The sequence below is a fragment of the Lathyrus oleraceus genome, chromosome 6, assembly GCF_024323335.1.
Source record: "Lathyrus oleraceus cultivar Zhongwan6 chromosome 6, CAAS_Psat_ZW6_1.0, whole genome shotgun sequence".
NCBI lineage: Eukaryota > Viridiplantae > Streptophyta > Magnoliopsida > Fabales > Fabaceae > Lathyrus > Lathyrus oleraceus.
In genome coordinates, this window is record NC_066584.1 from 493,320,438 (window position 1) to 493,392,526 (window position 72,089).

The following is a 72,089-nucleotide window of genomic DNA, read 5'->3' on the forward strand; positions in this document are numbered from 1 at the left end:
CATAGATCATGATGGCCAACTGAGCATGAAAAGCTTCCCAATTTCCCTTCTCTGCTTCCTCTCTAGCTACCCTCAACAAGAACTTCAAAGGCAGACCCACAACATCCCCACTGGACTTCCAATTATCAATGACTTCCTTGACACTCAGATGAAAAGCTCTGGCAACAACCCTAAAGTCAACCTCCTTAGGCACGTCCAAGAAAGGAACCTGATACCGGATCGGGACACTCAGCAGAATGGAGTACTCCTCAAGAGTAGGCGCCAACTGATAATCCTGAAAGGTGAAGCAACGAAGCTCTGGGTCGTAGAACTGAAGAAAAGTCTGCAACGACACTGGGTCAACTACCATCTTCAGCAGTGTCAGAATATCCCCATACTGGTCAACAAACCCTTTACCACTGGTCACAAGGTTGCTCAACTCTATCAACGATGTCAAAGGCTCACGGTGAAAGCTGTAGGAACAAGTCTTCCGCTTCAACTCCGGGACTGTTGCCATCTCTATCAGTGAATAGACTCTGGAATGTACCTGAGAAATGATATGCATGAAGATATTAGCTTTTTTTTCTTTTTTTTTCTTTTTTTCATTTTTTCATTTTTTTTTATATTGCGTATTTTTTTTGAAAATAAACATGCTATGATGCAAATGATGCAGACAAGACTGGCTGGCTGTGTATCTCGGAGCACAGGACCAAAGCTTCGGCTTGAACTCGGAACCACAAATCCATCTGAAACCCCAAAGTCATCTGAGACCTAACAAATCTGAACCTCAGTCACCAACAGGACCACAAGTCACCAACTAGTCACCAACTGTACCTGTAATAATGATCATTCCCTCCCCACTCACGGGTGTCGTCTAGGCCAGGGTAAGGTCGAGAGAAACGCAGCATAAATAACCTTTCACAGAATATCATCATATACACACCCGAAGTATGTAACGATAATATCCCATCAGGGTCTGAACTGCTCGTGATATCAATGTTCCGCTAAGTGGCGCAATACCACCCGCTTCCCATGAATCACTCTATTCCTAAGTATCCTAGATTTCACTCATGGCCTGGGTATTGGGCCTTTTACCTCATGTAACTCCCACCCCAACAGAGAGAAATAGACAACCAGCCAGCCAGATGAACAGATGAATATGAATGAATGCAAACATAAATGCAAACAATAAAAAAAATGAATGCAATAAATAACAGCAAAAGCAACCAAACCCTAACCTAGAGAGCGCTAGGAGAGACTCGCTTAGGGAAGATGGACCAGCAAGAGGTCAACTTCTCTATTTCCCCAGCAGAGTCGCCAGCTGTCGCATTACGCGAAAAACCGGCGGGAAAACGAAACAACAGAGCCGCCACCGTGCGTTATTTATCCCAAAGGAGGGAAAGGAAACGCTCGAAGTAAACCTGGAAAAGACATGGTCTCGCGACCAAAGAGAATGGGATCGGGAGTCGGTTATGCGAAGGGAAGGTATTAGCACCCCTACACATCCGTCGTACTCGACGGGATCCACGCACAAAAGGAAGGAATATGGTTGCTAAACACTGCTCAAACAAACATCAAACACTGGCTGAAAGAGACATAGGAAAACAAAAGAAACTGACTCGGCAGGATATCGCATCCTGGGCCTACGTAGTCTATCAGGCATAGACATCAGAGTCGACGTAGTTCGGAACTAGGGGAAACGTGCTCGCTAGGATGTCGCATCCTATGCATACGTATCTTCTCTGACTGGAGAAGAATCAGAGCACTCGTAGCTCGGCTAACGCACGCCAAATAAAACACAAAGGAAACCGACTGCCAATCGCTGGACTTACTTCAGACTCCACACAAACAGGCAAACCTGGAGGTCGAATGCCAATCGCTGGACTTACATCAGACTCCGAACCAAACACACCCACACTGGAAACCAAATGCCAATTGTTGGACTTACATCGGACTCCAAGCACACAACAAGAGGATACGGAACGCCAATCGCTGGTCTTACATCCATCTCCTAACACACACAAGAAAACAAAAAGGGCGCCCGGAGAGATCAGCTCATCTCCTGCCTACGTACCTCATCTGGTATGAGGATCAGGGCGACGTAGTTCCCCTACGCAGGGACAAAGGACTAGCTTAACCAGATACAAAGGGAGACACAACTAGGGAGACTACGACTCGAGCCTAGATGTTATCATGCAAATCATCCCTAAGTTAAGGTTGCTATCTAACTTGTACAGGGAGCAAGCTATCCTAATCAGCACAGGCAAAGCAATCAATCACAAAGCAAGCACACACACTATATACAAACAGAGGGGCTCAAACAAGGTTAGGCTTTAGTCAAGGGGTCATGTCAACCTCGACAAACAAGCCACTGTAACAGGGTGATGTTAGCTCTTAACCCTAACATTGAGAGTTAGGGTGAAGCAGATGAAATAGGAAGTGAGGGGTGTGCCTCACAGCTCTTATCCCTGGTCTGGGAGAGCTTCAGACAAATGAATGTGTGGGTTCAGAAAGTGGGAACCCTTCTACACATATGACTGACACAACTTTGCAAGGATCTTAGGTTAATATCCACAATGCATCAACACCAGTTGTGTGAGCAAAGGGATGACTCAACTGAATAGCAGGAGATGGATTGCACATCTCTTTTATCTGCCAATTGCCTTATCAAAGGTCTTTGATATGTACAGGGACAAATGTAAACAATCACAAGCATTGCCTCTTAAGGAGGACTTCAGACAGGTGCCTGGCCTAATAACAGGCCAGGTCTTCCAGACTACATGCAGTTAGAGACATTATACCTCAATGCTCAAGCTATCAAGCAAAGCAAAAGCAAGTTCACAAAGGAACTATAGCAACTAAGGTACCTGAAAACAATCCAACATAATCAGTACACAACTCAAACAAAAGTCAAACAGACAATGGTCAACAGTCAACTGTACATAAACAAACAGACAAGCATCAATGCACAAAGGTGCAAGCCACAAGGCCTAGGCTTAAGTCTCAAAGCCTACAAAATAAACTCAAGATTAGTCATCAACAAGCAATGGATCAACTCCAAATGAGTGAATATCATCAAGCATGGCAATTGTGTTTTTCAACCTGAAACAAAGCTCAAATGTGAGAGGCTAACCACTAAAGGCCTAGGGTCAAAGAGGGAGCAATAAACCAAAACAGAACATGAAAATTGGCATAAATCAATCTTAATCAAATAAGAAACAAATCCAAGTGGTCTCATATCCATATCATACACCAATTTCATTTCATAAAGCATTTAGGCAAAGCATGCAATTTGAAAGCTCATAGAAGCAAACAGAATGAACCAATCCACATCAACTCAAACATGGCTCAATAAATCTCAAGAAAAATCATGGCTAAACAGCACTCATAACATGATCAACACACCAAAATTCAAGTCATTTGTATAAGTGGAAGCATGTCAATTAAAATCCCTAAGGCAAGGCAGGGCAAAACAAGCTCAATAAGGGCACAAAATCATACATCAACTTCACACAAGCACAAAACAGAATCTAAACATGATATGGACATCAAAACAAAGCCAAGACAAGCTTCAAAGGGTCTAGAATACATGTGCAAAATTTCAGGCTCATAGGATAAACATCAAGAATTTCACAAATCATTAAAGTTCATGACTCTCAAAAAGCCCACAAATGGTCAAACAAAAAAGAAATTCTCAAACAAATTGGAAATGCACTCAAAAATTCCATGAAAATTCACAAGATATCCTAACATCCAGAAGTAGCAACATGCAAAATTTCACATCAAATGGCATTGAAATGGCATGGCAAATAAAATCAGCAAATCAAGCAAGCAAAGGTGTGACACACATTGTCACACCTACATTGAATAGAGCATATCTCATCAACCAGAAATGATAAAATCACAAACTCTATACCAAAAAATCCCTAAAGGTGTCTAGTTTAAGCATGTAAAGTTTCAAGAGTGTTGGATAAAAGCTCATAATTTCATGATCAAAATGGCAAGACATGTCAAAGAAATACACACATGAACAATCCCTAAGCCAAAACAAATTCCATCCAGGCACAAATCATGGAAAAATACTCATTAAATTCTAGACATCATGAGGAGCATCATGAAAAAAACCTCACATTATTTGAACAAATATTCAGGAAGATATGGATTTTTGAAATGGAGAAAAAATTAAAAAAACCACATGGAAGCATACATGAACAACATGGCATAAAGTGAAAAAATAATGCAAAGGCTCATGGGAAATGGTCATCAGCGGGAATCGAAGGGCGTATACTGGCGCGTTTATAAGTGAAACGCGCCGTTTCACTAATACATGTGGCACGGTGAGTCAACCTGAACCAATCATCACGCCACATAACATCTAGCATGGACCAATGCATGGTCACAAACAACAAATTGCATGCAAAACGCGCTAATGAGAATCAAATGCCTTTCTGGAAACAAATTTCTAGGGTTCTTCATCAGATTCATCAAGTTCATACACTCAAGAACAATTTGTCACAGAAATCCACAAACGATACACCATTGGCTTCGTCTTTCCAAGCATAACACTAATCTAACATCCATTTAACCTAATTCTTGCTAACAATCTTGGATCGAGCAAAAGAAGTTTTGAACATCAATCTTATATTCAACATAACTCGCTCAATTCTTGATGAAAATACACGAGATAAAGCTCAGCACACTCAGCATTAAAGGATCTACAAGATGCACATGATTATTTCAAGAATGGTGACATTCGAAATCTTACCTTCAAGCAATTGCAGAACTGGATTCGGTTGTTTTAAGCCTTGAGAAGCAAAAACAGATGCTCTACAACTCTTGAATAGATGAATGGATGATGATTTGAGTATTGAACATGCACGATCTAGCTCCAATCCTCAGCTGTCATGGATGATGCTACTTGCTACAGTCCTTGAAACAGCTCGAAGATGATGATTCCTTGCTTGCAGAAGGTCCAATAACACTTGTGGATGATGAATCAATGAAGGAAATAGCAAAGGATTTGAAGAATTTTGCAGAAAAAGTGAGAGCAAAAATTTGTGAAACTTGGTGAATTGGATCTAGATCTGGTTAGAATGAAATGTTAATGCTGAAATCTGTTAGGGTTTCACTTATATGTCATCTGTTAATCCAGTTCTTAATCATGTTTAGGCATTTGGCAAGTGGAATTAATGAAAACAAGTGTTTATGCCAATTGATATTTCCACCTCTATGCATGATATGAATGGAACAGTACACGAAATTGGGCCTAAATCCACTCAAAATTCTGTTTGTAAGCCAATGGAAGTGTTGCCAAGTGTAAACAATGCATTATTTTAAGATTTGAAAATTCCATCCAAAAAATCAAGTGAAAAATCAAAAAATTATGTGATGGAAATACATGGTTTATGATGCATGATTTGAATAGTATATGTCAAGACATGAATGTTGCAAAAAATCCCACTCCATTTGGCCTTTTGGTTCAAAAGTTATGCACTTGTGAAGTTCAAATTTTCTTGGCAAAGATTGATCCATAACTTCTCAACCATACATGAGAAATTCATGTTCTTGGACTTTTTGAAAATGGGAGAACAAGATCTTCAACTTTCATGTTGGACAAAATTTCATTTGAAGCTTGCTTGATGATGTAAACTTGAGGAGAAAACCTTTCCATTTTTGGCAATTTGAAATTACAGGTCACCTGCTATTTTTGGAAACTTTTCATCTGACCTCAAATTCTTCATTGTTGATGTTTGAAATGTCAAATGAGATTTGTATGGACATGAATGAGGCCTCTCTAACCATCTGCCACCTTCAAATCCATGATTTCATGCACAGTTGACTTTGGTTGACTTTCTAGGGTTTCAGATGAATTCCAGCTTGACTGAAGAGCTTTGAACATCCAACCTTTGGCCAAACCACTTCAAAATGATCCCTAGGTCACATGAACTCAATGAACCAACCCTAGGGCTTTGCTTCAATTGGAATTGCACTTGCTTGCTTGCACAACTGGATCTCCTAACCAGTCTGACTGATGACTTGGCAATGGACAATGCAATGCTATGCAGTGGACAATGTAATGTTAATGACCTAAAATGAAAATGAATGTACAAACTGGGAGGTGCAAATTTGAGGTGCTACAGTCACTACCAAGTTTGAAAATTTAAGGATGAAAGAAGATGAAAATATTCATGAATTTCATATGAATATCCTTGAAATTGCTAATGCCTTAGGAGCCCTGGGTGAGAAGATGTCAGATGAAAAGTTAGTGAGGAAAATACTCAGGTCACTCCCTAAGAGATTTTCCATGAAAGTGACAGCCATAGAAGAGTCTCAAGACATTTCCAATATGAGAGTTGTTGAGCTAATTGGATCCCTTCAAACATTTGAGATGGGAATGTGTGATGGATCTGAAAAGAGAGCCAAAAGCATAGCATTCAAGTCAAACACTGAGGAGGAAGAAGAGGAAGGTTGTCCAGATATTGATGAAGATCTGGAAGATGATGTAGCAATGTTGGGAAGACAGTTCAACAAGCTAGTGAAAAAGATGGATGAAAGATATAAGGCTAATGTCAAGAACATCGCATCTGACATCAGTAAATCCAACAATATTAGAAGAACAACAAGGTCAGATGAAAAGCCCAAAGAAGAAAAAGGAGTTCAGTGCCATGAATGTGATGGGTATGGACACATTAGAACTGAATGTGGGACCTACCTCAAGAAACAGAAGAGGAGTCTTGCTGCCACTTGGTCAAATGGAAGTGAAACAGAAGAATATGCAAATCTTATGACTGCCTTGACTGGAAGATGGGATTTTGATGAAGACTCAAGTGATGGTGAAGTAACCTTTGAAGAGTTGGCCACTACCTACAGAAAGTTGTGTCTCAAAAGTGTAGAGTGGTGTAAACAGGTTGAAACCCAGAAGAAGGAAATAACTCAACTTGAGAATGAGAAGGTAGAACACTTGGAAACCATCTCCAAATTAAAAACAGAAGCAGTGGTTCTGAAGGCCAAGATAGATGAAAGTCAACAAGTTGAAAGCCAGAAGACAATACAGCAGGAGAATGAGATGGAAGACCATGTGGAAATCATCTCCAAGTTAAAAACTAAAGCTATGTTTTTGAATTCGAAACTAGAAGAGATGACCAAGTATGTAAGAATGTTAAACGATGGATCTGACTCCCTAGATAAGATTCTCCAAACTGGAAAAATAACAGGAGACAAATCTGGCATTGGGTATAATGAATCTAAGCTTGAGTGCAGTTACACTGGTTGCAAACCTCAAGCCAAACCTAAATGCAGCCATAGTAAAAGCAAACCTGTGATGTCACATCATATGTCACAACATCAGAAGAGAAGACAGCAGAAAGGGAAACACCAAAGATGGAGATTCCATTACTGTGGGAAATTTGGTCACCTGAAGCCCTTCTGATATAAGCTGTATGGTTATCCTAGCCCTGTTCATCATCAGACTCACTATCAACCCAGACCCAAACAGCACAGGCCTGTCAACAAGAAGCAATGGGTTCCTAAGACTAATGTTACAAGTCTAATAACTCACATTCCCCTCAGAGTCTCAGCCAAAGAAGAGTGGTATTTTGATAGTGGATGTTCCAGACACATGACTGGAAACAAAGACCTGATAACTGGACTTCATCCTCATGCCATAAGCTATGTAACCTTTGGTGATGGAGCAAAGGATGAAACCAAGGGGATAGGCAAGCTTGATTGTCCTGGAGTTCCTAAACTTGACAAGGTCCTACTGGTTAAGGGCTTGATTGCAAATCTAATAAGCATCAGTCAACTATGTGACCAAGGTCTAAATGTTAACTTCACTAAAACTGAATGTCTGATTACCAACAAAGAAAGTGAAGTAATCATGGAAGGAGTCAAAACCAAAGACAATTGTTACATGTGGAAATCTCAAATTAGTTACTCCTCAAAATGTACCTCAGTCAAGGAGAAAGGGATGAAGTTAATTATATCTGCTAGAGAAACTCCCAAATTGAAAGTCTGTGGGAAATGTCAGACAAGGACGTCACACCAGAAACTCAGACTTAACATCACTTCCAAAGGGTTGAAACTCCTCCATATGAAGTTGATGGAACCCATGCAAGTGGAAAGCCTTGGTGGAAAGAAGTTTGCAATGGTGGATGATTTCTCCAGATACATCTGGACCAAAAACAAATCTGATGTGGTTGAAATCTTCAAAGATTGTTGTCTGAAACCTCAAGGAGAAAAGCTCATGGTGGCTCAAACAGATGTGGATAATATTGGGTTTGGTAGGAGGTCAGATCAGATGGTAGAACATGTTGCTCGTCAAATGCAGTCTGAAGTTGGGAAGAGCTTTGTTGGACTTGGGCTACAAGTCAAGCAGATAGAAGAGTATATTTTTCTATCTCAAAGCAAATGTGCCAAGAACAATGTTAAGAAGATTGGCATGAAGAGTGCAAGGACTCCTGCTCCTACACATTCGAAAGTATTCAAATATGAAAATGGTGTTTGTGCTATATATCAAGCTGAATACATAGCAGCTGGAAGTAGCTATTCTCAACAGGGTTGGTTGAAACTAATGGTGACTGAACACAATGTCACACAAGATGTCAGGATAGTGTACTGTGACAACCTGAGTGCTACAACTATTTCTAAAAATCCTGTTCAGCACAGCAGGACAAAGCACATTGATATTTGTCATCACTTTATTAGAGAACTTGTGGAAGAGAAAATCATAGCACTGAAGCATGTTACTACTGAAATGCAATTAGCTGACATATTTAGAAAAGCTTTGGATGCTAATCAGTTTGAATGTTTAAGAGGGAAATTGGGGATTTGTATTCATGAGAATTTATAGCAATTAAAGTGGAAATTTGTTACACAGAGGAGAGTTGCTGTAGAAAGGGAGCTAGGGAAGGAGGCTGTAGAAGTGAAGGAGGTTATCAAGTTTGCTGGATTGATGAAAATAGTTAGTGCATTACCCCAATGTTTTGAAGGTTTAGTGGAGGAGTTTGTGGTGAATATCCTAGAGGATATTTCTGACAAGAATAACAAAGAATCCTGCAAGGTCTTTGTGAGAAGAAGGCGTGTAAGGTTCTCCTCAACTATAATAAATAAGTTCCTAAGGAGAGGAACAGAAGGAGCTGTTGAGTTAGAAGCCACAGACAATGAAGTCTGTAGGACAATCACTGCTGGTCAAGTCAAAGAATGGCCAAGAAAGAAGCATGACACTGCTGAGAGAGTAATTGATTTGGAGGAAGAGAGTTCAGAAGAGGAAGATGACACCTTGGTTCATCACTTGAAACCAAGTGTTGCAAAGAAAATGAAAACCAGGAAAGGCAAGACTGTGGCTGAGATGTTGACAGCTAGAACTAGTAGGAAGGCTGCTGCTGTAGGTCCTTCTAAATCATGGAGTAAAGTAGAGGTTCAGAAGAGGAAAATCAGAGAAAGCTCTGATTCTGAAGATGATGTCGAAAATGATGTCCTAGACATCTCACCTGCTAAAAGGCAAACTGTTAGAAAGTCTCCAGCTAAGGTTGCAGCTGTGCATTTGGACAACATTTCCTTCCATCTGGAAGATGGTGAAGCCAAGGAGTCAGATGCCCATACCTAAAGTGAGAGGTTTAATTCTCAAGATCAATCTAGTGGCAGTTCTGAATCTGAAAGTGAAGAAGATGCTACCTCCTCAGACTAAGTTGTGGTGATGGTCCCCATGTTATGATGACATGTGTGCTGTTCTGGATGCTGTTATGACTGTTTTGGAAGCTTGGATGTTTTGTTTCTGTTGAAATGTTTGTATTTTGTGGCAGTCCTTATTGATGCCTGTTATGTAATATTTAGGGCTCTTAAGGAGTTCCTTGGATTTGTTCATTATCTCAGTTATCAGCTGTGTATAATGATGGTGTGTACTTTCTGAATATTTTGTTTTAACATGCTTAATGTTATAACATCTGATCTAACATTCTCTGCTGGGCTAATAGACATTTATTTTGTCTAATTGGTCACCTTTGGTCAATTTTGACTAAAAAGGGGGAGAAGTGCTGATGTGGAAGTTGTGAGATGTATATAGCTGGAGGACAGCTATTATTAAAAGGAGTGCACAGGTGTTAAAACAGAATGTTGTTCTGTTTACAGATGTCAAAGAGGATGTCTGATATGGTGCACAGGTGTTGTTGATTGAAGCAGATGTCAGAATGACATTCTGGCTGGTACAGGTGCTGGAGTTACAGTAGTTGTTATGTTCATGGAGACTGTTGTTGTGTGCACAGATTTAGGGGGAGAAGGAGTACCCTTGTGCATTTGTGTGTCTTACTAGTTGCATCCATAACTAGTAATTCTGTTTTTGTTGCACAGATTTAGGGGGGGGAGAAGTACCCTTGTGCATGTGTGCATTTACTAGTAGCCATAGCTAGTAACTGTTTTGCTTCTGCTGCTGATTAAACTACTGTTATGTTGTTTAACTGCTGATAGTTTACCTTGTGAACAAAAAGGACTGATATATGTTTTAGCCAAAATTTGCCAAAGGGGGAGTTTGTTGATTCTAAGTGTTGGCAGCAATTTTGGTAAAACAAAGAGTGTTCACAAGATGTTATGTGTGATGTCTTAACATGAGATATCCTATGTACCTGCTGGAGTTCAAGAACATGTTCATGCAGGATTGTTTCAGAATGCCACATACAATGACAAGGCTTCTGATATTGGATGTACCTGCTGAAGCTTAAATAAAAGACATGTTCATGAAGGATTGTTTCAGATGACATACACAAGGTCATGGCATCTGATATGGTTGTACCTGCTGGAAGTTATAAAAGGAATTATTGGATTATGCAGGATTTTTCCAGGATGTCAGACCCGATGTCATGACATCCTGTACACAGAACATTCAGTATGAATGTCTGGTGTTTTGTGATTGCACAATTAATGGCAATCTTTGAATGATTGAAGATATGATTAGCTGGCGCATTCAATCATGGATTACAACCATATTTACTTATTTTCCAAGGAGATCTAAACAACTGTTATAAAAAGATTTGATTGGAAAATAGATTTAGGGTTTTCAAGATGTCCAAGCCCAGCTGGATGCTTCTATAAAAAGGGACTTAGAAAACCTGTTTGAACACACAACTGTAACACCCCAAAATTTGCCCTCCTCACTCATGCATTCACTTTTTAGGTCATTTAGCATTTCATACCACATTGCATCATGTCAATCGGGATCAGCTCCAAGAAGCTCGGACATCATCCAAGACACTTTGTGAGTTTTATTCAAATGGTCAGTCAACACAAGGAAAAGACTTGAGGTACTACCAACAGGGCCAGATGGGACCTATTCACCGTACAAATCGTCAGTCTGAAGAAGCAAGAATCTGCCGCTGAGCTGTCATGCTCGCTAGGCGAGCAGATGCTTCGCCTAGCGAAGAGCACTGTCATGCTCGCTAGGCGAGCAGATCCTTCGCTAGGCGAAGGGCGCGTATTTCAGAAAATATCAGAAAAGTTTTGGGCCTGAGCTGTCCCCATTCAAAGCCCACAAGCTGCAAAATTTGGCCTATAAATACCAGAATGGTCAGTGAAATAAAGAGAGAACACTGGCTGAACAGAAAAGACCAGAGACTGGAGAAAGAGACCTAGGAACTACTCTGCAGCAACCTTCAGGCAACTCTGAGAAGTTCACTCCTCCTCACACGAACCCTAGTGCTACTTTGCAGATCCGGCCGTACCATTCAATCCTAATCAGTCTCTCTCATCAGGTATGCCTTTGTTCCTATTACCTTACGCCTTGAATTTGAATATTATGAATGTATGAGGTAACATCTGGTTTTGCCCATGGGTTTACATTTGTGTATGAATACGTGTAACAATACCTTGAATGTTTTAATCATTTTCGTTTATGAGATGGATATCACAGGGTTTCGGATCATAGAGATCGAACTGTTATCAAGGAGGAATCCAAAACCCGCAGGCCTTCGCTAGCCGCTTCGCTAGGCGAGCCTGTAGCGAAGCTTCGCTAAGCCTTCGCTAGGCGAAGCAGTCGCGAACGTGACAGTATCTGCTTTTTGTTCTGTTTTGTTCTAACCTGTTTTTGGTGTTGCCATGCCGTTGTTTTCCCGGGATCTCATCTTGTTTGTCTAACCTTTTTGTCGAGTTTTCGTGAGGACTCATACACTCTTGCAGGGATACCATTCGGAGGTTTATTCTGACTACTCGTATTGACTGATTTTCTTTGATGGTCTAGCTGGAGAGATCTCAGGATTGCTAATCTTTTAGTTGCTGTAACTTCGGATCTTTATCCGTGTGGTAATTTTTTCCCTTTCTCGTACTTTATCGCTTTCTTAGCTGGAAGACCTCGATAGGAGGCAATGTTTGAGCCCCTTGGTGGCATTTTACTTTGAGATACATGTTTTGTGTTTTGTATTCGTATCCCCACAGGTAGCGCGGTTCCTTCGTCAAGGACTGCCTGTTTGCCCTCGAGCATCCCAAACCCTAAAAACCATAATACACGTTTACTCCTTCTACTACAGGCGAGTAAGTCTCCAAAGATCGAGCATCCGGTAGATTGCGTAGTGACGTCGTTCGTCCAAAACCCAATCCATAACCCCGTAGTTAGCCGAACTACGGCTTGCTCTGATTCTCATTCCAGATGAGATACGTAGGCATAAGACGCGATGTCTTAGCGAGCACACTAACCCCCAACCCATAGGTCAGCCGAGCTACGAAGACTCTGATTCTCATATTCAGATGAGATACGTATGCAGTGGATGCGACATCCACGCGAGTCATTTCTCTTAACCTTTTAGTAAATAAACACATTAGGTAAACCCACACCCTTTAGACGAAAACCACAGAAGTGGATCCCGTAGAGTACTACGGATGCGTAGGGGTGCTAATACCTTCCCTTCGCATAACCGACTCCCGAACCCAAGATTTGGTTGCGAGACCTTGTCTTTTCCTTTCCTTTTTCAGGTTTACTTCGAGCGTTTCCTTTCCCTCCTTTGGGATGAATAACGCACGGTGGCGACTCTTCTGTCATTCTCTTTCGCCGGTTGTTTTTTTCGCACACTGTATTTTTCAGGTTGCGGCAACAACCAATACTGAGCAAAATATAGAGAGAGAGCTAGGGTTTGTGTCTGTTTAGTCGTAAGACTTGTAGGTCATTCAAGTCATCCATTGATGATTGAATTGGACTGATTTGTGGTTGTAATTTGTCACTCTAAAGCTGTTAAGCAAGAGTGAGTGTCTACTTGATCAAAGCTGTGAAGCAAGATCAAGTGTGTGTCTTCTTGATCAAAGCTATTTAAGCAAGATTAAGAGTGTGTCTTCTTGATTGAAACTGTGAAGTAAAATCAAGAGTGTGTTATTGAAAAGTGTTTTCTTTTCTCAAGGGATTGTTGTTTAAGATCACAGGTGTGATTGTAGGGAAGTCAGTGGGTTCTCATATCTAAGAGTGCTTAGGTAGAAATTGCACGGGTAGAGATTAGCTGAGAAAGACTGTAACTTGTTGAAGTGTACGGAGAGTCTTTGAACTGATTCTATTATAGTGAATTTCCTTCTTGGCTTGGTAGCCCCCAGATGTAGGTGAGTTGGACCGAACTGGGTTAACAATTGCTTGTGTCTCTTGAATTACTATTCTCTATCTTTATCCTATTTGCATTACTCAGATATTAGTATCGTGACATTACCTTCAACATCTCATATCTGATACCAGAATTTCAAGTATAATTATATCCCATATCAGATCAACATATAATTATACTCCATCTTACAAGAAAGCCTGGATTGCAAGGACAAAGGCTGTTGAACAAGTTTTCGGCAACTGGGAGGATTCATACAAGGAATTGCCACGGTTTTTATGGGCACTAAAAACATATGTCCCAAGAACTGTGGAAATTATGGAGACATTGCCAGCGATGATGCCAGACGGAACCTGTGGTACAGGTAATAGAATCTTTCACCGTCTCTTTTGGGCATTTGACCCGTGCATCAAAGGTTTCGCATTCTGCAAACCTATTATTCAAATTGATGGCACTTGGTTATACGGAAATACAAGGGTACTTTGCTCATGGCGGTTGCACATGACGGAAACAACAATGTCTTTCCCATTGCCTTTGCTCTTGTTGAAGGTGAAACGGCTGGTGGATGGGGTTTCTTTCTTCGACATCTCAGAACGCATGTGGCTCCACAAGCCAATCTCTGTTTGATTTCTGATAGACATGCTGCCGTTGAGAGTGCCTACAACAACCATGACAACGGATGGCATGATCCTCCTTCTACCCATGTCTAATGTATCAGACACATTGCACAAAACTTCATGCGTGCTATAAAAGATAAGAATCTTCGCAAGAAGGTGGTGAATGCTGGGTATGCTCTAACTCAGCCGTCATTTCAATATTATCGTGATGAAATTAGACTGTCTAATGAAGACGCAGGGAGATGGCTAAATAACATACCAGTAGAGCAGTGGACAAGGGCATTTGACAGAGGTTGTCGATGGGGCCACATGACAACAAACATTGTGGAATGCATGAACGGGGTATTAAAAGGAATTCGAAATTTATCGATAACCGCCTTGGTAAGATCAACCTATTATAGGTTGGCTTCTACGTTCGCAACCAGATGTGAAAGATGGAGTGCGGTGTTAATGTTCGGGCAAGTATTCAGTGAGTGTTGCATGAAGGTCATGAAAGAGGAGAGCATCAAAGCTAGCACACACGCTATAACAATCTTTGACCGTCATAGGCAAAATTTCAGCGTCCAGGAAACAACGGACCACAACGAGGGGAGTGTCGCAACCTGAAAAATATAGTGCGCGAAAAAACAACCGGCGAAAGAAAATGACAGAAGAGTCGCCATCGTGCGTTATTCATCCCAAAGGAGGGAAAGGAAACGCTCGAAGTAAACCTGAAAAAGGAAAGGACAAGACGGGGTCTCGCAACCAAATCTTGGGTTCGGGAGTCGGTTATGCGAAGGGAAGGTATTAGCACCCCTACGCATCCGTAGTACTCTACGGGATCCACTTTTGTAGTTCTTGTCTAAAGGGTGTGAGTTTATCTTGTGTTGTTTGCCAAAAAAAAAGGGTTAAATGAAAATGACTCGCGCAGATGTCGCATCCACTGCATACGTATCTCATCTGAATATGAGAATCAGAGTCTTCGTAGCTCGGCTACCTATGGGTTGGGGGGATGTGTGCTCGCTAAGACATCGCGTCTTATGCCTATGTATCTCATCTGGCCTGAGAATCAGAGCAAAACGTAGTTCGGCTAACTATGGGGTTATGGATTGGGTTTTGGACGAACGACGTCACTACGCAATCTACCGGATGCTCGACCTTTGGAGACTTACTCGCCTGTAGTAGAAGGAGTTAACGTGTTGCTTTGGGTTTTAGGGTTTGGGATGCTCAAGGGCAAAAAGGCAGTCCTTGATGAAGGAACCGCGCTACCTGCAGGGATACGAACACATACAAAACAAACATGTATAAAGTAAATGTGCCAACAAGGGGCTCAGAAGTAAATAAACAAAAGAAAACACATGCCTCCTATCGAGGTCTTCCAGCTAAGAAAGCGATAAAATGCGGAAAAAAGGTAAAAGTACCACACGGATGAAGATCCGAAGTAACAGCAATTAAAGGAGTAAGAAACCCAGGGACCTCCCAAGCTAATGCCATCAAAGAAAAGTGAGTCAGTACAGGTAATCGGAATGAACCTCCAGGGGGTATCCCACAAATAAAGTGGGAAAACCACGCAAACCATCTCTGCAAGAGTCTGTGAGCCCTCACAAAAACTCAACAAAAGGGTTAGTGAAACACGATAAGCATTTTTTTTTCATGAATAACAGTATGGTTTCAGAAACCTCAAACCCTGTGGCATACATTTCAGAAATCATGTGATTAAACATTCAAGGCATAGGTTTCACCCATTCATGCATAATTAAACCCGTGGGCAAAAACATAATGAAATTCATGCATCATACCTCATACATTCAGATGATCCAAATTAAGAACATAAAATCATGGGAATGAGGCAAACCTGATGGGAGAGACCGGTTGAAATCAAATGGCACGGCTGGGTTTGCAAGGCAATGAAAGTGTGTGAGTCAGATTGAATTTTTCAGAGCTGCCTGGGGGTTACTCTGAGTTCTCTGTCAGGTTTCTCTCCAGGTTTTGTCAAGGGTTTTGTTTCAAGGAAACCTCAGAGTATTTTGCTTCTCTCCCTTTTTCTCAAGTGAAGCCTTGGTATTTATAGACTGAATTTCATGGTTTTGTGGGCTCAAATGAGAGAGACCCAAGTCCAAAAAATTTTATTACATTTTATTTTTTTTTTATTATTATTTTTATTTATTTATTTATTTTTGTAAAAAGTTATTATTATTATTTTTTTTTTCGTTTTACTTTTTTCATTTTATTTTTTTTCGGATCTAATTCTGATTGACATGATGAAATGCAATATGAGATGAATGCATGAATGAGGAGGGCAAATTTTGGGGTGTTACAGCTGCCCCTATTCAATCATCAGCTAAACCGAGTAGGATGAAAGCGAACAGCTTATCAGACAAACGGGGTGAGCTGTGATTGAATGCCAAAGATAGACCGAAAATTTGTGCTCCGAGAACACCACAAAAACGCGGAAATACACCGTGCTGTTTATTTTTCTTCCGATCCTCTGGCTTAATCTGGAGTTTCGATCCTCTGGCTGGATATTGATTTTGATCCTCGAGCTGGATACGATTTTGATCTTCTGGCTAGATCTTCTTCGATTCGATTCTCTGGCTGAATCTATTTCCTTTGATTCTCTGGCTGAATCTACTTCGATCTTCTGGCTAGATCTGAATTGTTTCGATTCTCTGGCTGAATCTATTTCCGGTCTTCGGGCTAGACCTGACTTCGATCTTCTGGCTAGATCTTCTTCGATCTTCTGGCTAGATCTCATTTGTTTCGATTCTCTGGCTGAATCTATTTCCTTTGATTCTCTGGCTGAATCTACTTCGATCTTCTGGCTAGATCTGAATTGTTTCGATTCTCTGGCTGAATCTATTTCGATCTTCTGGCTAGATCTGGATTGTTTTGATGATAAATTCCCATCATTAGGATCCCGCATCTGAGGCATGCGCTGGTTGACCCTCTTTTGAAATCTACACCCAACCTTCATATTAGATATGCAGCTTCGAGAATATTCCCCTTTTGGGCTTCGTACATATTCTTCGGGCTAGAACATGTTGTAACGACTCCTCAATTAGACTTGGGCTTGCTGGGGAAATAAAGCTTGTAGGCGACTTCACTGGGGAATCTTCAAATTGAGCCTTAGGCTGGCTTACTGGAACATGATTCTCAGGCTGAATCTTCGAGATGACCCTCAGGCTGGATCACTGGAACACGATTCTCAGGCTGAATCTTCGAAATGACCCTCAGGCTGGATCACTAGAAAACGATTCTCAGGCTGAATCTTCGAAATGACCCTCAGGCTGGATCATTGGAAACCGATTCTCAGGCTGAATCTTCAAAATGAACCTCAGGCTGGATCACTGGAACACGATTCTCAGGCTGAATCTTCAAAATGACCCTTAGGCTGGATCACTCACGCTTGATCCTCTGGCTGGATCTCGTGACCTTGGTTGTAAAGTAATTCTTCAGTCTGCTTGGAAGAACCTGTTTATCAGCTTATGTGTATGCTTGATATGATATGCATGCAAATGCAAATGTTATGCATGGTGTAAAAAGAAATCTGCTTGGGGAAGCGAACTCCGGTAGGGAACAGATCGCTGTATCAATCCTTGAATGCTCTGTGGGGAATGATCCGTCTGCCGGGACCAATGAGCCACCAAAAATAAATTGGTTGCTTGAAAAGTTGACCTTGCGGGGGGAGTATCAACTATGGAAACTTTTCTCGGCGAGGCTCTGTGAGGAGAGTCTGTGGGGAAAACACTTCCTGGGGAAATGTCATAGGAAACGACCTTTGCTGGGGATATGAACTTGCTAATCATCCTCAAGCTAGGGATTAGAACAAATCTGTTAGAAATAATCTGCTGGGGATGAGATGAACACTGGGAACACCACCCTCTCATCTGTTGGGTATGCAATCACTCCGCTGTTGCTAGGAAGATACAGTCTGACACTGTCAACTCCGCTGGGGATAGACAGTCTGGATACTGTCAACTCTACTGGGGATAGACAGTCTGGATACTGTCAACTCTGTTGGGGAACATGCTCTGCTGAGGAGAGACTTTGTCAACCGATTGGGGATGAGGATTCATGACTTGGCATCCAGTTCCTGTGACCTGCAACCAAAAATACACGTATGCCTCGGGGGAATTACTCGGTTTGAATTCACCGTTCGGGATTAAGTACATTCAAAGCAATTTTAAATGTTTTCCTGTGCAAATCATCTGCAAAAGCCACCATTATGTTCATATGCAATATGTTTTATCAAAAATTCGGACATTTTTACAAACAAACTGATAAACGAAAAATAAAGAGGCTCTTTAACTGAATTATTCGACTCTTAATGGGGAGAAAATTTGTGCCAGGAATAGGCGAGGGTATCAGGAAGCTGATCCCTGAAAAGAGGTGATCGCTATAAAAAGAGAACTATCCTAATGACAATGGGGATACGGGGTCCCACCGAGTTTCGACTCTGTTATGGCTCGTATGTCCTCAAGACGCTCTGCTCATCTTGCTTTCTGAAGTGGATGATTAGTCGATCTTTAACCTTCGAAGATTGCCGGATTGAATGAAACGGTGATATAACACTGATGAACTCAAATCACAGTCATTCGCTTATTCCCTAACTTTTGCCTGGATCGCCCCCTTTTCGGGTTTTCAATCCACCGGGATACCTATTTCTGCCTGAGCCGCCCTTTTGGGTTTTCGACTCACCGGGTGTACTCTTTTTTTATATCCCTAATTTTTGCCCGAACCACTTTAATCTCTTTTTTTTTGTTCGTCGGGATGCCCTTTTTTTGCCTGGACTATTCTTTTTATCGTCCAACGGGTCTATTTTATGCGAAGTATTTTTTTTTAACTGCGTCTGAGTTAATAGGGGACGGGAATCCTTCGCCATCCATGGTTGTTAGCATCAAAGCTCCGCCATAGAAAATCCTTTTAACCACGTACGGACCCTCATAGTTCGGTGTCCATTTGCCCTTGTGATCTGTGTTGGGAGGAAGAAATCTTTTGAGTACCAATTCACCGACTTGATACCCCCGAGGGCGCACTTTCTGACCAAATGCTTTCTTCATTCGTCTCTGACCGAGATACGTCAATTCTGGGTACGTAGTTCCAGTATAGCACCATTTCCCGTTGGTTTGATTGATGACCAAAGTTAAATCCCCGTATACATCCAGGGTTTTAATCTGTATATTGACGGCTTCCTCAAGTCTTAGGATACAAGCTTCGTATTCGACTTCATTGTTGGTGCAGGGAAAAGTTATTCTGGCACCAAATGGCATATGAACCCCCTTCCGGTGTGATCAACACTATACCAACTCCGCGACCATTGACGTGGACCGCCCCATCAAACATCATAACCCATTTGGATTCAGGGTCAGGCCCCTCCTCCGGGAGTGGTTCCTCTCAATCTTTCGATTTGAGAAACATGATGTCCTCATCAGGAAAGTCAAACCTCATAGGTTGGTAATCATCAATCGGTTGCTCTGCAAGATAGTCTGACAAGACACTTCCCTTGATGGCTTTTTGTGAAGTGTATTGGATGTCATACTCTGTCAGTATCATTTGTCACCTAGTAACCTTTCCGGTAAGTGATGGCTTTTCAAAAATATACTTGACTGGATCCATTTTTGATATCAATAGAGTCGTGTGAGTCAACATATACCGTCTTAGTCGGCGAGCAGCCCATGCCAAAGCGCGGCAAGTTTTCTCGAGCAATGAGTATCTTTGTTCACAGTCGGTAAACTTTTGCTAAGGTAGTATATTGCATGCTCTTTTCAACCTGACTCGTCATGCTGACCGAGCACACAACCCATTGACCTTTCTAACACAGTCAAGTACATGATCAACGGTCTTTCCTCTCGGCCTGTAGACTTACCCCGATCTTGATCTCTTTCTTGTCGTCTGTGGTACCGATGTTGACGGTCTCAATCACCTCCTGATAAGGTGTAATAGCTCGGTCCTCCTGTTTCAACAATCTGGCTAACCCTTCAGGCAATTCACAATCTTCCTCAACCCCTTCTTCGGCTTAATAGATAGGATTGTCGAAGTCATACTTGGCCATAGTAGTGTCGTTAGTAGTGAGATCCGGGTGGTCAGCTCTGCATGATGGAGGATCATGCTTTACCTTAGAATGAGAGATTTTTTTTTTGGAAAGAAAGAAAAAACGAAAAAGAAACATTGCCATTTTTTTTGTAAAAGTAAAAACTGAAAGAAAGAGAACACAAAATTGTTTGCAAAGCCGTCCTTTATTGATGATAAAAATAATTGCGAAATGTAACTAAATGGATGGCCCTACAAATGAGCCGTTACACCTTGGGCAAAGTGTAAGACTTTATTATGCATGTAATAAAGGAAAACATTAAAAATCACTCTTTCAGTAGAGTAACCCGGACGGTTTTTTCAGACGATCAATTGTCGAGCTTTTCTCCCGGGACACACGGGCGAATCCAGCTATCTAAGTCACAGTCGCTGTCAGTCTTGTCTTCATCTGCAGCATTGACAATGTGGGGAGAAACCAAACCCCTGCTGGAGAGAGTACCGGTTTCATTCTTCTGAGATCCCGGAGCATACCCCAATCCAAACTTGTCTTCTTTTATGATTGGCTCCACAAATTTGCCCCAGTCTTGGGCATTACCAGCTTTAACCACTTCGACAGCTTGCTGGTATGAAGAGATAGAAGTCCCGACCTTCTCAAACTCAGGTGAAAAGACAGCTTCGGGCGCGATCTCATTGACGTTTGTAGTTTCGAAGTCCTGACACAGCATCTCATGCATCTCGCCGTCCATCTCTACATACTTAAATGTAGACAGGTGGCTAACAAAAATATCCTCTTCACCACATACAGTGACGATCTGACCTTCTAGTTCATATTTGAGCTTCTGGTGGAGGGTAGAAGTAACAGCACCGGCAACATGAATCCAAGGCCGACCTAGCAGACAGTTGTAGGAAGGCTGGATATCCATCACATAAAAGGTACTCTTGAACACCTGCGGTCCAATCTTAACTGGCAACTCAACTTCGCCTAAGACTGCTCTCTTAGAGCCATCAAAAGCCCTCACAACTTAGTTACTTGGCCTCAGGATGGTGTCATCGCAATCCAACTTCGTTAAGGCTTTCTTTGGAAGAACATTCAGAGAAGAGCTTGTATCAACCAAAACATGGGAAAGCATCACCCCTTTGCACTCCATTGTGATATGCAAGGCTTTGTTGTGATTCCTGCCCTCAGACGTCAGGTCATTATCGGTGAAACCTAGCCCCCGGCTAGCGTTTACATTGGAAACTACCGACTCCAGCTGGTTAATAGTTATCTCCGGTGGAACATAGGCCATATTCAGTACTTTCAACAAGGCTGCTCTGTGCGCCTCAGAGCACAGCAATAGTGAGAGAATGGAGATCTTTGAGGGTATCTGATTTAGCTGGTCGACTACCTTGTAGTCACTTTTCTTGATAATCCTCATAAACTCATCCACTTCCTTCTCGAATGCGGTCTTAGAAGGATCTTCCTCAGTAGTAACCTCTTCGGTGGCCATCTGTTTCCCTTTAGCCTTGGCAGCTGCCTCGACTTCAGTATTCGCGCGTGATGTTGATGGTGCAAATAGGCGTCCACTGCGAGTGAAGCAACCAACCCCTCCAACATTGTCTACAACGGAGCTACCAATGTCAATGTCTTCTTCATTAACTTTCTGCCCCTGGCAGTAGATATTAGCCCCATAGTGCCACGGGATAGCACTGTCTTTCTCATACGGAACGGGTCCTGGTATTGTGATGGTGATCGGACCAACCAAAGTCGGTTGAGGGCTGTCAGAGTAAATTGCAACTGGTGCTGAACTTTCGATGTTCACCGCTGCTGGTTCTGTACTTTCTGGGAAATATATTGTTGTCGGAGCGAGTCTCTCGGGAACATATATTTCTTCAGGAGTGAAATAAAACGTCATCGTCGATAAATCATTCTTCACCGGACGGGCCTGATCGAACTGAAGACAACCTTCATCTATCAGATGCTGAATACCCCTTCTCAAACTGTCACATCCGTTTTCGGCAGCTTGACAATTTCTGCATTCTTCCCCACAGCCCGGGAAAATCTGTCCTTTCAGAAGTCGGGCTTTAACCACCGATAGCGAAGTCTTCACCTTAGTCACATTAGAAACCAAATTCAAAGTTTCCCCACTATCAACAACATTAATCCTCTGCCCGCCGTGAGCCGGCATCGGGTTCTGGATAACATTAGGCACCAGAGCAAAATTGATAGCCTGGGCATCTCTCAAATCTTGTACCTTTAACTGGAGAGCCTTGCAATTATCTGTAGTATGTGTAATACCTCAAAATTTGCCCCCCTCTTCTTTAAAAAAAAAAAAAAAAAAAAAAAAAAAAAATTCAGGCTATGAGCCGACCTATGGTCGACCATAAGGATCAGCGCATGGACCACGGGTCAGCGCATAGCATGGTTGAGTCGACCACAGGTCAGCGCATAACATGTTTGAGCCGACCTATGGTCGACCATAGGGGTCAGCGCATGGACCACGGGTCAGCGCATAGCAGGCTATGAGCCGACCTATGGTCGACCATAGGGGTCAGCGCATGGACCACGGGTCAGCGCATAGCAGGCTTCGAGCCGACCTATGGTCGACCGCTCGCGCGAAAACCCAGTTTTCTGAGTATTTTCCACTGTGAGGAGCTGTTTTTTTGGTTGTTAAGTCACTTATTTTCCAAATTTTGTTCACACAACTCATTTTTCACTAATTTCACTTCATTTTGCTAATTGTGATTAAGGAGTGGATTAGGATGTGGTATATAACCTTAATCATAACAGAATTGTTAACCACATTTCATATTCCAAGAATTGCAACAAACTTTCCCTCCATTTTCTCTCAAATTCTCCAAAACTCCACCAACATTTTTTCATCAATTCTTCACCAAATCTTCATCAAACTTGTTCATTCTTCTTGGATTCATCTTCCACAACTCTTAAGGAGGAACTGTTTTGACAAATTCGTGCCAAAAACTCCAAGAATTGGAACTGTCACAAGTGAGCACAACAATGGCAAATGGATGGATCTTGCACATGAAGCATTTCTGAGCTGGTGGACCTTCTCCAATCACCTTCCTCATCGTTGTACTACTTCTGTTTTGGTGAATTACACGTGGAAACATCAAGATTCATCACTGCTTCATCATAAGGTGATTTTTCGAATTCCTCTATTGTGTGAATCATGATATGCGTTTGGTAGGCCTTGCAATGTAGATCTTCATGATGCTTATAGTTTTTGATTTGGTTGAATATTGGATGAGAAATCTTGAATTGAAGTTTTGATGTGCAAACTTAAATCGTTCGATCCCGCTGCTATGCTTAGAGTTAGGTTAGATTGATTACATATTCATCATGTACGTGTTGAGACGGTTCTAGTGACATATGGTTTGTTGATTTTGGTTGAGATTGGATGTTCTTCATTTTAGGGATTTTCTGGACTGTTCTTGATGAAGAACGTGATGAACAGTGTGTTTGATCCATTTTTTTCCTTTCCATTTTGAATATGTTGTTTGCCCTGGCGCTTTAATATTACAGAAATGCCATTATCAGCTTAATTTGTTTTATTTCTTTATTTCTTTTGCAATTTTATTCCATTTTTGATGCTTGATCTTGTAAAATCCCTAACTAATTCATTTTTTGTCCAAATTGAGTGAGATTTTTTCCATGATGCTCCTTGTGATATGTAGAATTTAATCATGATTTTTGTGATTTTTGTGCACATGTAAAAAATTAATTTGTCTAGAGATTGATTGAATGTGTCACATTTGCATATACCATGCCATATCTATTATGAAATGATGATGCTTTCAGATAAACTCATGAAATTTTTTGTGCTTGTTCTGGACATCTTGATGGTGATTTTCATGTAGAGTTTGTGATTTTTGGATACTTGGTTGAGGAGTTAGGAATTTTTGAATAGAGGTGTGACAATTTGTGTCACACCAAGCTAGGTCAACTTCATGATTTTATTTAAAATGCTTAGGGATGTTGATTTGGGCTGAAATTTTGTGTGAATGATCATATATATGTTGAAATAACATGAGAATTTTTCTGGAATTTTTGATGGTGTTTTCAATTTGATTGATAATTTTCTTCACTGTTGGCTCATTTTGAAGAATTGTGTGATACATGTTTGTATATCTTTTGTGAAATGCTCATATGGTATTGGATGGATGTGAAGTTTGGTATGTTGATGCTAGACACATTATAGGACATCATAGTTTTGGTCCCATTCATTTCTTAATTGTTTTCACTGTTTTATGAATTTTTGAAGTGAATGCTTGTGTTGATGCCTTGAATTGGCTTGAATAATTGTGTCTGGATTTCTCGATTTTCATTGGCCTAGTTTCTTTTGTCCAATTGAGCTGAAAATTGACATGCTATACCTTGAATGTGTCCTGTTTAGATGTGAATTATTTGAGGATTTTTGGAATTGTTTTGGTATGCTTTTGATTGAAGTCATTCTGTTTGGGTATTTGGTGTTGCATTTGACCTAGTTTGACTTGTTTTGGTCATGAAATGATATTGGAGAATGGTATAAGCATAGGACCAATTGCATTGGCTTTCTATTTGTGTTAATTTGATTTTAGTTGAGAATTGCTTGCTGTTTAGATTTTTTTCTCACTTTTGGACCCTAGGCTTGGCCTAGTGGTCTAGTTTCTCACATTTGGTTTGACTTTTCAGGTTAAAAGTGCAAAAGGCTTAAGAAGGAAATTGAAAAGTGAAAATTAAACTTGTTTGATGTTGAGAACTAATGTGAATTTGTTTTGTAGGTTGTGAAGCTTGAGCTTGAGCTTATAGCTTGCACTTGTGTGCATTAACCTGTGTTGTTTGTTTGTACAGATTAACTGATTAACATTTGCTGTTTATTGTTTGTCTGTCTGAGTACTGATGATACTTGATTGATTTCAGGTACATTTAGTTGCTTACAGTTCTTTAAGAACTTGCTTGCTTCTGCTTGGTTTTTAAACCACTTGAGGTAGGACTTCTATTCTTCATGTAGTCTGGAAGACCTGGCCTGTTACTTGGCCAGGCAAAATGTCTGAAGTCCTCCTTAAGAGGCGATGTTTGTGCTTGTTTACATTTGTCCCAAGCAGGTGAAGTCCTTGATTAAGGCAATTGGTGGAAGCCAAGGGATATGCAATCTATCCCCCACTATTCTGTTGAGTCGTCCCTCTGCTCACACGGCTGTGTGTTGACGCATTGGGACACAAACCCAAGATCTTGTACTTTGTACAGTTGTGTCAGAGTCTTTGAGCGTAGAAGGGTTCCACCTTTCTGAACCCACGTTCCTTTGTCTGTAGCTCTCCCTGGTCAGGGATCAGAGCTGTGAAGTCTAATCTTCACTCACCTTTCATCTGCTTCACCTTAGCCCCGCAATGGCAAGGTTAAGAGCGAATACTACCCATGTACAGATGACTTGCTGAGGCAGTCAAACCCATTGTTTGAGCCCACTTGACTGGTTATAGTGTGTGCTTTGTGAATATTTGTTTGCTTGTATGCTTGTATGCTTGCTTTCTTCCTGGATAGGGTTAGCTTGCAGTTGTGCAAGTAGGTAGAAACCTCAACTTAGGGCAATGATGCATGACGACACTAGGCTCGAGTACAGCTCCCTGGTAGTGTGTCTTCCCTTGGTTTCTGGCTAGATTTTCTTTCCCTTGAGGGGGAACTACATCGCCCTGATCCTTGTTCCAGACGAGGTATGTAGGCAGGAGACCGTGCGAGGTCTCTCCGGGCACTTTTTTTTTCCTTTTTGTGTGTGTTTACTTGTGATTGTTCTTGTGGTGTGCTTGGAAGCCGGTGTAAGTCCATCGAGTGGCGTCTGGGTTCCAGTGTGCGTGTGTCTTGGTTTGGATGCTGATGTAAGCCCAGTGATTGGCATTCAGGCTCCATGTTTGCCTGTTTGTGTGCGTGTGTTGTTTGGCGTGCGTGAGCCGAACTACAGTAGCTCTGATTCTCGTTCCAGACGAGATATGTAGGCATAGGATGCGATGTCCTATCGAGGTCCCTTCTCTTAACCCCACCTGCGTTCCCTGTGTGTGTGTGATGTTTAGCAACCTTTTCTTTTCTTAGAGCGTGGATCCCGTCGAGTACGACGGACGTGAGGGGTGCTAATACCTTCCCCTTGCGTAACCGACTCCCTTACCCTTTCTCTTTGGTCGCGAGACCATGCTTTTTCCAGGTTTCTCTGAGCGTTTCCTTTCCCTATTTTGGGATAAATAACGCGCAGTGGCGGCTCTGTGTTGTGTTTTGTTTTAGCCCGCCGGTTGTTTTTTCGCGGATGCGACAGCTGGCGACTCTGCTGGGGATCTGACAAGATGTTGACCTGTGCTGGTCCATCTTCCCTAAGCGAGTCTTTCCTAGCGTTTTAGGATGGTTTAGGTTGCTTGTTTTGCTTTATTTATTGCATTTATTATTCTAACCAGTGTATATATTTGCATTAAATATTTGCATGCATCATACTACCATGTTGCTGTCCTCTGTGCAGGTGGTTCCTCTGTTTGGGGTGGGTGTTCTGAGTGGGGCTAAAACCCAGGCCCGAGTGTACACCTAGGATTAGCGTGGTCTCACGTCGCTCACATGCCGGTTGGGCACATTGTTGCGACGTGACATACCACAAGCCGGACGAGGTTCATCTGAGAAGTGCTCTTCCAGTGGGGTTTTCCACTTTGGTTGGGTTATCTCTTTTGGGCTGTTGACTCTGGTGACCGATCATTTCCCGGATCTTTGGTTTAGTCGATCTTAGGAGAGCTGTAATGGCACACCCGAAAGGGCAAACCCATTGAGTATCTCTGCCCGATTGTCGAGACTATTATCCGCCTTAGGGTGACCTGATTAGAATTTACCTGTGAGGGGAGGGTGGTTCTTTCAGATGCATGTTCAGATGGTGACTTTTTGTTTCGTGGATCAGAGTCCTATTTATAAGTCGGATTTATGGCCATTTATTGCCGTGACGCTGGAGTGCTGTCCGTGGTATTTATCAGTGGGGATCCGTTTATTTCAGGATTCCCTGGGCCGATTCTGAGATCATTGTGGGTATCTGCTCAGAGATTATATGATGATGATGATGATGTATCTGTCAGTTCCGTTTATTTCGGAATCCCTTGAGATGGATTTGCGGTTACATTTTCCTTCAGATGGTTGTGATCGGTTCAGAGATCAGGGCTGTGATTCAGGGCAACAGATGATCAGAGGACTTGGAGGATGGCAATGCATTGCATTCATGCATCTGCATCATTCTCATTTTGCATTCATCTGCATCGAACCTACGTCTAGCCATATGGGGAGTATTATCGAGTGAGAATCTGGTTGAGAGACATCCTGATGTCAGAATGTTATTGTCGAAATTTTATCTGTCTCGATGAAACCAGAAGCAAAGGACAGAAACTCCCTCGTATGGATAGACGTTGCATTCATGCATATTAACCTGTTTGCTGTTTTGTAGATGTCGGATTCTAACGTGCTTGATTGCTGCAGGAATCATTGCTCGTGCTCGCAGAGCTGTACCTTTGCACTCAACCCGTCCTCACAGATACTTCACTCGGCGCAACACTCCTAGACTGATGGATCTTCCAAATACAGATATTCTCGAGCTGAAGGATAAGATGAGCGAACTGATCAACATCATGCAAGGGTTTGCAGTTGGTCAGAAAGCTTTGGCTGATAAAGTTGAGAAGCTCGAGCGGGCTTCAGCAGCAAACAGTGTTGTTAACCTGGATGGTGTCTCCAACCAGGGGCTGGATCCAGGGACGGTGGTAAAAGAGCGACTGTGGGTTTGGTGAATAACAATGCTGCTGGTTTCGGTGCTGCTACGGGTGGTCAACCCGGTCAGGGGCATAACCTGAAGGACAGTTTGTTCCCTCCATTCTTTGGGGTTGATGACGATAGAGAGGAAGACAAAGAAGCTGACCAATTCTCCATGCTGAATGAGCCACTTGGGCAATATGGTGTCCAACCCCAAAACAAGGAGATCCAGTTGCTGGCTGACAAGATCAGGGCTCTGGAAAGCCATGCCATTCCCGGGGTCATAAACATGTCGAATATGGGGCTGGTCGAGGGGGTTGTGATCCCACAGAAGTTTAAAGCACCCTCATTTGACAAATATAATGGAAGTTCATGCCCAGAAACTCACCTTCAAGCCTTTGTCCGCAAGATCTCTGCATACACTACAGATCAGAAGCTTTGGATGTACTTCTTCCAAGACAGTCTGTCTGGAGGATCCTTGGAATGGTATACCAAGCTGAAATCTTCTGATATCAAGAGCTGGCAAGATCTTGGCGATGCCTTCTTTAAACAGTATCAGTTCAATGCTGATATGGCCCCGAGTCGTACCCAGCTGCAGGGTATGTCTCAGAAGAATAACGAGGGGTTTAAAGAGTACGCTCAGAGGTGGAGGGAATTGGCTGCCAGAGTTCAACCTCCACTGGTGGACAGAGAGATGTCTGATCTCTTCATGGGTACCCTGCAAGGGGTTTTTGCTGAAAGAATGGTGGGTTGTCCCGTTACCAATTTTGCTGACATTGTGGTGGCTGGGGAGAGAATTGAAAGTTGGCTGAAAATGGGGAAGATTCAGGGTGGTAATGCTTCGTCATCAGGATCGAAGAAGCCCTTCGGAAATGGCCAAAGGAAGAATGAGGGTGAATCGAGTGCCGTGTATGCCCAGAGGGGATACAGTAGGGATCGTTACTACCAGCACACTGCTGCAGTAACTATCCCTGCTGGTAATCAGTCAGTCCGATAGCAACGTCAGCCGCCTCAACAGAGAGCCGGGTACCAAGTGAACGGAAAAGGGGTTGATCGCCATTTTGACAAGCCACCCGTGACATATGCGGTTCTGTTCAAAAAGTTGATGGATCTTGGGTTGGTTCAGCCGAGGGCGATGGTTCCGATGAGATCAGATCAGAGGCCTCCTAATTATGATGAGAACGCCCAGTGTGAATTTCATTCTGGTACACCGGGGCATAACATTGAGGGCTGTAGAGCATTCAAGAATGTTGTCCAGGATCTGGTAGACTCCAAGGCTATCAATTTTGCACCATCTCCGAATGTTAATGCCAATCCCATGCCGGTACATGGTCAGGCAGTGGTGAGTGCAATTACTGAAGATTCAGATCACGTCTGTGTGATGGGTGAAGAGAACGACAGTAACTGCAAGTTTGATAGTTGGATAAAGCCGTGCGTACCAGGAAGCTGGAAGGCTTAAAAGATCAGCACTGACACTCGTCCGGAAGAGTAATATTTCTTGTTTTCAGTCTTTATTTGCATGAAAGCCATATGTGTTGCCCGACACGTAAAGGTTCATTGTAAGGGCCACCTCATGTTCATATTTGCAAAATTCTGCATCATCAATAAATGGATGTTTTTCAGTCAAAAAGCGGTGTTCCCTGTTTTTCATTTATTTTTGCAGTTTAAAAATAAATAAAATGGCAATGTTTGTTTTCATTTTTCTTTTTGATTTATCTTGTTCCGAATTCGAAAAAGTAATTCTCCGGATCTCATTGATAACAATCCTGTTACACCCTCATATGACTTCGACAATCCAATCTATCTTGCTGAAGAAGAAGACGAAGGAGATTGTGATCTGCTGGAATTAGCCAGGTTGTTGAAACAAGAGGAGAAGGTGATTCAGCCGCACGCGAAGCGAATTGAGATTGTATTTCCAAGCACCGCCGAAGTCAGGAAGGAAATGGAAATTGGAGCCGCTTCAGAGACGAGTCAAGAGCAGAATGGTAGCCCTGTGGAAAGAGCATGTGGATACCTCCACCTGGTCATGTCAAGATATGCCAGGGTCGGATACTGGTGTCGTTGTGCACAAACTACCATAGAGAGAAGACTGTCCTCTATAAAAGCAGAATGCCGATGTCACGTATCAGAGTGACTTTGTTTCATGATATGATTCATCGTGGAATCCAATGCTATGTCGATGACATGCTAGCAAAGTCCTAACCAAAAGTGGGGAATCTGAAAGGCCGGGGCAAGTCGTTTGACCGGTGGAGATAATTCAAACTGAGGATGAATTTGAATAAGTGCACTATCAGAGTGCGGTCCGGTAAGCTGCTGGGGTTCATTGGAAAAGAGGAATCGAGGTTGATCCTGCTAAAAAAAAAGAAAAAAAACAAGAAATGCCTGAACCGAGCATGGAAAGAGAGGTTCGTGGTCTCCTGGGTAGATTGAACTACATGTCATGGTTCACATCTCACCTAACAGCCACGTGGGAACCCGTTCAAGAAAAAGAGATTAAACGGTCAGGTGAAATAATGATTGCCAAGGGGCATTGAAAAAATAAAAAAAGAATAAGTTGCAGGAACCTCTGATTCCGATGTCTCCTATGGAAGGAGCAATGGTCAAATTTTGTACTTGACAAGCCTTCGAGGGGTCTACGAGGTGAAGTGGGTCAGCATGACGAGTCTTATCGAAAAGAGCATGCAATTTACCTCAGCAAAAAGTTTACCGATTGTGAAATAATACATTCACTGCTCGGGAAAACTTGATGTATTTTGGCATAGGCTGCTCGGCGACTGAGACAGTATATGCTGATTCATACCACTTTGTGGATTTTGAGATGGATCCAATCAAGTACCTTTTTGAGAAGCCAGCATTGACCGGACGGGTTGCGAGGTGGCAAATGATTTTGACTGAATATGATATTCGATATACCTCTCAGAAAGCAATCAAGGGGAGTGTATTGTCTGATTACATCGCCCAGTAACCCATTGAGGATTATCAACCAAGGAAGTTTGAGTTCCCTGATGAGGACATCTCGAGGTGCTCCAATCGAAAGATTGAGAGTGACCGATCCCGGAGGAGGGGCCTGACCCTGAATCCGAACGGATTCTGATGTCTGATGGGGAGGTTAAGGTGAATGAGCTTTTGTTGCCCGGAGAACGCTTGAAGGCACCGACGGTGTGACTGAGTATGGAGCTTGTATCCTGGGTATCGATCTTCGATACATCTACTAGGGCAACTCCTTTCTCATTGGTATATGGAATGGAAGCTGTGTTACCGGTTGAGGTCCAAATTCCCTCTTGGAGAGTCCTGATGGACGTGAAGTTGCAAGAGGCTGAATGGGTAAGGACCCGGTACGAAGAGCTAAGCCTAATCGAGGAAAAGAGGCTAGCAGCCATCTGTCATGGGCAGTTATACCAGCAACGGATGAAGCGTGCTTTTGACAGAAAGGTACGACCTCGGGTATCACGTGGGTGATATGGTGCTGAAAAGGATCCTTCCTCCTCAAAACGATCAAAGGGGCAAATGGACACCTAATTATGAAGGTCCATTCGTGGTCAAGAAGGTTTTCTCTGGTGGAGCCTTGTTGTTAACGACCATGGATGGCGAGGATTTTCCATCTCCTATGAATGCGGACGCAGTTAAAAAATACTTCGTGTAAAGAGACCCGCTGGACGAAAAGAACAAAATAGTCCAGGCAAAAATGGGCATCTCGGCGAACCAAAAACAGAAAGAAAGGTTCGGGCAAAAATTAGGGATAGAATGAAAAAACTGTACACCCGGCAAGTCGAAAACCTGAAAAGGCGACTTGGGCAAAAAAGGGTATCCTGGTGGACTGAAAACCCGAGAGGGCGGTCCAGGCAAAAGAGGGATTGAAACGAACAACTGCGTCTGGCATGATCGTTTGCGCTTTGGTTAAAGCATCGTGGATAATACCCGGTAGGGATCAATCAGAATCGTCTTGTTCAGAAGGCAGAAAGCATGGAGAGTCTGAGGACATATGGGGTGTAACCGAGTTGGAACTTGATGAGATCACGGGTTTCACATTGCCATTAGGATAGATTTTTCCTTTTGTGCGCAATTACCTCTTTTCAGGAATTGCTTCCTTTGTATTGCTCAATTTTAGCCACACATTATTCAATCAATAAAATGCATGTTCAGTCAAATAATCTTTGTTTTTGTTTTTCATTACCGCTTTTGATTGCAAAAACATCCGATTATTTTGATAAAGAATCTTGCATTTTAAGACATACAGGTCCCTTCTAATGCATGTTTATAAGATTGAAAACTTGAAATCTTATTTGGAAGGTTGAGTGACCCAAGTGTTGAATTCTTGACACGCCTGGGGCACGGTTTTATCTAACGGTCTGTTTTGCAGGAATTGTTAGATATTTTCACTCACTTGCAGGTTGTAATGTGGAAGCTTTGTAACGAATCCCCAGAGAGTTCACTCAGGAACGAATGAATAGAAGGGATGACGAAGAGACGGATGGACGATGGAGAGACGTCGAGACGTACGACAATCCTTGATGGTAATCAAGAAGACTCTTCAAAGTCGGAAGACTTGAAAGTATGTAATTCCCCGCAGAGTCCAATCAGGGACGAATGAAGAAAGGACGGAGAGACGACGAGACGTCCGACGACCTTTGGAATTAATCAAGAAGACTCTTCAAAGTCGGAAAATTGAAATTTATGTATAAATCCCAGGAGTACGTTTCTCGTCGAGCGCGGAGCGATTGGGAATACAAGATGATGGAGCAGAAAAGGTCCAGACGAGTCTGGGGAGTTCTCAAAAGTGGAAAACTAATACGAGATTGGGAGGTGGATACCAGGGTTCGACGAGTCGACGGGTGTTCTGTACTAACTTTTCTCATTTCCCAACGTAGTCCCCAAGCAGAGTCAGAGGACCAAATCCCCAGCAGATCCAAGGTCTGTGGATTCCCCAGCTGAGTCAGGATGGTTATCCCCGGCAGGTTAAAATGGTGTTTCCTCAGCAGCCAGGTCTGAAGGTTGCTATTCCCCGAGTGGAGCAGGTTTCAATGAAATATATCTCCAGCAGTGTTCATCCTACCAGTGGATTGGATGAGTTCGCGTAGCAGACCGATATTTGCATCCCCAGCTGAGTTGATTCTACCTATGGATTGCATGGGTTATCCCCAGCGGAGTATCATTCGTTTCCCCTAGCCTGGTCAGGATGGTTATCCCCAGCAGGTGTCAGATCAATGCTTCCCCAGTCGCCAGGCCTGAAGGTGGCTGTTTCCCAGTAGAGCTATCTGTAAGCATTTCCCCAGTGAAGTCGTCAGGTATCTGTGAGGGTTCTCCAAGCAGGGTCAGGATGGTTATCCCCAGCAAATCAAAAACTGGTGTATCCCCACAGGGTGTTGGTGGTTATTATCCCCAGCAGTTTCCCGAGCGGATTGGGTACAAAGGAGGTTCTTCCCCAGCAAGGGTTTCCTTTTCTCAGCAGCAGTGCTATTCCCCAACCGGGTGGAGATCGGAGTGTTGACGAGTTCCTCAGCAGAGTGTCTCGTGCTCCTCAGAAGAATCCCTTGAGGGGGATGCCTTTTATGCATTCATCATGTAGAGTAAGCATAGCATATTGCATAGAAAAATAAATCGCGTAGCATTGCCATAATTATGGAGCATTACGCAGAAAAAGTCATGCATCATTGCAAGCATCGGCTAGTCTCAAGCTGTGGTTATTGTTTGAGAGGTGGTTTCGACAGAAGTTGGAAGATGTTACTCTGATGGGTTTAGCATCATGACGTCAGATCAGCAATATTCCCCAGTAGTGCGATGCTGGAGGAAACTTTTCCGTCGGACAGAGATAGAGATGTTACGCGATCAGCGCGAATCAAGCCGTGGTTACCGCTTGAGATTTGGTTTTGCCGGACAGCGAAGACGATACTCCGAGGAGTTCAGCATTGTGAGTTTGGAGCAACAGTTTCCTCCCAGTCATCAGTAAGTGTCTGGTCGAGTTTTCTTTGGTGTCAGTAAACATCATCGTTCGATGTCCAGTAAACGTCGAGTTATTTCCCAGTCATCAGTTAGTGTCTAGTCGATCATTGTTTGATGCCTGTAAACATCATTGTTCGATGTCCTGTCAACATCATTGTTTGATGCCTGTCAACATCATTGCTCGATGTCCTGTCAACATCATTGTTTGATGCCTGTAAACATCATTGTTTGATGCCTGTAAACATCATTGTTTGATGCCTGTAAACATCATTGTTTGATGCCTGTAAACATCATTGTTCGATGTCCTGTCAACATCATTGTTCGATGTCTTGTAAACATCATTGTTCGATGTCCTGTAAACATCATCGTTCGATGTCCTGTAAACATCATCGTTCGATGTCCTGTAAACGTCGAGTTTCCTCCCAATCATCGGTAAGTGTCTGGTTGAAGAAGTACCCTCTGATATGTCATCCTCAGAGTGGTGTTTGGTGTTATTTCCGACGTTGCTAGCGGAATTATCACAAGAAAAAGGAGACACGAGGTGTTTTCTGGAGATGGGGTTCATATTGGCGATCGCAAGTAATCGTCAGGCGACTGGGGTTCAAACTGGAGAATGGGGTTCATTATTTGGCAAACAGGAGAACGGGGTTCAAATGCAATGATCCGAGGATCCTTTGCGCAAGAGAAAATTTCGGGGTTCAAGAAAAGTATAAAAAGAGAAAGAAATAATAATCCCGAGCGGATATGGTGTTCAGGCCATGGTTATCCCTGCGTTACCATTTATTTTGGTATCCAGGTCGACGTTGCTGTTTCGGTGATCAGACCGATTTTCTCCGTTCCAGACGGATTCTTCTTCAAGATTGTGTTCTTCGCCGATTCTGACAGGCGTTGTTAATTATTGCCCATCAGAGTGCAAATTGTTCGTCTGTTCTTGGTATTCAATCACTCTTCATCCTGATCATCTGAAAGCCGAGGCTGTTCATATCAACAGGTTCACAGTGGATTGAATAGGGGCAGCTGTAATACCTCAAAATTTGTCCTCCTCTTCTTTAAAAAAAAAAAAAAAAAAAAAAAAAATTTCAGGCTATGAGTCGACCTATGGTCGACCATAAGGGTCAGCGCATAGCATGGTTGAGTCGACCACAGGTCAGCGCATAGCATGTTTGAGCCGACCTATGGTCGACCATAGGGGTCAGCGCATGGACCACGGGTCAGCGCATAGCAGGCTATGAGCCGACCTATGGTCGACCATAGGGGTCAGCGCATGGACCATGGGTCAGCGCATAGCAGGCTTCGAGCCGACCTATGGTCGACCGCTCGCGCGAAAACCCAGTTTTCTGAGTATTTTCCACTGTGAGGAGCTGTTTTTTTGGTTGTTAAGTCACTTATTTTCCAAATTTTGTTCACACAACTCATTTTTCACTAATTTCACTTCATTTTGCTAATTGTGATTAAGGAGTGGATTAGGATGTGGTATATAACCTTAATCATAACAGAATTGTTAACCACATTTCATATTCCAAGAATTGCAACAAACTTTCCCTCCATTTTCTCTCAAATTCTCCAAAACTCCACCAACATTTTTTCATCAATTCTTCACCAAATCTTCATCAAACTTGTTCATTCTTCTTGGATTCATCTTCCACAACTCTTAAGGAGGAACTATTTTGACAAATTCGTGCCAAAAACTCCAAGAATTGGAACTGCCACAAGTGAGCACAACAATGGCAAATGGATGGATCTTGCACATGAAGCATTTCTGAGCTGGTGGACCTTCTCCAATCACCTTCCTCATCGTTGTACTACTTCTGTTTTGGTGAATTACACGTGGAAACATCAAGATTCATCACTGCTTCATCATAAGGTGATTTTTCGAATTCCTCTATTGTGTGAATCATGATATGCGTTTGGTAGGCCTTGCAATGTAGATCTTCATGATGCTTATAGTTTTTGATTTGGTTGAATATTGGATGAGAAATCTTGAATTGAAGTTTTGATGTGCAAACTTAAATCGTTCGATCCCGCTGCTATGCTTAGAGTTAGGTTAGATTGATTACATATTCATCATGTACGTGTTGAGACGGTTCTAGTGACATATGGTTTGTTGATTTTGGTTGAGATTGGATGTTCTTCATTTTCTGGATTTTCTGGACTGTTCTTGATGAAGAACGTGATGAACAGTGTGTTTGATCCATTTTTTTCCTTTCCATTTTGAATATGTTGTTTGCCCTGGCGCTTTAATATTACAGAAATGCCATTATCAGCTTAATTTGTTTTATTTCTTTATTTCTTTTGCAATTTTATTCCATTTTTGATGCTTGATCTTGTAAAATCCCTAACTAATTCATTTTTTGTCCAAATTGAGTGAGATTTTTTCCATGATGCTCCTTGTGATATGTAGAATTTAATCATGATTTTTGTGATTTTTGTGCACATGTAAAAAATTAATTTGTCTAGAGATTGATTGAATGTGTCACATTTGCATATACCATGCCATATCTATTATGAAATGATGATTCTTTCAGATAAACTCATGAAATGTTTTATGCTTGTTCTGGACATCTTGATGGTGATTTTCATGTAGAGTTTGTGATTTTTGGATACTTGGTTGAGGAGTTAGGAATTTTTGAATAGAGGTGTGACAATTTGTGTCACACCAAGCTAGGTCAACTTCATGATTTTATTTAAAATGCTTAGGGATGTTGATTTGAGCTGAAATTTTGTGTGAATGATCATATGTATGTTGAGATAACATGAGAATTTTTCTGGAATTTTTGATGGTGTTTTCAATTTGATTGATAATTTTCTTCACTGTTGGCTCATTTTGAAGCATTGTGTGATACATGTTTGTATATCTTTTGTGAAATGCTCATATGGTATTGGATGGATGTGAAGTTTGGTATGTTGATGCTAGACACATTATAGGACATCATAGTTTTGGTCCCATTCATTTCTTAATTGTTTTCACTGTTTTATGAATTTTTGAAGTGAATGCTTGTGTTGATGCCTTGAATTGGCTTGAATAATTGTGTCTGGATTTCTCGATTTTCATTGGCCTAGTTCCTTTTGTCCAATTGAGCTGAAAATTGACATGCTATACCTTAAATGTGTCCTGTTTAAGTCTGAATTATTTGAGGATTTTTGGAATTGTTTTGGTATGCTTTTGATTGAAGTCATTCTGTTTGGGTATTTGGTGTTGCATTTGACCTAGTTTGACTTGTTTTGGTCATGAAATGATATTGGAGAATGGTATAAGCATGGGACCAATTGCATTGGCTTTCTATTTGTGTTAATTTGATTTTAGTTGAGAATTGCTTGCTGTTTAGATTTTTTTCTCACTTTTGGACCCTAGGCTTGGCCTAGTGGTCTAGTTTCTCACATTTGGTTTGACTTTTCAGGTTAAAAGTGCAAAAGGCTTAAGAAGGAAATTGAAAAGTGAAAATTAAACTTGTTTGATGTTGAGAACTAATGTGAATTTGTTTTGTAGGTTGTGAAGCTTGAGCTTGAGCTTGTAGGTTGCTGTTTATTGTTTGTCTGTATGAGTACTGATGATACTTGATTGATTTCAGGTACATTTAGTTGCTTACAGTTCTTTAAGAACTTGCTTGCTGCTGCTTGGTTTTTAAACCACTTGAGGTAGGACTTCTATTCTTCATGTAGTCTGGAAGACCTGGCCTGTTACTTGGCCAGGCAAAATGTCTGAAGTCCTCCTTAAGAGGCGATGTTTGTGCTTGTTTACATTTGTCCCAAGCAGGTGAAGTCCTTGATTAAGGCAATTGGTGGAAGCCAAGGGATATGCAATCTATCCCCCACTATTCTGTTGAGTCGTCCCTCTGCTCACACGGCTGTGTGTTGACGCATTGGGACACAAACCCAAGATCTTGTACTTTGTACAGTTGTGTCAGAGTCTTTGAGCGTAGAAGGGTTCCACCTTTCTGAACCCACGCTCCTTTGTCTGTAGCTCTCCCTGGTCAGGGATCAGAGCTGTGAAGTCTAATCTTCACTCACCTTTCATCTGCTTCACCTTAGCCCCGCAATGGCAAGGTTAAGAGCGAATACTACCCATGTACAGATGACTTGCTGAGGCAGTCAAACCCATTGTTTGAGCCCACTTGACTGGTTATAGTGTGTGCTTTGTGAATATTTGTTTGCTTGTATGCTTGTATGCTTGCTTTCTTCCTGGATAGGGTTAGCTTGCAATTGTGCAAGTAGGTAGAAACCTCAACTTAGGGCAATGATGCATGACGACACTAGGCTCGAGTACAGCTCCCTGGTAGTGTGTCTTCCCTTGGTTTCTGGCTAGATTTTCTTTCCCTTGAGGGGGAACTACATTGCCCTGATCCTTGTTCCAGACGAGGTATGTAGGCAGGAGACCGTGCGAGGTCTCTCCGGGCACTTTTTTTTTTTCCTTTTTGTGTGTGTTTACTTGTGATTGTTCTTGTGGTGTGCTTGGAAGCCGGTGTAAGTCCATCGAGTGGCGTCTGGGTTTCAGTGTGCGTGTGTCTTGGTTCGGATGCTGATGTAAGCCCAGTGATTGACATTCAGGCTCCATGTTTGCCTGTTTGTGTGCGTGTGTTGTTTGGCGTGCGTGAGCCGAACTACAGTAGCTCTGATTCTCGTTCCAGACGAGATATGTAGGCATAGGATGCGATGTCCTATCGAGGTCCCTTCTCTTAACCCCACCTGCGTTCCCTGTGTGTGTGTGATGTTTAGCAACCTTTTCTTTTCTTAGAGCGTGGATCCCGTCGAGTACGACGGACGTGAGGGGTGCTAATACCTTCCCCTTGCGTAACCGACTCCCTTACCCTTTCTCTTTGGTCGCGAGACCATGCTTTTTCCAGGTTTCTCTGAGCGTTTCCTTTCCCTATTTTGGGATAAATAACGCGCAGTGGCGGCTCTGTGTTGTGTTTTGTTTTAGCCCGCCGGTTGTTTTTTCGCGGATGCGACAGTATGGCCAGGTGCGTTGGAGTGAAAAGCACATCTGGCGTTGACATCATAACCTCTAGGCAAATTATTGGGATCAATTGGTGGGGCCAGAGTTCTCAATGTAACCAGATTCATGTCAATCAGCTTGGGAAGTAATACTGAATAAGGCATTGGGATTGGCTCGATGACCCGGTCTGTCTGCCTTGGACGTTGTTGATAGTGTCTCTGCTGACCCGGATTACCTCCTTGTTGTTGATTGTTGTACCTGGGTTGTTGTTGCGGATGATATTGCGGTTGAGGAACAGGTGTTGGAATAGTGACCGCGGCCACTTGATCTTGATAATAATTAGGGTGTCCTCTACCCCTGCCTCTGCCGGCATACACAACGCTTGCCTCGCCTTCTTTTCTTCGCTGACCGTTACCAGCAAACGGTCTCTTGGGACCTGATGGGTTGGAAACACTATTGTCTTGAATTCGGCCCATCTTCAACAGACTCTCGATTCTTTCTCCAGCAATTACTATCTCTGCAAAGCTGATTGACGGGCAAGCAGCCAATCTCTCAATATAATTGCCTTGAAGAGTGTTCATGAACATGTCCGCCACCTCCCTTTCAGACATAGGGGGTTGGACGGACGCAGCAATCTGTCTCCAACGCTGAGCATATTCTCTAAAGGTCTCCTTGGCAGTCTGGGACATACCTTGCAACAAGGTCCGATTCGGAGCCATGTCCAAGTTGTATTGATATTGCTTGACAAAAGCCTCTGCCAAGTCTTTCCAGCTCTTGATGGTAGTACGAGACAAATGAGAATACCATTCACGAGAAGCTCCAGTTAGACTGTCTTCAAAATAGTACATCAACAGCTTTTCATCTTCCATGTCAGCTCCCAACCTTCCCAAATAAGATTGGAGATGAGTGCGTGGGCAAGAAGCCCCGTTGTATTTCTCAAAAGTAGGGGGTTTGAACTTGTGAGGAATCCTTACTCCCTGAACCAGACCAAGATTTGTGACATCAAAGCCTAAGGAATTTTGAGACTCCAAAGATTTGAGCTTCTCAGCAAGCTCATCCATACGGCGAGTGGTCTCGAGGGCCTCGTCGTGCAAAGAAAATTGATCACACTGATAATCTTCAGTAACGGGGCGCCCGTTAATCCGAATTCCTTGATTCACATCGTACCTTCCGCCAATACCATTCCCAACATTCCCTGTGTTGCCAACATTACCCGGGTTTCCATCAGCATTTGCGTTACCCGCGTTACCAGTGTTCACAGGGTTATCTGCGTTCCCAGGGTTACCAGGGTTTCCCTCAGCATTTGGTATCTCCACCTCTGGATCGGGTCTCGGTTGCTCAACCAATTCCCTCAGCTTCGCTTGGCCTTCTGCCATACCAGTCATCAATGTCATGAACTGATCCATCCTTTCACGCATATCAGCCAGCTCTTTCTGTACTTGGTCCATCGCTAGCTGTGGACGATTTTCCTTTGTCGGGTACCTGTGGACTCGCTTGGGACCAATAACTGCCTGATACAGGGAACAAACATTAGACACTGCGGTGACACCTGCAAAACAGACAAGGGTTAATATGCATGGTATGCGATGCACTGCTTGTTCAGTTTTAAGGCACCCCCATTTTGAAAGGGAATACCCTGCAAATGAATAAGCATGAGATGTTGGATGCAAAGATGATGTTATGCAATGCAAAGGCATGTCAATCAGAATTGATGGATCCGCTTGAACATCTGTCAGGTTGCACTGCCTGGAGAGAAATTCACTGAGGAATATAATACAAGACCAAAACTCTGCTCCAGAAAACCGGGTTGATTGGAGGTTAAGGTTTCCTGAATTTAGCCCACCCCTCACTGGTAGGTTCTCAGAACAGAAGTTCGTCAGCTTCAGCCCTTCAATCGCGAATAATACGTTTACCACTGAAGGTTTGGCATTATTACGGGATAAAAGACCTCCCCTGACTCCCCTCAACAGGACATCCTAAAGCAAGTTCCCAGTCTCGGGGTCCTCGGATTGATCAGCGAGAATGCGCCCACCAGAGCTAACATAATCACGTCTCGAAGGAGAGGCCTCGACTGAGTTCTCGGGAAATGGTCACCAGAGTCGACGATTTCTAAAGGAACACCATGTCGTTACGGAACATCCGTAGGACATAATATATCCAAAAGAAACCTCGTCTGGGTGTAGTTCTTCACGAACGACTTAACGTAGCAACATGCCACGCAAGCCTCATGATCATCCACTCTAAAACCTGTGTGTACACTCAAGCCTGGGTAATGGGCTTATCTCTCATAGAACATCCCATCCCAACAAACAAACAAACAGATCCAATAGATACAACAGATGCATGCAAGCAGGTAAGCAAATAAATGTACAAAAGCATGAACACCCAATAAACAAGAAATCACACAAGCTAGGAGGGACTCGCTTAGGGAAGATGGACCAGCAAGAGGTCAACTTCTTTTGTCCCCAGCAGAGTCGCCAGCTGTCACAACCTGAAAAATACCGTGCGCGAAAAAACAACCGGCGAAAGAAAATGACAGAAGAGTCGCCACCGTGCGTTATTCATCCCAAAGGAGGGAAAGGAAACGCTCGAAGTAAACCTGAAAAAGGAAAGGACAAGACGGGGTCTCGCAACCAAATCTTGGGTTCGGGAGTCGGTTATGCGAAGGGAAGGTATTAGCACCCCTACGCATCCGTAGTACTCTACGGGATCCACTTTTGTAGTTCTTGTCTAAAGGGTGTGAGTTTATCTTGTGCTGTTTGCCAAAAAAAAAGGGTTAAATGAAAATGACTCGCGCGGATGTCGCATCCACTGCATACGTATCTCATCTGAATATGAGAATCAGAGTCTTCGTAGCTCGGCTACCTATGGGTTGGGGGGATGTGTGCTCGCTAAGACATCGCGTCTTATGCCTACGTATCTCATTTGGCCTGAGAATCAGAGCAAAACGTAGTTCGGCTAACTATGGGGTTATGGATTGGGTTTTGGACGAACGACGTCACTACGCAATCTACCGGATGCTCGACCTTTGGAGACTTACTCGCCTGTAGTAGAAGGAGTTAACGTGTTGCTTTGGGTTTTAGGGTTTGGGATGCTCAAGGGCAAAAAGGCAGTCCTTGATGAAGGAACCGCGCTACATGCAGGGATACGAACACATACAAAACAAACATGTATAAAGTAAATGTGCCAACAAGGGGCTCAGAAGTAAATAAACAAAAGAAAACACATGCCTCCTATCGAGGTCTTCCAGCTAAGAAAGCGATAAAATGCGGAAAAGAGGTAAAAGTACCACACGGATGAAGATCCGAAGTAACAGCAATTAAAGGAGTAAGAAACCCAGGGACCTCCCAAGCTAATGCCATCAAAGAAAAGTGAGTCAGTACAGGTAATCGGAATGAACCTCCAGGGGGTATCCCACAAATAAAGTTGGAAAACCACGCAAACCATCTCTGCAAGAGTCTGTGAGCCCTCACAAAAACTCAATAAAAGGGTTAGTGAAACACGATAAGCATTTTTTTCATGAATAACAGTATGGTTTCAGAAACCTCAAACCCTGTGGCATACATTTCAGAAATCATGTGATTAAACATTCAAGGCATAGGTTTCACCCATTCATGCATAATTAAACCCGTGGGCAAAAACATAATGAAATTCATCCATCATACCTCATACATTCAGATGATCCAAATTAAGAACATAAAATCATGGGAATGAGGCAAACCTGATGGGAGAGACCGGTTGAAATCAAATGGCACGGCTGGGTTTGCAAGGCAATGAAAGTGTGTGAGTCAGATTGAATTTTTCAGAGCTGCCTGGGGGTTACTCTGAGTTCTCTGTCAGGTTTCTCTCCAGGTTTTGTCAAGGGTTTTGTTTCAAGGAAACCTCAGAGTATTTTGCTTCTCTCCCTTTTTCTCAAGTGAAGCCTTGGTATTTATAGACTGAATTTCATGGTTTTGTGGGCTCAAATGAGAGAGACCCAAGTCCAAAAATTTTTATTACATTTTATTTTTTTTTTATTATTATTTTTATTTATTTATTTTTTTTGTAAAAAATTATTATTATTATTATTTTTTTTTCGTTTTTTTTTTCATTTTTTTTCGGATCTAATTCTGATTGACATGATGAAATGCAATATGAAATGAATGCATGAATGAGGAGGGCAAATTTTAGGGTGTTACAGGGAGAACAAATTTAGCCTACGCTGTTAGACGAAACAGAAGTTGGTGCGATTGTGGAAAATTCCAGGCCTTTCGCATACCTTGCTCCCATGTCATTGCAACATGCGTTTATACTCGTCAAGATGCTTACAACCATTTATCTGATGTGTACAAGGCCAACACCATCATTAATGTATATAATCAAAGCTTCTCAGTACTACCAATGGAGGATTGTTGGCCTCCATATGAAGGTGATATTGTTTGACACAATGACGAGATGCATAGAAAGAAGAAAGGAAGGCCAAACAGCACATGTATCAAAACAGAGATGGATTCCAAAAATAAAATGATTAGATTATGTAGTATCTGTCGTCAACCAGGACACAACAAGAACAACTGTCCCAATCGAGGAGCATCATCTAGGTCTTAAGCTTTTTGTAACATTGTATTTCTGTAACCTTCAATCATTATATATCATTAAGTTTTTGTTACAACGAGGTTCACAAGAAACATCAGTACAAAATAAGCTATCTGAAAACATAAATATTTCTAACTGATTACAACAATCAAATTGATGTCGTCTCGATCGAACATCATTTCCCTAGTATCCTATCAGTCTTCATTCGCACCCAACCAAAGATAATGTCAAGTCTCTCAATACTTCTAATTTTTTCCCCTTCTGGTATTTTACCAGCTAACCAACGAACCAGCTCCCGCTTCAGTTGATCGAACGTAGTGATGTTCCAGAACAACATCAGCATCTGAGGTTCGTCTCTCGCATAAATCACCTTACCGTATCGGCGACGAACACCAAACATAATTGCCAAATGATTATGTGAGATGTGGAACATTTACTCACACAACGCATCTATTTATAACACAAAAATTGCACTTTAGGAGGAGTCTCCAATTGAATTGGCGACTCCTCTTAAACCCTACACAGGGGCGCCAATTGGATTGGATAGGGCACCTGCCCTAGCCAATCCAATTAGCGTCTCCATTCAAGTTTTAAGAGGAGTCTCCAATTCAATTGGCGACTCCTCCTAAAAATGGGATACTTTGGGATTTTTTTTGAAACCATGGGTATTTTGGGAATTTCCTTGAAAAAGTGGATTATTTTTGTAAAAAAAATGCCAATGACACATGTTAAGAAACTTATAAATAAAAAACTTATATTGAAAAAACTAACAAAATTATTAATTATTAGTTTTTGATAAATTCAATATATAATTTTCAAATTTTTTTTTTATATTTATTTCTTAACTTGTGCCCTACAACATAAATTATCATTACTCAATAAATAAAATAATAATAAATATAAAACATATACGCACACGCACACAACTTTAAAGTTTGACATTTAAATTTATTCAAATATGTTTATTTTTCATAAAATATTTAAAGAAAAAGGAATATGCGTCGATAGTGTAAAATTATTTTACACTGTCAATCAATGAGACTCATGTATCCCGCCACATCACATTTTTATTTTTAAAATACTGTTATAATTTGGAAATATAAAATATTTTGATTGAATGTCACTGTAATATTTTCTTTAGACTGACGACCGTGCACTTCCTTATACTCAAATATTTATATTATAAGAATATTTGAATAACAAAGTCACGGATTTCTCAAATACAATGCATTGTCTGCAAATGAGCTATCTCTCCGTCTCCCACTGACGCACAAATTTTACACATGAAACCAAATACGGAAAATACTAAAATATGATCTTATGACACATTTAAAAAAATTATATAATATCAAGGTATGATTTAATTATAATTTTTGTTCCTATTACAGTCATTCACGAAATTAATCCGGATTTCTTTTTTTTGCAGTTAAAATTAATTACGGGTCCATTTTTATATTATGTATTATTTGGTGAAATGCGGAAAATTATCATTAGAAGAATTGCACCATTTTCTGTAATACATGTATAGAGTTGCATCATGTATGTGTATCATAGAATTAGAACTCCATGCATGTGTGTAATATCGTATCATTTATCTAATTTGATCTCTTTTGTTCTATAACTAACTCTAATTCAGTTGTAATTAACTTCCAGTTATAATTTTCTCTAGTTTCAAGAATTTCTGTTTCATCTTCTTATTCGTTGGTTTTTCATGTTGTGTATTGTCATGGTTGCATGGTCACAGTTGCTAGAGATAGAATGGAAGACTCTAGCGAGTAAAGATTTTCCGATTTCAAGTTCTGGTTATACTTCTTTCTTTGCCATTGTTTTTTTATTGAAGTGGCTTATACTACTTCCTGTAATTTCTAATGGAGCCTTCAATGGCATCCTCCCCGAGTATTATAATAACTCATAGTGTTTCCCCTTCCTTTAGCATAAATATTAATTCAATTTCTTATTCTGTTGTTACTAATGTGAAAAAATCTAGCACTAACTCCTTAAGGAAATATAGGCTTGGTCATGCTATTTTCTTGCTATTAAACTTGCTTGAAAATATTGTAATATCAATGTCTCCAATAAAGGAAACACTGTTTTATAAATCCTATTGTTTGGAAAATCTCATAGAATACATGTTTTACAATTATACTCCTTTTATAGATACTTATATGAAGTATAATTTGATCTATTTCTTTCAACAGCCAAACACTACGCCAAAAATGACTTTTAACAGCGCATCTTAGACAGCGCTTTTAAAAGAAAGCGCTGTCTAAGGTTAAAATTAAAATAAAACACGGAAAATGTTCCAAAAAAATAATGAAAGCGCTGTCTAAGACCCCCCCTTAGACAGCGCTTTTAGAAAGCGCTTTTAAATATAGACCTTAGTCAGCGCTTTTGATAAAGCGCTGTCTAAAGTCTTTAAATTATAAAAAAAATTAAAACCAAAAGCGCTGTCTAAGGGGGGGTTTAGAAAGCGCTTTTGGAAAGCGCTGTCTAAGGCATACCTTAGAAAGCGCTTTCCACAAAAGCGCTGTCTAAGGTCTAATTAAAATAAAATTTCAGACTCCATTTCAATTTTCGTTCTCTGTTCTTTTGTTTTCCCTCTTCTTCACTCACCTCACAAACTTCCGCCATTTCCTCTTCCCCTCAATCTCCATCAGCCATAACCTTCTTCTCAACTCACACAACATCACGCAGACACTCCAAAACACGACATCCCCATATCACCCACTTCTTCCTCAAAATATCTAAAACAGATCCTTTACTTTCTCTTCCTTCAACTTCCGAAAACCCTATTTTCCGCCTTCGAGGGTCCCTCCGCCGTCACCCAAACAATCGACCGCCGCACTCGCCTCTCACCTCCGAACCTCCACCGTTTCCGCCACCGCACTCCTCATCTCAACAATCTCAACCGTGCCGATATTCCCAAAATTTACAACAACAACAAACCCTTGCAACAACATGGTACAGACGGCAAGAGAAGCTACAACAACGTTGCAAAAATCTCGTCGGTAATAATTCTTTTTAATATAGTTAATGATTAATAGGCAATTGGTCCAAGAATGGGTATGGTTTGATTGGTTACATAATAGCTATATTGTGAATAATTATGTGTCTGTTACATTTGCTTTTATGGCAGAATGTGTTCCAGGGTAAAAGTTGGATCGTTGTCATTAGAATAACATTGTAAATGATCATAATTCATTCTGTTTTTTTTTTTTGCATTTGAGTTAATGTTGTTATATCCATTTCTGTTTCGATAGGATTCCATTGTCGTGTTGTCTATGTTGTGTAAATTCGTTTTGATGCAGTATACTTTTATGTCGAAGTGTGTTTCGGGTTGCATGTATATTCGTGTTAATATTACAATAGCCCTGCATATAATCACACGTTGTGGTGACATGCTTTGTTACTGTTATGATATCCATGTTGGTTTCCATTTATTTGCATTACATATTTAATATATTATGTTCTTTCAAACTATAAACCATTTTGACTATGTCGCAACTGTGTAGCTAGAAAATAATCAAAACTTGTTTTGTGTTGTCTTTGCAATATGTGGCCACTATAATATCTCTTTTGGTTTCATTTGAATTGCATTGTGTATCAGGTACATTAGGTGTGCCAATTGTAAATCACTTCGATTTTGTTTCAATTACAGCTACATAATTATGTATGTAATTCGTATCATTGTGTTGCGACTGCTCTACTATTTTGTTAGTGGCTATCCTTTTATTTTTGCTTAAAGTGGGATTTTCTTCCCTTGGATTCTCCGTATCTCAACTCCAATATGTTGGCTTTGATTTTTTTTCAATTCAATCTACATTAGTTGTTTTAATTTGGTTATTGGGTTTGTGGTACTCAATTAGAGAGGAAGGGAGGCAGTTCCCACTAAGGTTGCGTTTTTAGGGTTTATGTGGAATCCTTTGTCATGGGTTATGGAAGCTGCTGCTCTCATGGCCATTGCTATGGCACATGGAGGGGTAAGTCTCTTCTTTTTTTGTTTGTTTTGTTATTTCTCAATGGTTTTCATTATTTCAAATCATACAAAATTAGAATAACTATGAAACTGTACTCTTATAACCTTTGGTTAACTTGATTTGAAAGTTACAAATGTTATTCATTTTACAAAAGGATTATGGAATACATACAAGAAAGATTTTGGTGGTAGAAGTTTGTTAAGGTGAAAAGTCATGTTTGAACTTTCAACTAGTGTTTTTAAAACCAGACCGTCCAGTTTAACTGGTTGAACTAAGAACCGATTAGTCCGTCTGCTGGTTCAATCAGTGTGTTTCAACTTATTGAACCATTATCTAGAAGTCTCACCGCTAGATCTTCGGTCCTGGTTTTAAAACAATGGTTTTTAATATCAACCGGTTTAATATAACAACGCTTTGATTATGCAGGGAAAGCGAGGAGATTATCAAGATTTTGTTGGCATAATTATTTTGCTAATTATAAACTCAACCATAAGTTTCATAGAAGAAAATAATGCTGGTAATGCAGCTGCTGCCCTTATGGCAAGATTGGCTCCAAAAGCAAAGGTTCTTCTTCTTCTTCTCTTATAATCTCTTTGTTATCTTGTCTTGCTCATAGTTTCTTTGATTTCTAATTATATTTGATTAATAGGTACTTCGTGACGGAAAATGGAGCGAAGAAGATGCTTCGGTATTGGTCCCTGGAGACATAGTTAGCATCAAGCTAGGGGACATCATTCCTGCCGACGCACGTCTCCTTGAAGGTGACCCTTTGAAGATTGATCAGGTAAAATCTATAAAGTACTTTGAAATTACTGATGCATGATTCAAGCGTCACAACGAATAATATCTTCCACGAGTTTATTGATGTTGATATCAGATTCTAGATTTCTTATAATTGAAGTTATGTTTTTGCTGTTTGTACTTTTAGTCTGCTCTTACCGGAGAGTCACTCCCTGTGACTAAACATCCCGGAGAAGGAGTATATTCTGGTTCAACTTGCAAGCAAGGAGAAATTGAAGTCGTAGTCATAGCAACTGGAGTTCACACATTTTTCGGAAAGGCAGCTCATCTCGTCGAAAACACAACACACGTTGGACATTTCCAACAGGTACATAATTTCCAACAGGTACATAATGTTGTGATAGTAATGCTCACTGCGTGACAAATATTATTACAGGTTTTGACATCTATTGGAAATTTCTGCATCTGTTCAATTGCTATTGGATTGATTATTGAAATCATTGTGATATACGGCGTCCACGGATATGGTTACAGAAACGGTATTGATAACCTTCTAGTGCTACTAATTGGAGGAATCCCTATTGCAATGCCAACTGTTCTTTCAGTTACAATGGCTATTGGCTCACATAAGTTATCTCAGCAGGTTTGCAATTAGTACATTGATTATTCCAACATTTCAGTAGCTTTTTAAAGATGTTGTCAAGTTTTGATCATATGCATCATTGTTGCAGGGTGCTATAACAAAGAGAATGACTGCTATTGAAGAAATGGCCGGAATGGATGTGTTATGCAGTGACAAAACAGGCACATTAACTCTTAACAAGCTTACAGTGGACAAGGAAATGATTGAGGTTTTAATCTTATTCTTTCTAAAGATAAAATAGAACATCGCAATTACTTGAGACATAAGTTTCTTTTTTTGTCAAAAGTATACAAACAGATAAATATTAGTATTCGGAAAAACCCGAGTTTGAATTCTGACTGAAACAATCTTTGACCAGGAGGTATATTAACTTTGTTTCCCCTAACAATCATGAATATCTGGCAGGTTTTTGCCAAAGGTGTTGGCAAGGATTTGGTTGTACTTATGGCTGCAAGAGCATCAAGGATGGAGAACCAAGATGCAATTGATTGCGCAATCGTTTCAATGTTGGCAGACCCAAAGGAGGTACAGACTCTTCAAAGTTTGTTTTCCATCATGTTGTGTAGTTGAAATTTGGTTAGTCTACTAATAGTCCTTTGGTTTCGCAAGGCACGAGTTGGAATAAAAGAAGTTCATTTCCTTCCGTTTAATCCAACTGATAAAAGAACTGCCCTTACATACATTGATGGTGCTGGTAATATGCACAGGGTTAGCAAAGGTGCACCAGAGCAGGTAATACATAATTCATTCTCGCTTTTCAAGAACCACGCAACCTACCGATCATTGATAAACTTTTCTCATATACTGTGTAGATTCTCAATCTTGCACAAAACAAGGCAGAAATCGAACTGGAGGTTCATGCGATGATTGACAAGTTTGCAGAACGTGGACTTCGTTCTCTTGGGATTGCAAGACAGGTTTATTTCCCTCTTACGAATTCTTCATAATCGGATAAGTCAATTATCATGTATTCTTTCCTTAGCACCGAAGTTTTTTTTTTCATATAGGAAGTACCGGAGGGAAGTAAGGAAAGTGCAGGAGGACCATGGGAGTTTGTTGCTCTTCTCCCTCTTTTTGACCCTCCGAGACATGATAGCGCAGAAACAATCAGAAGAGCTCTTGATCTTGGCGTTAGTGTCAAAATGATCACTGGTACGTTGTATCATAGTACCACCGTCATTTGAAATTGAGTCAATGATTTTATATAATGCAAACTATACTCATGCTACAAAAAAAACTTTCAGGTGATCAACTCGCAATAGGTAAGGAAACGGGAAGGCGTCTAGGGATGGGGACTAACATGTATCCTTCTTCATCACTGCTCGGTGAAAATAAAGATCAATTAGGTGCTGTTTCCATTGATGATCTCATTGAGAAAGCTGACGGTTTTGCTGGTAAAAAGCGCTGTCTAAGGGGGGGATTAGAAAGCGCTTTAGGCAAAAGCGCTGTCTAAGGGGGGGGGCTTAGACAGCGCTTTTTGAAAAGCGCTGTCTAAGGTATACCTAAAAAAATTAAAATAGGAGGGTCTTAGAAAGCGCTTTTGGCCAAAGCGTTGTCTAAGGGGGTGGGGCTTAGACAGCGCTTTTCAAAAGCGCTGTCTAAGGTATACCTAAAAAATTTAAAATAAGAGGGTCTTATAAAGCGCTTTTGGCCAAAGCGCTGTCTAAGGGGGGGGCTTAGACAGCGCTTTTAAGATTTAAAAAAGCGCTGTCTGAACCTTTAGCAGCGGAGGTTTAGACAGCGCTTTAAAGCGCTGTCTAAGGCTAAAAAAAGCGCTGTCTAAGGTCTTGTTTGTTGTAGTGAAAGGCTTTACATCCCTTCAAATTATTTCTCAACTTTTTCAAAACTCAGTTCCATACCACCTTAAAGCCATTACAATCATACTATCAGGCAGAGTTTAGACCCTTTACTAAGTACCTATACGAGTTAGGCATCTCACATAGACTGACTTTCCATCACACCTCTCATCAAAATGGGACTGTTGAAAGAAAACACAAATATATTGTGGAACTGGGGCTTACCATATTGTCTAACTCAATCATTCGTCTAAAATTATTGGACCATAATTTTTCTACTTTTGTGCACATCATCAATAGGCTTTCAACTGTTGGCTTGACCAAGTTCCACTCTCCTTATCATGCCGTGTATACCCAACTATAAATCTATCAAAGTGTTTGGTTGTACTTGTTTTCCTTTTATAAGACCCTGTAACAAGCACGAGCTAGAATTTAGGAGTCAATAATGTGTGTATCTAGGAGTTTCATCTCAACAAAAAGGATTTTGGTTTCTCAATAATTATAGTAAATTGCTCATGTCTAAAGGTGTTGTGTTTAATGAGCATCATTTCCCTTTTTCTGCTATGTTTTAGTCTAATATCTCTCTCAAAATCAACATAATTATCAGTCAAAGTCTCTTACTTTTTGTCGGTTGTCTTCTCATCACACACCTAATATAAGTTTCACAAAACCAATGGACACTAACACATTCCCTCAAATTGTGCAGGACAACCTATCATATGTTAAGTCTTAAATTGACAAATCAAATCCTAATACAGACCTTAACCATGAGCATATATTATCTAAGAGTACCTCTAACAGTCTTGCTCAACTGCCTCGGTCTAATCCTTAGTCTGTACTAGGATTTGACATATCAAATCCTAGTGAGCATATACTATCTAAGAGTATCTCTAGCAGTCTTGCTCAACTGCCTCAGTCTAATCCTTAGTCCACTATGTCCTAAACTAACCATGATGGTCCAACTCTTGACAGGACTTACTTTATACCACCAATTGTGGTCGTTGAGCATAAGTCCATACTAGTACTAAATGGTCTAAGCTGTCTCTCTCACCATCCATACATAGATCCACACATCCAGAAATTTTTCACATCAATAATCATCCTAAGTTGACAAAAGTCAAGATTATCCATTACAAACCAAAAACCTTTTTGACACATGTGGAAGCCTACCACAATCAGAGTTATACTCATTATTGCCTTGATCAACAAGTAGGATATCAAAAAATTTACATCAATAATGATTTTCTTAGTGGCTCTCTTCAAGAAAATATCTACATGTCTCAACCATTGCCTTGGCACTTTGACAAACTTGGACAATCGTTTTGTAGTGAGTGATTTTTCCACACTCAAAGCATGTGACTTGCTTTTCTTATTTCTTCTTCTCATCCCACTTTATTTGAAGTGTTTTATTTTCTCAATTTTATTAAGTTCTTGTCTGAGTGTTTTAGACCTTTCTTCCTCGTATACTTATTACTGCACCTTACAAATAATCCTATCTCTTCATCTTCCTCTACTTTGACCTTGATAGTTGAGGCCTTCAAGGAGATGTTTTTCTTCTCTTATTTATTCTTTTCTTTGCGCTTTACATTACTTTCACTCGCTTTAAGTCTCTTCAAGTAACACTCGTGTTCAGTTAGCTTACGAAAGAGAGTTCAAGGGACAAAAGGTCATTCTTTGATGGCTACCCATAATTTTAAATCCATGGACATAAGGTGTATGTACATGAAATCCTTCCAATATCTATAGTTTTCAAAAGCGAAAATAAGAGATCTATTGTATGCTCCCTTCAAATTAATTTGCACTATATTCAATAACTTTTGGGGTGTTAAATTTTATCAAAAGAACCAGTTCCTGATTCCAATTGTTGGATTAAATATGGGATATTTTTTCTTGAGAGGGGGGGTGTTAAATAGCCAGTTAAAAATCTCTTCTTTTCTGTAAAAAAAGTCAGATTACACAAGTAGAAATGAATATAGTCAGAATTTATTTTATAGGTTTTAAGCTATTGGAAGAAGAATATTGTAACACACACGCGCACGAGCACACACACACCCCCACCTCCCCATACACTCACACACTTCCAATGGTTTGAAATGAAGATATGAACAATGTAATCAAGGTGTTTGATTCACTTAACTATTATAATTTTAATTATTTATAGAATAATCAATAACGTAATTATTTAGAAATATAATTCTAAACAAACCTAATCCTATACAAAGTATTACTATGAATACAATAAACCTATGAAGTAGTTCAAGATTAAACGGTAAATCTAACATCTAACACAAGCATGCAAGAAATATAAATGAGAGAGAGTGTGAATGTGTGTGTGTATATATATATATATATATATATATATATATATATATATATATATATATATATATATATATATATATATATATATATATATATATATATATATATATATATATATATATAGAGAGAGAGAGAGAGAGAGAGCATCAGGAATAATAATGGTTCGATGATATCGTCCTCACTAGAACCTAATCTAGTCTCCGATGGTAATTATGAAAATTTTGTATCTTCCGCTATGTTATTTGATTTAGGTTCGTGTTACAACAATTTAGTGAAACAAAATACAAACTATAACAATCAAATATATCTTCATTCTTGCTTTTTGGTTGAACTTGTCTACAACTAGCTCCCACCACTATTATCTTTGATATTCACCAAGATCTTAACATTCAACCTTTGATGGATTTCAATCTTGATGATTCACTGATCTTCACTCAACCTTAAATTCTAAGCCTTGTAGTGCAGTTTCGCTTTCTAACCATTCCTTTGGATAAATAGAAGTGTGGTGGCGACTCGACTTGTATGGTTTACCTTGGATTTAGTCAATATCTCTAATGGTAACGAATACCCCGCTACAGCAACCAATTTACAAATGGACAAGTGTTTAAGGTTCGTGATCATATGCTCAAATGGATTCACACAAAGGCATCCAAATTAGGGTTTGGTGTTGTAATCAGAATGTCCGATAATGGTTCAGATAAAAGACTTGCATTTGTGACATTGAGATGCGAAAGAAGTGGCAAGTACAAAAATCTTGTCCAGACGTTCAAACAAGATGATATCGGTTTGAGGAAATGTGAATGTCCCTTTAAGTTGTGTGGTTATCTTTTGTATCACTGGAAAAGACTCAAGTTTGGTGATGATGGTGTGATGAAGGGCGGTAAATCCCTATCTCTATCTTGACCAAATGAGAGGTGATACAAGAGATATTTTTGAAAGTCGGTGAAAATATGAAACTCCTTATCAAAGAGAAAATGAGGAAGATTTCTTATCCGAAAACCTTAAATTTGAAACCACCGTCTCAACCATAAAAATAAAAGGCGCTCCTAAGAAGGTCAAATCAAGACAGAGTGACAATTTAACGATGTTGTCTCCTTCGTATTTTGAACATGTTGGAAGAATTTTCAGAATTTTTCAACTACAAAATATCAAAAAAGTGTTTTTAAAGGAGCCCGCATTAGCAACCCACCTCCCTCACCACCTATACTGAAAATCCAATTCATCGATGAGATGTCGACTTTATGCATAAATGCATTGAACAAATCATCAATGTTTAGGGTGACGGTAACTGCGGTTTTTAAGCTATTTCTGCTTTACTCAGTGAAGGAGAGGAGGATTATACATTTGTCTGCCAACAACTTATCAAAGAGTTAAATGATCATAAAGAATCATACACGCGACTATACAGGAAAAATGATTTTTTTATGCAATTCATGAATCTCTTATTCCTTGCATTAGTGGACCGACACCAGAAGAAAAATTAACGCGCTTCCCGGAAATGTGTCATCTTATAGAAAATGTGTATAATAAGGTATGTATTGATTTAACAAGACATGGTTTCTCGAAAACATTTTCCACTACACACTGCCCCACCTCAAAATCCAACTAATCGTATTATTTGTATTAGATGACTTTCAAAGTCTTGACACTTTGTTCAAGTTTATTTGAAACTGGGATGCATTATACCGCTGACATCACCAGAGTGGACAACTCATTCAACAAGGGAATCAAAGACTAAGTCGAATCATTTTTTAGAAAGGATGCAAGAATTCACCAAGTTGAGCCAGATTTAAAGATAATCAAATACACAAAAGGCAAAGGCAAAATCACCCATAAATATAGATTTAGCCAGTTACACATGTTTCAATTTATTTTAGTTTTTATTCAACGATGTATTTATGTGGTTAAACATGTTTTGTACGTAATCTTGTATTATTTTTTTTTCCATAGATTTCAATTTTCAAAATATTTCTCCATTTTCTATTCTAAAACTGATTGTGTTTTTGAAATTGGTTATGTATGAATAATGTTGGGTGCATCCAAAAATGTATTTTCAAATTCATCCTAAATATTTTAAAAAAATACAAACAAAGGTTTATTCGAAAATGTATTTCCGGATACACCCTATTTTTATATATTTCACAAAGTGAAGTAAGGTGTATCCGGAAGTACATCTTCGAAATTTCCCTTTGGGACACGATTGAATTTATAATGTCCATATTGGGTTAATACTTGTATAAATATGAGTCTCTTATCTCATATTTTCAAGAAAATCACATTACACTAGATTGGGCATATATTGACACGTCGCATTTGTCTACTTCAACGACATGAATGTCTCAATTGAATTTAAGGTCACTAAGTATATCTCTCTTGTAGATCTGAATCCAAATAGGAGAATCTCCTAGAATATCCTGACAATCAAAAAGTTGTCGAACTTGAGTATCGTTCGTTCACCCTTGATTGCCAACGAAAGAAACATTCAATTCAACAAGTCTGAGCTGAAGACGGATGTAGATTTAAGATTATGTGGACTACATTTCACCATTATAAAATAAAATGTTTGGTCGATCTAGATGTGAAAAATGTGAGATATTTTGAAGATGTTAAAACGTCCTATTTGATGATGAAATGTGTTGTTTGATTTATATTAATGATTATCTATATAATATTTTTTTATGTATGTCTTAACAATTATCAATGTTAATTTATCTCCATTTTTGCATTTATTTTATTTCTTGTTTTTGCATCTATGTATTAATGTGATGTGTCTGAAAATATATTTTCAAATTATAAAAGTAGTTTTGAATTTTTTATTAGTGTGGAGAAGCAATACTCTTATACACCAATCCCCTTTATGAATCACCAAGTAAATTTTATCAATAGATCCAATAATTAGTTAGCTCAAAAGTACCCCATCTAATACACCAAACAAATAATTCAGTCTGAATTGAATAAATTCTATCATAAATTTAGCCCAATCAAACTTATATGAGCCAAGTGCAATTTTTATATATATTTGTTTTTGGAAAAATGTCCTTATTATGGACATAGTAGAATCCCACCTTATTATATGTCTCCACAACATAGACTATAAATTATAAAATGATTGAAACAAAAATAAAAGAACATTTTAGGATTTAGAGGGATAAGCAAGTGTATTAAGTTTAACCTTACAAAAAAATCTGCTGGAGTTGCTTTCTTCATTAGTAGCTAAAATATGACCATGTCTGATAATTCATTTTCCTTAGAATCTCTTAATAATGATTGCACTTTAGAGTAAACTAATTAGCATGTGAAATTGGGATAGAACAAATAATGGACAAACAAATAATGGATAGAAATATATGATAAGTTCAGACACACTAAGTCAAATGAATTCTTGAGGTAATGCTCTCCATTACATTACATCAAAAATAAAACACATTCAAAATGTTTGCAAGTTAGTTTTAAAAATATGGAGTTGTAAGAAATTAATAATGCTATCCATTACTTTACATAAAAAGTAAAACACATTAAAATATGAACCAAATCATGCCTAAGCTGCAAATGCTAATAATCCTTCATAAGTTCTAACTCCTCTTGATTCAGCTACTAATGATGTACTTAGTCTAAATTAAAAAAAATCACTTTTTTCTTAGTATTGGTTCTCCCTTTAGCTTGTTTCTTTGTTGACAGTTTATGCATCTTTGATCAACATAGGAGGAGCTTTTTGTGATACAGAAGACGTGGATAGGGGACTTACATTGTTTTGTCCAAACTTCTTCATTTTCTTTATGTGTTTTTTCCCTTTCACATGACCTTCCATCACAGCTTTTGAGAAAGTGCTAATTTCACAAATTTCACACCACAAAGGTTCAACCTTTCTCCTTTTTGTTAATGCACTTATCTTCTCCGCTTCATCCATTGCAACATCTCTTTTACTCTCCAAAGAACCTACATTTTGCCTTTTCTCCGCAACTAGCCCCCCATTTTCAAATTTTATAATATCATTACCGATCATCATCTCTACGAGCTTATCCTCATTTGTGGATTTTATTACACTTCCACCATTATCAGCAACTGTTTCCCCAAGTTGCTCCTCATTTTTACCAACCATCATCGCCACAAACTTGTCATTTTTTGATTCTGTTGCACTTGCATCATTATCAGCCACCGTCTTCGCAAGCTGCTCCTCTCTTTTACTTTCTTCGACACCCTTATCAACAGCAGTCTCATTCATGACTTCTAAGGTTATGCAAGGTTGAAGAAGTTGTTGATCTTTTTCTACATCAACCAATAACTTTGTGGTAGTAACATCTGTTTCAGCAACCATCACATTATCCCTACTTTTTTTGTTTCTCTTAGCAATCTTCCTGTTCTGTCCTGCTTCTCTAGCCTTGTGCTTCTTACCGTTCAAATGAGCATTCAAGCCACTCTCACTCGTGGCCTTAATTTCACACAGTGCACAACTCCACCCCTCCTTCGATTTTTTCTTCGAACTAAATGCAAGAGGTTCAGTTTCAGAAACAGGAGGTGTCGTTGCTTTTTGCTTTGCATTAAAGAGATCGGGATCCGGCTTAGCCTACATTGAGATACTCAAATAAAACATCAATTCAAGTATGTTCATAATACATTATTCCGACAATCAACACACTTCCATTGAATATACCCTAAAATGACATTTTAAGCTTATGCCATTTCCTTTCTCAACAACAAATAATCTTACACACAATATGAATAAAATAAATCACTTTAATCTCAACATGTTATTTCCTTTCTCATTGTAGAACACAACAAATGTTACTTCTGTTCACCAATTGATTGTTTCATTGTTATTTTGCATAGAACAACACATGAAAAGAAACCCATTTATATGATTTTAATACTTAGTTATATACACACAAAAATGTTATCAAACATCCATTTGAGACTCGCCGCAATGGTAAATATCGGCCACTATGGCGGATATACATGGCGGTTTTTAGACTCGCCACAATGGTAAATAAAGGCCACTATTGCGGGGTTTTCCGTCAAAGCAGCCGGTATGGTAGGATTTTGGCTCTCCGCCATGGACAGCCATAGACAACACTGAAGTTCACGAAATTAATGAAGCCTTGAATTGGATTAACAAGTATATCAAGATTTATAACTAATTAATCATTAACATAACTTTATTAACTAAAAATTTAAACGCGATTAACCTTGATTTTCAAGTGTTCGAACTTACCTAGAGCTAGAACACTTGCATTCGTAGTTAATAATGTTTAGATTTGTAGCTAATTAAGTTCAGTTATATATATATAGAGAGAGAGAGCATCAGAATTAATAATGGTTCGATGATATCGTCCTCACTAGAACCTAATCTAGTCTCCGATGGTAACCGTGAAAGTTTTGTATCTTCCGCTATGATATTTGATTTAGGTTCGTGTTACAACAATTTAGTGAAACAAAATACAAACTATAACAATCAAATATATCTTCATTCTTGCTTTTTGGTTGAACTTGTCTACAACTAGCTCCCACCACTATTATTTTTTATATTCACCAAGATATTAATATTCAACCTTTGATGGATTTCAATCTTGATGATTCACTGATCTTCACTCAACCTTAAATTCTAAGCCTTAAATCAATATACGGACCCAAAGAGAAACTGTACTACAATGGGGAAGAGTTTATTCTCTTTTTTGTTCTAGAAACTTTAAACTTTCGAATTACATCAGATCAATTTTTTGTTGGGAAAACTACACACTTCAAATGATAGCTTAAACCTCTAATGTTTCCTCACAAACAATCATCATACACACTAACAAGATAATGATTCTCGGTGAACATGATCAAGATGAAGATTTCGGAGAGAGAGAGAGGGAGAGAGAGAGAGGAAGAGAGACATAAATTTGTATTTTCAAATCTTTTTTAACAAAAAGTTAATAAGTATCTACATATTTGACATATTTTATATACTTATTAGCTAATCACACTTAATGTTTAAGAAATGGGTAAGCACAATATGCGAATTCCTTTGGAATTCTTTCTATGGTGAACCAATTAAATGAAATGGAAAATGAATGAAGGTTGTATGATGCAAAATTAGTCAAAAGCACGTGGTTACTAATAATTATGCCCCAAGACTAATACTCTATATTTTTAGCTTCATGAACTAAAAAGTGATTAATTACGTGAAGTGTGAAGAAGTGGGAAACAACATGTGGATCAACATGAAAAATGACTTGAAATAGAGAAAACTCAAGCCAAAGGTTATGTGTCATGTATATCAAGTAATCTGCAAAAGCACACCACTCTTGTCAATAGACAAATGAGATAGGTAAAGCTAGATTTTGTAGACACCATTTTTTTGTTAATAGTGTTTGACATGTGACTCCAAATAAAAGAGGGGGGGGGGGGGGGGGGGGGGGGGGCAGGTTAGTTAATTTGGTGTTTTAGATAAATGGTAGTTTGAAAAACTTTTACAATTATTTTTAGTTTAAAAATATTCTAAAAACGTTTTATAAATTAGTAGCTAAAAGATAAATAAGCAGAAAATAAAGAGTTAAGGGTAAGATACGTAACACCAGGAATTATAGAGGTTCTATCCAAATGAAGTAGCCTAATCCTCTACCCAAGATTTTATCTTGAGTATCTAATAATTCTTAAGATATTTTAGTAGGTTAAACTCTCGAACCTCCTTATACAAGGAAAAATGAAGTTTTAGGCTAACTTCCAACGAAACAATAAACAACAGAGAGAAGTCCTCAGTCTTCCTTCCAAACAGAGGATTGAAGAAGTTAGTCTTACTTTCAAATAAAAACTTGAAGCAGTTATTTCCCAAGTTAAATCGAGGTTTTACACGGGCTTATCTTGAACCAAGGTGAACTTTTAAATCGGGATGAACTCACAAACCAAACTGGAGTTATGATAGGCTGGCCACAAACCACTAATGACTCCTTAGTGGCTAGGGAAGTGTTAGCTTTAGTTTCATTGGAAAAACCAACGCAAATATCATATTGACTTTATGTCGCCTGAATAGATATAAAAGGTTGAAGAGAGTTGCTTTATGAAATTGTCTCCTTTCTAAAGTTGCGCAAGCCCCCCTCCCCCCTAATGAATTAAAAAAAGCTTTTTGATTGATTCAGGGTGCAGTGAAACCAATTTATTTCAAGGAAAAGGTGGACATTCTATATCGGTATTATCTCGAACCAAAGAAAGATTTTAATCGGGGTGAGCGTACAAACTGAATCGAGGTTTCACCAGGATAACCACGAACTAAGTTGATATTTTAAATTGGACTAATATTGAAACGAAGAAAGCTTTTGAATGGGATGAGCTTACTAATCGAAATAACGACTTAGAATCTAAATACCCACACCAAAGCTTTTAAAGAGTTTAGTTTTGAACCCAAACAAACAGTCCCTTATGGAAAAATTATTCAACCAAGGTAAAATATCCCTTGGTGAATTTACAATAATGTCCTTCTAGAATTTACCAAGAAACTTCACAAAACAAAAAAACTTCCTCGAAGCGCTGTGACTAAATTTAAGTGAGAAAAAGTTGAAAAATATTTTAGAGTGAAAGAGTGAGGTGTGAGATAGAATACTCATGATTCTAGTTGTAAAAATGTGAAGGGAATGAAGTCAATTTATATGCTAGAGGGTGGCATAAAAAGGAAAATTTCTTGGGACAAAATTAATGTGCCAATTGATTGGCACATTTATCCAATTAATTGGAAGGCCTTAAAATATTTTTTTTGGAGGTTTAAAAACTAAGGAAATGATATTTTCCGTTCATTAAGACATTGTCCTAATTTTTTGCAAGTTGGTTTTCCAAAAACCAGATTGTAGAGATATCCAATTTTTAGATGGTGCTTGATGACATGATTGTTAGTTATAATTCATATTCATTTCAATTGAATTTAAAGTTAATTTGTATTTCATTTAGTAGGTGGTTCTGATAGTATATAAACTTATTGTGATTCAGTTTGTAAACAGATGTTGGTTGTAATCATTTCCATCTGAAAGTTAGTTACAAATTCAGTTATAGTTTCTCTCTCTCTCTCTCTCTCTCTCTCTCTCTCTCTCTCTCTATATATATATATATATATATATATATATATATATATATATATATATATATATATATATATTTCTCTTCCATCATCTTTTTCATTTTCAACATTTTTCTCCAATAATTGGTATCTAGAGCTCTAGTTCAGATTCAGATCGGGAAATACGAGTGTACATGAGGCATGTGTGATTGGCTTTGTTTCTGAAATTCACAATTAATTGAAGTTTGAAATTGAAACATAATCAAATTTCTTGATTCTAAAGGATTGGGAAACATGAATGTTAGCGATATTTTTGTAAATTTGCAAAAGAACGAAGATGAACAGTGGAAACGGTAGCTTGAACACAAAGCTTCTAGTCTTTGATGGAAAGAATTGTAATCGGTGGATGATTCAGATATGAGTGTTGTTTAGAGCTCAAGATGTTCTTGGTGTGGTAAATGATGGTTACGTAATGGTTATAGAAGATGCAACTGAAGCACAAATAAACACGCATAAAGAAACAAGGAAGAATGATCATAAGGTTTTGTTATATATCCATCAGTGTGTGGATATGAATGTGTTTGAGAAGATCACTAATTCAATTACGGCGAAGGCTGTGTCGGACACAATAGTACCGTGATATGGTGGTGATGCATCAGTAAAGAAGGTAAAGCTTCACTCTCTATTTAAGCTGTGTGAGAATCTCAACATGAAGAACAATGAGAAGGTACCTGATTACATCTTTAGAATAATTATAATCACAAATGAGATGAAATCTTGTGGAGAGACTCTCTTTGAGCGAGTAATCATTGAAAAGTTATTGAGATCACTTTCTCCTTAGTATAATTATATTGTTAAAGAGTCTGAACACTCTAAGGACCTTAGCACCATGAGAATTGAAGAGCTGCAGATTAGTCTAGAGGCATAAAATTTGTGTCTTATTGAGACAAACTATTAAAGAGAGGTAAAGCAGGCTCTAGAAGCATCTTCTAGTAAGTCTTGGTCAGAAGCCAAGAAGAGACATGTTGGTGGTTATCAGAAGTTAGAAGTCTCCAACTCTGATGAGAAGAAACATCATGAGGGATATGAGAAGTTTGACAGGAAGAAGGTTCAATGTTATTGTTGTAAGAAGTTTGGTCACTTTACTGTTGGTTGTTGGTCAAACAAGGAAAGGAAATCAAAAGAAGCAAACATAATCAGATGAGAGTCTGATGATGAACATGTTCTATTGATGGCTTCTGGATTTAATGGTGGATATTTGATAGACTGGTGGTATATGGACACTAGCTGCCTAAGTTACCTAACTGGAAACAAACAATGGTTGATTAATTTTGACTCTAGAAAGTGGACAAAAAACAGATGCGCTAATGATAAGTATCTGAATACTGAAGGAATGGACATTGTTAATATTAGAGTGAAGAATGGCAAAACTGTTCTGATCAAAGATGTTTAGTATGCTCTTAGCATGAAGAGCAATCTGATAAGTGTATATTAGCTAATTGAGAAAGGTTTCTCACTTATTATGAAGGACAATCTCTTGAAGCTGTATGATTATGATCAAAAGTTGATTATGCAATCTGAACAAGGAAGGAATAAAACATTCATAGTGAATATAGAAACATTTGAAACTAAATTCCTTAGTGCATAAGGTGTTATAGGTGACACTGAGTTGTGGCACAAGAGATTGGGGCATCTGAACTTCAGAAGCTTGAGACATCTAAGTTCTAAAAAGCTGGTACATGGCACTCCTAAGATTGTAAAGCCTAAGAAGTCATGTCAGATATGCATGAAAGGAAAGCAACATAGATTGACATTTGCATCAGAAGTAGCAAAAGCAAAACATGCTTTAGGAGTATTGCATTTTGATGTATTTGGACCATTTGAAGTACTTTCACATGGAGGAAACAAGTACTTTGTGTAATTTGTGGATGAGTTCACAAGGATGACATGAGTAACACTCGTCAAGTTTAAGCATGAGGTGTTTGTTGAGTTTCAGAAGTTCAAGGTGAAGGCTGAAAAACAAAGTGGCCAGAAGTTGAAAATTCCCAGAACTGATGGTGGAGGTGAGTACAACTCTATAGAGTTCAGGAAATACTATGAGGATAATGGAATTCAGTATGAGGTTACTGCTTCGTACACTCGTTAACACAATGGTCTTATTGAAAGAAAAATAGAACTTTGCTTGATAAGACAAAAAACATGCTGAATGAGAATAAGCTCCCTCACATCTTGTGGGGAGAAGCTATTGCCATTGCAGCATATGTGGTCAACAGGTGTCCAACCAAGAAGCTGAAGGAAATTGTTCCTTTTGAGAAGTGGACTGGAGATAAGCAAAGTGTGAGTCGTGTAAAAGTGTTTTGTTTTGTTATAAAGTGTTTCAAATGCTATGAGAAGGGATTGGATGACAAAATTAGAGTCATGTTTCTTATATGGTACCACATTATAAGTGCTTATAAACTCTAATGTCATGTCACCAACAAATTTGAGTTCAATAGAGATGTCATTGTGAAAGAATCAGAAGTGTGAGAATGGTACAAATCTCAATCCAACTTTGGTGCAGTGTTAACACATTATTTAACTTATGAATTTATTTCAGACTCTGAAGGAGAATCTGCCTCTAAAGATGAGTCAAAGTCTGAAGGTAACTCTGATGTTGAAGGAGAGTCTAAAGGCGAGTCTAAATCTAAAGGTGAATCTGATTCTGATTCTGATTCTGATGACGATCCAAACTCAGGTGGTAATCATGCCTCTGAAGGTGGTCCATTCTTTGAAGGTAGTCTATCGTCTAATATTGTTACAACATTTGAAGAAGATTCTGAACAAGTTCAGAGACCACAAAGAATCAGACAAATATCAAGAAGATTTGCAGAGTTTGACATGTTGCAAGATATTGTGATAGACTATAAAAGGGAAGTCATTAGTGTTCCATATTGGTAGATTCTGAACCAGTTAGTAATAAAGAAGCTCTTAAGAATAAAGTGTAGCTAAAGGCCATGAAAGAAGAACTTGAAGCTATATAAATAAACAAGACTTGGGAGTTGACTAAGCTTCCAAAGAACAAGAAAGCCATCAGTGTGAGATGGGTTTACAAGTTGAAACTAAAGTTAGATGGATCAATTGGAAAATACAAACCAAGGTTAATAGCTAAAGGATTTCTATATAAATTTGGATTAGATAACTTTGAGGTGTTTGCACCTATAACTAGACGTGAAACAATCAGATTTGTGATTTCTATAGCTACTAATAGAAATTGGTCTCTGATGCATTTAGATGTGAAATCCGTATTTCTGAATGGTCCTTTATAAGAGCAAGTTTATGTGTCACAACCTCCTAAATTTTTGAAAAATAATTAGGAAGGGATTGTGTACAAGTTGCATAAAGCCTTGTATGTACTAAAACAAGCTCCTAGAGCTTGGAATATGAAAATTGATTCATTTTTCAAGCTTTAAGGATTTAGAAAATGTGAGATGGAGTATGGTGTTTATGTTCAGCATACATCTGATAGAAATATATTATGGTGTGTCTCTATATTGATGACATACTGCAAACAGGAAGATATTCAAATGAGATAGCTAAGTTCAAGAAGATGCTGGTGAATGGGTTTGATATGAATGATCTAGAAAATATAGTATATTTTTTACGGATGGAGATTCTATATTCTGATAAGGGTATAATTGCATCAGCTGAAGTATGAACTTGAGCTTATGAAGAGATTTGAGCTAATAAATTGCAAGTCTACAATCACACCTACTGAAATAAATCACAGATTGGATTATGATGTTTAGGGTGATGATGTAGATGCTACAATTTTTAAATAGTTGGTTGGTTGTCTGAGATATTTGTGCAATACCAGACTTGGCATCTGCTATGCAGTTGGAATGATGAGTAGACTTATGAACAAACCAAAGTGGTTACATTACCAAACTGATGTCAAGGTACTGAGGTATATTAAGGGGACTCTGAAGTATGGATTTTTGTTCTCTTATGTTATTCTGACTCTAATCGGTGTAGAGTCAGAGTTGACAGAAGAAGTACTTTTGCATATTTCTTCAAGTATCTAGTAGGTCCCATTTCTTGGTGCTCCAAGAAGCAACAAGTGGTTACATTGTCAACCTGTGAAGCTGAGTACCTTGCACGTGATTTGTCAGCTTGTCAAGCTGTTTGAATTATGAACTTGTTACAGGATCTGAAAATCAAGGTGAGCAAGTCTGTGAAGTTTATGATTGACAACAAATCAACTATAAGTCTTGCCAAGAACTCAATGCTGCATGGAAGGAGTAAGCACATTGACACAATGTTCCACTTTATGAGAAATCAAGTTCATAGTGGAGTGCTTAAAGTTGTTCAGTGTAGTACTCAGGAGCAGGTGACAGATGTGCCGACTAAGGCTATCAAGACTAAACACTTTATCCATTTGAGTAATGAAATTGGTGTTGTTTATTTTAATTAGCTGAATATGAATTAAAGGATGATGTTAGTTGTAATTCAGATTCATTTCAGTTACATTTAAAGTTAATTTGTATTTCATTTAGCAAGTGGTTCTGATAGTATATAAACTGAGTTTTATTCAATTTGTAAACAGATTCTGATTGTAATCATTTCCATCTGAAAGTTAGTTACAAATTCAGTTACAGTTCCTCTCTCTCTCTCACACACACACACACACACATACACATCTTCTCCATCTTCAACCTTGTGCTCAAACAATAATGTCATTGCACATCATTTAGTAAGAAAAATCAGACAAATCAAATTAAAAATGAGCAAGTTAGAAGCAAAGATGTGAAAAAAGCATGAAAAAGTGACAAAAGGTGAAGAAAAGAACTTACCGTAAAAATTGATTAAAAAAAAGGAACAAAAACACGTTGAAATCACTACGATCAACACGTCAACGCCACTTCAAAGATAAGCAAAAACTTCACTAACTTTCAAATTTGACAATAGAGTTAAAACAAATCACACACTTGTTAAATGCATATAAATTATCTAAAATCAACACTACTCCAATCTCAAATGCAACTAAAAATTAGTCAAACTTTTGATACATTTGAAGAGCGTGTGGCTAATGAATAGGGAACATCATGTGGCTAAGTGATGCAATTATGTTAGAAACCCAATAATATAATTTGGTAGTAGCTAGTAATAGGACAGTGCAAGATTTCATTTCACGTGGGCCAGTGTGTGTATGGGATGGTCATAACATGAGGCTCCATCTCTCTATCTTTCATAAAACACTTAGCCGTCAATTGACTCATTTCTTTTTGTTTTTTTCACTCTCATCATCATCATCATCTCATTTCATACACAAACCCAAACTCTCAAAAAATTTCCTTAGTTTTATTTCTTCAATATAGAAATTGGTTTACCAAAAGTCACAAAATTTATGCGTTCTATTATTGTGTGGCCATGTGGTTTGGAATATATGAGAGGAAAAGGGACCAAAATTTCTTGTATTTCTCCATGGTAATGTTTTTGGTAACAACGTTGGTGTGTTGTCACTCATGTCATGTTGGAGCTCTTCGTATATTCCCAGGAAAAACTGTGGCAAAAGTGGAATTCAGCAGAGAAGTTTTACATAACAACAAGGTCAACAACAGCAACAAGAACAAAGATCTGTTCAATAAGTTCTTCAAAGGAAGCACTTTTTTTGACAAGAACAAACCCAAAATGGAGTTTGATGATATCAAAAGAAGAGTACCAAGTTGCCCAGATCCTCTTCACAATTAATCATTAAGTAAATTCTTATCAAATTTTTTGTATTTTTTTTTCATTTATATATATTTTGTCTTCGACCTTTGTTTTTTTCCTTGTATTATTTTTATTGAAATTTCCCCAAAATAACCTTGTTTTTCTCATCATTTTCTATCTATGTATGAAAGAAAATAGAGAAAACCGGGGGTATTTTGGTAAATTACTATATTATATTATAAGAAATGTATTTTTGATTGCTCTTCTCATATATGGAGGATCCAGAAAATGATTTTTTTTTAAGAATCTTCAATTTTATTTGCTACCAAAAAAATCATCAATATTGAAGGATGTTAGATTCAGGGTCCATTTTTAATTAATTAATTTTTCTGAAAAAGTGTTTTTAATTTGTTGTATACTTTTGTTTCTTTGAGTTCTTTTTGTTTTTTACTATTTAGCTTTTTCTCTTTAGGGGCTTGAAAAGGGGAAGAAGCTGAAAATATTTTATTTAAAAGTGTAGTCAAAATAGAAAGTTATAGATACAGCATTCTTTTAACTTAAATATACATATATGAAAGCAATTTTCTTCTCTATTATTCTCTCCCAATGCAGAAAAGAATAATATAAGTTTTTTCTCATTGTCAACGACAAAATCAATTTATGGTAGCTAGTAAATTAAAAGTAAGAAAAGCTAAACTACTTTTTAGTGAAGTTCAGTACAGAGTCTGCATTATGAACCATTTTCATTTTGCTTAATTTGGTAAGTTTTTCATTTTTTTCAATTGTTTCTCTCACATGATTTCTATTTCCTGGACAATTGTTGGTATATTCATTTTACATGATAAATTTAAATAAAGAAGTACATGGTAATTCGCAATATCAATTATTTATATTGACGTGTAATACACAGGTATTTGAATGAGATGATAATAAATTTATTTTAAATTAATTAAAAAATTTGGATTTGAATTTAATTTTGAACACCTAACAATGTTAAATTTTCTACGCGTATAAAATATTCGATTTTTATTTAAAAAATAGCATCATGGTAAATCATGGGGTGAGAGTCTAAAATTGATTAAGATAATTTATAAGTTAAAAGAAGGGTTGGTAGTGGTTGAGATTGAAAGGGAATGTAATAGAAATTATTTAGGGGCATTCAACAGGTATGTAGGTGTTGGTAAGTTAGGGAGAATGGTTGTTAAGAAAATTTGGAGTCAATTGATTTTGTAAAACTTAATTTTAGTTAAAAATTAGTTGAAGGAAAAGTGATTTAAGTTTAAACAAGCTCTTGAAAAAATAAATTAAAAAGTAAATTTAAATGTAAAAGTCATGCTTCAACAATAAAACTACAAATCATAAATTCAAATTATATCAAATTTAAAGATTGTAAATATCTGAAAATCAATTCAACAATTTTAGAATCAATTATGAATGCTACAAATATAAATCAAATGTATACGAAGATTAGTACATATGTAATAGATAGGGTTCCAACTAAGGACACTTTGATTAAGCATGATATTGTGTTAGTTAATAAAATCATATAATCAAATACGTGTTGAGGTGGGAAATTTTTTTGACAAGGTAATTTAATTTAATTTGATTAACATGTGTGGTCAATATAAAAAAAAAATATATTATTTGAAATTATGATTTATAACTTTTGAGTTTTAACATGATTTTTATAATGAATTTTATTATTCAATTCACTTTTGTAAGAATTTGTACTTGTTAAAAAATATATGTATGTGTGGTATTTATACACATGTAGGAGATGCTTAGAGACCTTAGTAAAGGATGATGGTTATGGCTTCTTCGCAGCGGCGAGAGGCCACCTTTAGTGGTGTTTATGGTGGTATTAGAGGGCTAGCTCACATTAGGTGAGAGATTCTGTGTATAAGCGTTATGCCTAAGGTGTAATGATTTGTCGCATGCCCTTAAATGAGTCAGATATTTATAGAGGCTCTTGGGCCTACGGTTTAGGAAATCCTAAGTGGTAATTGTTCCCTTTGACTGGGGGAGACTGTTGACTACCTATCTTTTAGGAAGTCATGGTATGATTCAGTTTATATGATTAATGATGGAAGGATACCTGTACTGTACACACATAACTTGGGGGAGATCCCCTCATGCTACGCAAAGACAGCGCCCAGGCGATACCTCATGAAGTGGGGACCCTTGTGTCGCCCTTATTTGAGACTCTCACAAATATATCACTACAAAATCCCTTAAGCAAGAGGGTTTGTAAATGGTGAAGTGTTACCAGGCTTCTTTCGGATGTCACCTCATGAGTAAGGGTGAGTCTTTTAGTTGAAAGTGATCTTCTTAATGAGAGGTGAGTCCCTCAAACGAAGGTGATCTTCTTAATGGGAGGTGAGTCCCTCAACTGAAACTGGTCTTCTTAATGGCAGGCGAGTCCCTAAACTGAAGGTGACCCCCTTATGTCGGATGAGCTATTTAATTGGGGGTTGAGTTATCACCCTTATGCCAGATGTATCCTAATTAGCCAGGATGTCAGTTGGGGATGTCAAACATCAATCACTCAGGCAGACACATTTAATTCTATTTAATGAAAACAATGATGACTTTTATCGAGACGCTAAACATCAGCGACATGTGCTAGAAGCGTGCTGAGTTTTTCAAAATTTCTAGGGGAGCCTAAAAAGCTTCTTTCGAACTCTTATGGTTTTAATTTCCTTATAAAGGCTTCTTTTATTACTTTTTTCTTTATTTACATATTCTGTAAATTCTTCTTAACAATCTGCTCAGTTTTCCTACAAGCTCTTGATTCTTTGTTCACAACCCTCTCAGGTATGAAAATTTTCTTTTCTTTCCTTTTGTAGTAGTTGCGATTATGGATTATAAGGAAAGGCTCAAAATAGGGTTTAGGCCAGCGTAAAGCTATAGGAATTGAGAATTATAGCCATCCCTTTGACGATTGTGACAGTGGTGGTGATTTCTTTTTGTTCTTATGTTCTCCTAGGAAAACATCTCTGCCTTGGCATTGGCATCACTGCTTCCCCTGGTGTTATCTGGCGTAGGATAGGGTGCTCTCTTGTTAACCATGGTTGATAATGTCTGAGTATATGAGTGAGGGAAATAGTGAATATGGCGATTGTAAAAGAAGGTGTAACCCATGATAATATTACTAGGATGCCATTGTGCTTGTTAAAAAGTATAGAGGCCTTAGTAAGTGATGGTGGTTACGGCTTACCCGTGACGGCGAGAGGCACTGTTTAGTGATATTTACTGTGTTTACTTTAGTATAAAAGGGTCATCTCACGTGAGGTGAGAGACTTTGTGTATAAGCGTTATGCTTATAGTGTACTGATTTGTCTCATACCCTTAAATGAGTCATATATTTATAGAGGCTCTTAGGCCTAGGGTTTAAGAAACCCTAATAAACGGTAATTGCCTGCCCCTTATCTAAGGGAGATTGTTGACTACCTATCTTTTAGGGGGTTGTGGTATAACACAGTTTATATGACTAATGTTGAGGGATAATGGTATTGCCTACGTCTATCTTAAGGACGAGCCCCCATTCTATGCAAAGGCGACGCCTAGACGACACTCACGAGGCGGAGCCCTTGTGTCGCTCTTATTTGAGACTCTCACAAATATATCACTACATAATTTATTCAAACATAAATCATTTTATCTTCAACTCACTTTTACTTAAAATCAATTTTAAAGAATCAATTTAATTCAAAATCAATTGTCATTGCACATGTTTATTTTGCATAGATTGTGGATAACATTGTGTTTTGTCTTGTGTATTTTAGATTTTAGACATTTAATTTGTTTTTTTTTTTAGACTTTTGTTATGTATTGATAATTTATTTTATTTTTAAAAAAAATGTACATAATAATAATAAGTTTTAAAAAATATATTTTCTTTAATAATATTTGTAATTGTATAAATTTATCTATTGAATTAGTTAGTTTGAGACAAAGGACTACTTAATTTTCATTAAAAATGATTAAATTTTATTGAAGTAAAGTAAATTTTCAAAGGTCTTTGGAAGACATTGGAAACCTCATCTCCAAATAATTAAATTGATTGTATGTGGATGTACCATATATACCTTACGACAAGAGAGTTCTAATGTATAAATTTTTTAAATTAGATGAGTTCAAATTTCGGCGCGTTAACTTTGAAGTTTAAGAACATTTATAAATTATAAATGTAAAAATTGACATGTTTCTTACTTAATCACTTCATTTCTACATATTTCATGTTTAAAAGTTGTGAACGAATATATCCGTAGGACTCAAGTTACTTGACATCAACTGATCTTGAACCTTTAAGACTAGAACTTGTTGAACCCTTGGAGAGTCCTCAAAGTGACATGGACGAGTTTATACCGATTTTGAATCACGTTGATTGTTAGGGAAAAAACATACAAAGTATAGAGAAAAAAGAGGAACACAATCACAACACAAGAACATAACGTGGAAACTCCAAAATCGGAGAAAAAACCATGATCGTTGTCAATAGACAACCAGGGAATAAAACTATGTCAAAATTCTTACAACACATAATATACCTTTAACTAACCTAGGTCCTCATTACATCCACACCCTTCAAAACAATTTGTAAAAATTGTTATAACACATAATATACACTCAACTAACTCAGACCCCCAGTACACCTACACCATTCAAAACAAATATTTAACTATATCTCGCAACACTCTAATACAAGAGTAAAAGAGAACAAAGAAAGTCAAATACAAGCTTAAAATACTTTTGACTGGTGCATCTTAGAATGAAGAACTTGAATCCTATATATAGTCTTGGACCCCCTCTTCCTTCACAAAACTAAGCGATGCAGGACTTCAAATAACTTGTATCCTATATATATAGCCTTGAACTCTCTATTCATTCACAAAACTAAGCAATGTGAGACTTATTCCACATGTATGTTTTCAATCAACCCCAACAGTCTCCACCTTGATTAAAAATAATGCATAAGATTTCATTGTCTTCACCGACAATCTTACTCCACCATAAAAAGTATCAACATGTATATTTTCAACCAATATCAACAATCTCCATCTTGATTGAAAATAATACATCAATTTTCATTATCTTCACCAACAATCATATTCCATCATAAAAAGTATAGTCACTTGAATCTACACAACTCTAAGAAATTTTCAAATTGTCTTCATTGAAAATCATAGTTTTAAAAATTATCATACTCTCTCATGAAAAATATAGTTTGCTTGAAAATAAACCACTTCAAGAATTTTACATTGTCATCACCGACAATCATATATTTTATCATGAAGAATAAATTTCACTTGAAGCCAAACCACTCCAAGAATTTCACACCGTCTTCGCCGACAATCATGTTTTTAAAAACTATAATACTCAACCTAAATAATAGTATACTTCACTTAAAGCTAAACCACTTCAAGAATTTTCACATGTCGCAAACCAGATTGAAACATTGTGGTACAACTTCCTTATTGGTAGGAAGCTCTTCAACCACCGACATAACCTTCCTCCTTGTGTAATCTTGATTGTATCAACACATCTTGGACTCT

At 39.0% G+C, this 72,089-nt stretch overlaps 1 protein-coding gene across 1 annotated transcript; it reads left to right on the forward strand.

Annotated features, from left to right (window-relative positions):
- The first annotated feature begins 47,569 nt into the window (after positions 1-47,569).
- LOC127096406 (plasma membrane ATPase 1) lies at positions 47,570-53,169 on the forward strand. The gene is made up of 11 exons (XM_051034978.1): positions 47,570-47,885; positions 47,971-48,105; positions 48,250-48,429; positions 48,499-48,705; positions 48,794-48,913; positions 49,111-49,230; positions 49,315-49,437; positions 49,518-49,622; positions 49,713-49,857; positions 49,950-50,099; positions 53,075-53,169. The coding sequence occupies exons 1-11, from the start codon at positions 47,742-47,744 to the stop codon at positions 53,167-53,169; spliced, it is 1,524 nt and encodes a 507-aa protein (XP_050890935.1). The 5' UTR covers positions 47,570-47,741.
- The last annotated feature ends 18,920 nt before the right edge of the window (positions 53,170-72,089 follow it).

Bases quoted from the DNA above. Each gene is read 5' to 3' on its own strand.
- LOC127096406 (XM_051034978.1), top strand. From the start codon at position 47,742: ATGCAGGGAAAGCGAGGAGATTATCAAGATTTTGTTGGCATAATTATT. The intron at 49,231-49,314 runs GTACAGACTCTT...TGGTTTCGCAAG, and splicing joins TGTTGGCAGACCCAAAGGAG to GCACGAGTTGGAATAAAAGA. The intron at 50,100-53,074 runs GTAAAAAGCGCT...TATTTGATTTAG, and splicing joins GAAAGCTGACGGTTTTGCTG to GTTCGTGTTACAACAATTTA.